Raw genomic sequence first — 72089 nt, 5'->3', positions numbered from 1 at the left:
TCTCCAGTTATATGCTTTAATTAATTTGCTTCGTGCATATGCTTTTCCTTAGTTTTTTTATCCTTATGTGCTGCTTTTATTTGCTTGTATACCATGCTTGTGTTTTTTTAGGTTCGTCTGCTTGCTTTACTTTATGAATGTGCTTTCTATTTATTTATTTTTATTTATTTCCCATTTAATGTCAAACCCCTTTGTCAGGGACGTAGACATGTAAACTCACTCCAGATGTAACCCACCCCGAAGAGAGAGGCAATGTGTGGATTTCAAGTGTCTTGCCTAAGGACACTGCCTAATGGCTGTGGTAGGGCTCGAACTCACGACCCTCCAGTCATGAAGCAAACGCGCTAACCACTGCACTATTCCGGCTCCAAAAAGCTCCTTAGCTTTTATCATTATGTGTGCTTTTAATTATGTTGTTTACTACGCTTTCACCTTAGTTCTTGTGTTTTAATTCATTTTTTAGTTCATGTATTCTTAACAATGCATTTATGCCTTGATTATATGTCTTGCTTTGTAGCTATTTGTAGTCTGATGCCTATATACAGTTTCTACATTATTTATATGTAGTCGGTTAAAAAAGCTCTCATGAGCTTATGTTGTATTGGTGTATCCTCTTGCCGACTTTAAATAAAGATAACTTACTATTTAGGGGTTCGGCAACCTGTACATGTCAGGCTAGAGGTCCGGAAGTCGATGTAAATACTAAAAACGGTATTATTGTGGATCAGCTTTCACGATGACAAAAGGACTGTAAATGAATAGAATGATTTTGCTAGGCAGATCCGCACGTAGGCAAACCAAAATGTCAATTAAAAGTTCATGATTTGCTGTGTGGACTCCTTTGCTGTTCATGTAAACCATCTGTTATCTTTTTTCTGCATTTTGCTTTTTTTTCACTAAACAAATAACATATAATGTTTAAGTCGTCATGCTAGTGTTTTGGTAACTTGAAAACAGCTTTTGCTTTGCATTGTTCTTGCTTTGCATGTGTTCTAAAACTTGTATGTGTTTTGTTTTGTTTATTGTAGTCGGTTATAAAGTTTATTCAGAGCTTAACCTATATTGTAATTGTGTCTTGTCAACTTAAAATAAATTTATCCCTTTTTTATTTCATAAAGGGGAATGAGCTAATTAGGACTGTTCTGCCTGACCAGAGTTGCTTTTGTTATTAAAAATTACACCACAACGCATACCAGTTCGCTTTGTTATTAAGTATTTTCTTTTACATAAGACATTTTTTTTTTTGGAAGATTATATTATATTATATTATATTATATTATATTATATTATATTATATTATATTATATTATATTATATTATATTATATTATATTATATTATATTATATTATATTATATTATATTATATTATATTATATTATATTAACATGTCATATCATATCATATCATTCTATCGGGTACGCTCATTTGAGCTAGTTTTATGCTCGAAGACTTATATAAAATTGATATGTATTGTATTTGTAATTGCTACTAATATCAACATGCTCATTTAACCATGCCAGATATAACTTCATCCATATTTCTTATTAGTTTATATCGAATCATTTTTACAATTTAGATTTGACTATGCTTATATCTATATTTTGCATCTTTCATCAGTCAAGTATAATATGTTCAACAGTGTTTACAACAGATAAATAATAGATTGCTTATTTTGAGTCGAAATGTTGCATTAATCAACTTATTTTTGGACATTATTGATAACATTGCACCAGTTAATGGAGTATTGAGCAACGTATAAAATCTTAGATAAACTCTGCATTTAAACTTTCGATAAATCAAATTTGTCAGTGTGCATGTATGTATGTGCGTGTGCGTGCGTATAAACGATACACATATACATATAAACGTAGAAAAAAACACCAATCAAACGGACAAAGACAAAGAAACACATTAAACTATGATTAAAGAACAGAGAGAGATACCGCCCTGGAATAGTCAATGTCAAAATAGCACCCAATTGCCTTTAAACAATAATAAATATCCAACAGGGGAAGCCTCGTTAAAAAACTTAAACCTCCACAAAGTTAACCCAGCACGTGGACACATGTACATGACCAACACACACACAAAGCAAACACATTTGGACAAACAAACAAATAAAGGATAACAGTGTGTAACTAGGGACAAACCGCCACTGGGGAGTTTAAACATGTTCCAAAATCACAGGACAGTGTAAATAAAATGTTATCTCCGCCAGGTGAGACCATGGCATACGCAGTAGTATCAGAAGGCATGTTATGTTAAACAAAAAAATCCTCTTGTATACTTATATTATAAAAAGCAATAAACGCAAATACTCAATGCAATGCATGTAGCAATGTTAGAAATACCATTAAGAGACTGACGAACGAAATAGGCCAGAAGACAAAAATCAAAACAGCTCAGCCGTGGTGGAATTAAAGAATTGATTATCACAGAGTCATCCAGATGTTCTGCCGCCAGTTAATCGCTCCCAACCCCTTACTCTTTATCCCCACCATGTTTTAAAGTTACATTATTGTGTAAACAAAATATGTATTGGTTGCAAAATACAAAATATGTAAAATATAAATTGCTCGTATAAAAATACAGAAAAGATAACCTAAATAACCATATATGCATGTATTAAGGGTCACGGCAGGTAGTAGATCAAACAAGAGAAACGCCATAAGGAACTAAAAAAGCCAGAAGAGAAACACCAAAGCAGCTCATTCCCATTGATTTGGTTTTAAGAACAGGTTTAACAATAACCTACTTTATTAAAAGATAAAAGGTAAGGGTAGATTTCCCGGAAGGTCAAAGCACCCTAGACACAAACATTGAGCCATGCATCGCAAAGACCCACAACAAAAAGAAACTATATCGGAAAAAAATATTATAGACAGTTTGCTTCAAAAATCCAAAACAAGTACGTCATAAATATATGCAAAATACAGAAATATAGATGGATAGTAAACTACAGCAGCGCAGACACGCACACACAAAAGACAAACACACAAACACAAAACTAACAAAATTATGCTGGGCACAAGAACCTGCTCACAGCAGAAGGAGAGAGGCAGCAAATGCAAGGGAAGGGACAGGATGGGACGATGGGAATAATGGGGGTAGTGAGGAGAAAGAGGAAAGAAACAGAAACTTCAAACAAGACAACATGTACAACACAAAGTACGAGACGGACAGAAAACAAGTTGAAAATAGGGACACTGCCTCGGCACGGTCAGCAACATAATGATGAATTGTGGGAGTTTAAACGCGTTCAGGGCATGCTAACAGCATACTTACCCTATTTTTAACAAGTTAGATAAGACAGTATAAAATAAAACCACTCCTCTAACATAAATGACAAAATACCTCATCATGTATAGTAGAACATAAAAATAGAGTAAATCAAAGGTATAATTACACCAATACACACAACAACTTGTCTGAAGTCGAAGCACCATGAGCCTTACTTTTAAGGACACGACTAAGCATGTTGCAAACCAATAATCTGGACACTCCCTCTATCCATTTTGATGTAAAAGCATCAAGAAGTGTTGAGCGACCTGTGAAGTTTCCACTTTTCTCTATTTTACAAATTATTAGTCATCGTACCACCAAACAGGAAAACATATATTATAGTGATTAACTGCAGAGTGGTCAATCACCAACATGAACTTTGCCAATCGGGAATCCTCGACCATCTCCGGAATACTCCGTTAGAATAACTATTGCGTAGCAATAAAGGCCGAGGTGATCAGATTTGAACTTTGCTTAAAGATTTTCGCATTGTATCCTCTTAGGCTCTTTCGTTAAGTTTTTGAACACATTTTACAAATATTTGATCTGCTCTACAAGTGGCATTTTAAATCACAGGTGCCAAACACATAACCAAATATTTTACTTAATACTATTAATAATAGACCTATGAACTACTTTGATAGCAATAACATTCTTAGTCCCCTCCAACATGGATTTAGGTCAAAACGCAGTTGTGAGACACAACTAATCAGCTTTACTCAAGAAGTATTTGATAGCCTAGAAAAAGGTCAACAAACAGACGTGATAGTCATGGTTTTTTCAAAAGCCTTCGACAAAGTAGACCACCACAAGCTTATCGATAAACTTCATAGATATGGTGTTAACTCAGAAACTGTCAATTGGATTAGATCATTTCTACACAACCGCTCTCAAAGAGTAGCGGTTGATGGTCACTTATCTGAGGAACTCCCAGTACTATCAGGTGTCCCACAGGGCTCGGTTATTGGTTTTGTCTCTTCCTTACATACATTAATGATCTTCCTGAATCCATCAAGAGTAAGGCCCGCCTATTTGCTGATGTATAGTTTACTCAACAATCAGCACACAGACCGACGCACAGACCCTACAGAATGACCTTTACAAACTAGAAGACTGGGAACGAGACTGGGCTATGGAGTTTAATCCTGACAAGTGTGAGGTCATTCGAATCACCTGGAAAAAAACAATCATTAATATTCCCTTATACCTTGCATAACACAATACTCAAAGCAACTGACTCGGCAAAATACCTTGGGGTTACCATTTCAAAAGACTTAAACTGGTCACAGCATACAGATAACATAACATCCAAAGCAAACAATTCATTAAGATTTATTAAACGTAACATCAAAACAACAAACAAAAAGGTCAAGGAGGCTTCCTACACAACTTACGTTAGACCCCAGGTGGAATATTGTTCAATTGTTTGGCACCCCTGGCAGAAACATCTTGCCAATAAGGTAGAAAGTGTACAGAGAGCTGCGGCCAGGTACGTCTGTAATAATTATGACTTCACAAGCAGTGTTACTCAGATGTTAGAAGAACTACATTGGAAAACATTATACCAAAGAAGGGTCTATAACTCAGTAATATTATTCCTCTACAAAATTCAACACCAGTTAGTTTTTGTCAATCATGATCACCTGACCCACACTAGGAACCTGAATTTCCTCATACCCCAATCTCGAACACAGTACCATCTCAACTCTTTCTTTCCTATAGCTATCCGCTACTGGAATACTCTCCCAGGTCACATCCAAGCTAGTCCCAGCCTCAATATCTTTACAGAGAGGCTGGCGACGGTCAACCTCTAGTGCATTATCTCCATTTTAATTTTAACTTTGCACTTTCCTTTTATCTTATTATCTTTTAACCAATGCACTTCACTATTTTATTTTTTAGACTAACACTGTTTCCCTGACTAGCGCCTCCCAGTCATAATCTTTGTTGATTGTTGGGGAGTAACCTGTAGATGTAGATGTATATGTATATAATATACTATTATTTCAATAGTATTAAGTAAAATAGTTGGTTATGTGTCTGGCACCTGTGTTTTCAATATAACATATTCATGACCATTTTGTGTTGATTCGCCGTAAAACCTAACTCACTCACAGTCACTCACATGCGATCTCAGGATATTTTGAGTTACTCCCCTTTGTTTTACACAACGCCATTTGTATGTAAAGATACGGCTCAGGTTGCACTGATAGTATTTTTCTTATATTGGCCTGTACCTACAGTTTTTTGGTTTTAATACGTGCACCAGTGCTGCCTCCCTGTATTCAAAAACATTATTTTAAATGCAAGTGAATCCCTTTTATTAAAAAAGTTAAAATTTTAGGTTTTGGTATACAGTGCTTTAGCGGATTTTAGGGTATAGAGGATAGATTGGTAAATTTTATATTTAGACTTGAATTATTGTATAAATTTTCATATCATTCTTTTACTGGCATGCAAACAGACATTCTGACATACACTTTAAATATTTTCTTGTTGTGTTGTTTTTCATATGTCATCAAATGTAAAATAAAGCTATCCCCTATAGACTAAATTGGTGTATATGTAAAAACGTCAGTGAATGAAAAGTATTTGATAGAAATTTAAAAAGCTGAATGTTTTTGAAAAGAGAATACATTATTATTCTGATTTATATTAAAGAAATCTTGGAAAGTTTGTTAAGATGTGGATTTTAAACTAATAATGTAAAAAATGACCAAAGCTATCCTGTACACCCTAAATCAACTCATATGTAAACAATGGCGTGGAGAGAAAAAACATATGAATTTCTATGAAAAGCTGACTGTTTTAAGAACAATAGATGTTTTCTGTCTGATATACTGAATAAAAACTACTATTTTCATTTCTTTGAATTGGAATGCAGGAAAAATTAGTTAGCTATCTGCTATACCCTAAAGCACTGTATCTATCCCTACTGTAGACCTATTTTTTTAAGATTCTTTAAAAAGCGATTTCTCGATACATTGTTGATATTTTTATATTCAGAGAGTGCTACTTCAGAGTTTTAAAGCAGCAAACGTTTGGTATTTTTCCATTTACGTAAAATTACCATCACTGCAACCAGGTGCCTGTGGCTCAAATCTGAGTTTTTCTGCAAGTAGTTGTATAATTTTGTTTCCAGTATTAATGAACACCCAATAATCTAGTAACAGAAAGTCACAACTTCTTTCCACGCAAATACCCCGGTTCCTGTTCTAATAATTACACTAGGGAAAGCCGAAATGTAACTATTCTTTATTATCTGTAGTAGTCGAACTAATCCGACGTATACAGTTTGTTTTATATGGCTGCAAAAGTCAGAAATTAAAAAGCAGCCACTCAGCGACAGTAAGCTTGTCTATTACCTGTAGTAACAAAAGGGGCACAATAATAATTTATAAATTTGTACATGTGTACATCATTTATACAGGGCCGAGGCAACATAAAAATACAGGACAACTTGACACTTCCTAACTGTTAAAAGGGGTGCATACCAAAATGTTACTGACAGAATGGCGAACTGTGTAGATCATGATCAGACTGCAAGAATGTGCAGGCTCAATATGATGTACACAGGTTGCAAAGGCAGAGTCAGTCGTGTTCAGCATGGTGAGGGTTAGGATGTATTCTGCAGTAGTTTCTTAATAATTGATAGATACAACAGCAGCAGCAATAATTATTGAATTAGGGACATTTCGGACCATGAACATTTTGGCCCAGACATTTCGGACCATATTATGGGACATTTCGGACCATATTATGGGACATTTCAGACCATATTGTGGGACATTTCGGACCGTCATTTTGAGACACTTCGGACCATATTATTGGACATTTCGGACCATAACAAAAATACTACGAGCAGATAACAAAGAAAGAAAGAAAGAATGCCAGTTAGTTAATATTTTATTTTATTTTTTATTAAAATAACAAAAAGATAACAGTTTGAAATATCTACAAACATGATAAAACATTTAAATATAAATAGCACATTGTTATAAAACTAAATGACAGTTGTACATAAATGATAAAAAAGTTACATATATACATAGCACATATCAAAAACAGTGAATAAAATATATACAAGAACAGTTAAATATACAAAGCATAGCAGTATGTTCTGTTTTAGTGACAGGATGGAAAACATGATTGTTTTAAAGTGACACTGAAAAGGCATGAAAATCCTGACTCATTATGAACAGTGAACTGAATCGTTTAACATTTACAGATATATATTTTAGCACATTGTTTTTATCAACAGTTTTGCACAACACTGAATTTATACTGGTCCATATAAGGCACTACACTCTTTCAGAAGGCTGTTAGTCAAACGTTTATTTTCCGAATATTCCTGCCAAAGGTTCATTAACTTTGATTCGATTGAGGCTGCCTTTCTGCGTTGATAGCATTTGAGTTTTCCTTCTTTCACCAATTTACATTGAAAAGAGATGTCCTTGGCTTCCAAATGAAGAAGTTCTATTAAGACATAAAAAGGGAGGTTTCCCTTCCTGGCCCAGCGGTTTAGGCGTGCATGCCATCCCTCAACATCGTTGTTCGTATGGATCGACCGTCCAAAAACTGACAATGATGTGACTGGCCACATCTCACTCTGTATCCATGTTCTTTCCACGTATTGGAAAAAAGCGTCCAGCCTGGCATCACCACTCTTTCTTTTTTCTGAGAAATTTCTGAACGCGGTTATAATGTTTTCTGCTGGCAGGAGCGGAAGTGCGAAAACCTTTAGCAGAAAGCGGTAAACACTATCTTTGCTTAAGTATGCAGTCTGAAAAGATAATGCCAAAATATATTTTATTAATTTGCATTTAGGTTAAAGATTTATAATATACATAACAGATTTTTTAAAACAGTTGCCGTGGGCATGCAAGCTGCTAAACATCATTAATATTGCCTTTCTACAAGCATAAAACAGCTTAAACTACTACTGATTAAATTGCACTTAGCTTCCTGTACTTCATTCGGCATCTCTCGATCTGGTCGGCTGACATCAAATTTGGATGTTTCAGCGGCATCCATCTCGGAATCTGAACTCCCCTCTTTGATGTCCATTTGTTTGACATCTCCAGTAGGGTTCGTGGATCTCGAGTCTGTGCTAAAGTCTAGGTTAAACGTCACGTTCGCTGCGAGTTCCATTGATGGAGACTGAAAATATACAAAATAAACATTGTATACTACGGGGCAAAATTCATGCTCATATCCAATTGTACAACAAGTCAAAAGATTTCCAGCGTCCAGCAGTTATACAGACCAGATAATTAATAAACAATGATACAGGAAATATTAGGTCCTAATCCATTTTACGTGTCTTACAAGTAGATCTCTACGATACATAGAATCACAACAGAATATAATCTATTTTTAATCTAATCAAAATTTCTTTTGATAGCTCTTAGCTCTTTGGTATTTCTTCATTCCGAAAGTCATTGTTTTGAGCAAAAATAACTCTATTTTCCTTTCATGTATAAAATAACTTTAAGCTCAACTGGTCACATTCCTTGACTATTGAAACGCTTTACGAGAGGCACTATCACATATGTAATATTATCATTAGCATTACAAATGGAGAATAAAACAAACCTCCGTTACATTCATTTCGGGATCATCTGTCAGAACAACGTCAGTATTGGCTGATGATCCTGTAGTGAAGTCCAAGTTGAAAGTCACACCATCTATCACGTCTGCTGTTGATGAAAACTGTAAATAAAATTTAAAATTAATCATACAATTACCATCTTCATAAATAAAGGTGTAAACTGTTTATTCTAGTGATTTCTGTTGAACGGCCAGACGCACACATGGACGGACGTATCCGATATCAATGTCATCATTAATCAAATCATTTGTGCAATGTGACATTTCGTTTAAAACATGTAGTTAAGTAAAATATTTCATAAAATTTGAAAGCGCTATTTCTTGATGCGTACATGGCACTAAATATCACGTTGACGTGACGTCAACATAACATTGTTGTGATGATTAAAGCTTGTTAGCCATATTTGAATCTATATTAAACATCTGTTTTGTTTCATCCGTAACAGTTTATGAGATAGCGAAAACTCTCAACAACTTAATGAATATTTCATACTAGTATGAATAATACATTCTTTCTAAACAAACCTCTGCATCTGAGATGTCTTGAAAAAGGAAACTTAGTCAAATTTTAGTAATTATTGTGTTCAGTATATTACTTAATCTATTACTCATACGTTTGTATAAATTGTTTTTTATTTGTATTTTTTATGGCAATTGTTCATCAATGTAAAAGAAATAAAAATAGTTTATTTACTAATATCAGAAGGTCTAATAAGTATCAGTTGTTCCAGCTGATATGGAAGAACGAAGAAATTGTAAACTAATATTTAATAAAGTAAAGGTACTCACCTGTGTTGCAGGTACTTTGCTGCCATCTGTAATTGCATGCTGTAACGGACGCACAATATTATTACATTTTTATTTGTGAGACTCACTTAACAAGTAATAATGTAATAAATGTACCGGGATATAAATGGTTAGGTAATAATAGAAAGGAGCTACACGTTAATGCACAGAGGGGTTCAGGTGGAGTAGGGTTACTGATAAAAGACTGGGTTTTTACAGATTTTGATGTTAAAGTCGCCGATGTTTCATTTGAAGGTATCTTATCAATGTGTACACCGTATTACCAACAGTGAAATGCTACTATTGTCTTGTTACCTCCCACCAGAAAACTCGGTATGGGGAAGCGACGCTCAAAGATTTTTCTCACATATTTTGTCATTGGTCTATTTATATAGTTTGTGTGATACAGTTATAATCGCCGCTGATTTTAACGCCAGAATAGGAAACTTGTTAGATATATTGTCAGAGACAGACTCAGTACCACAACGTACATCTATTGACACTTGCATTAATCAACATAGCCAGGATCTGATTGACTTCTTAAATGACTCTAGATTTTGTGTGCTGCATGGAAGATGCATTGCTGACGATAAATTTAATAGTATATCCCCTCGGGGTAAAGCCGTTGTGGACTACATAATTATGCGTTCTGCAAGATTCATTGCAATACTATACCTCGTTTAAAGTAATCCCTATACAATCAATTATTGACAGTTATAATCTTCATGGATTAGTATTATTTTTATTGAGTATGTTTTACTTAAGTGTGACAGCGCGGCTATGTGCAAATGGATCTAACAGTACAGACTTCTCCCAATCAGACCCAAAATACAAACTGAATAAAATACCGCCGAACTTCATGGAAAGTGAAATGTCGCGGAATGCAGGATATGAAATAATAATTTCTATAGAAACAGCTCGAGAGTCACAGACAGATATAGATTCCATCCACTCGGATTTATGTCGCACAATTATTCGTGAAATGAAAAATACGATACCTATTGTGAACACTACTAAAAGATCACAGAAACGCCAGAAAAACTTTAAACCGTATTGGAACGAGGACTTAAGTAATTTATGGAAAAACATGTGCGATAAAGAGACTCTTTTCCTTAAATGTAAAGGAACCAGATCGGTGAAAAATGCAAAATGGTCAGAATATATTGCTGCCAGAAATCAGTTCGACAAGTTATTACGACAATGTGAAAGAGCATACCGTCAATCTCTATCTGTTGAAATTGAAAGTATGTCATCGACTAATCCCAACGAGTTTTGGAATAAAATCAACAGTTTCGGTCCAAGAAATGATAACAAGATACCTATACAAGTATGCTATGAGGATGGAAATACTTCATATGATGAACATATTGTTTTTGAAAGATGGAAATCAGACTTTTCAAATCTATATAACGGGCCAAATAGTGATGAATATGATGAGGTGCATTACGACCGCGCGAAACTGCACAAACACTTAATCAAACTCGATATAGCTGACCCGCTTTACACGCCAAATGACCAGTTAAACCTTAACATTTCCATAGAGGAGGTCTGGTCTGTAGTTATGGCTGCCAAATCTAAGTCTGCAGCAGGCATCGACAACATTCCTTATGCTGTTTTAAAGTTCCCGCCAGTAAGCTGTGTATTACATCAACTCTTTCAGTTGATATTTGACAGTGGTCTGATACCTAGTGAATGGAGAAAAGCGGTAATATGTCCTATTAATTCTTAAAGACCCAAATTCGGATAAAAGTGTGCCCATAAACTATCGTGGTATTAGTATTCAAACATGTATCAGCAAACTATATAGCTCGTTTATAAACAGGCGAATTTCTACATATTTAGAAGAGAACGACTGTCTAGCAGAAGAACAAAACGGATTCAGGAAAAGCCGATCATGTGAGGACCATGTCTATACACCAAACGCTATTGTAAAGAACAACGACAATGTGCACACGGCCTTCATTGATCTAAGGAAGGCGTTTGATTTCGTGGACAGAGACTTGCTCCTCTATAAACTCCTTAATACAGGTATTGATGGAAAGGTATACTCCACAATCAAATCAATGTACGAACAAACAATGTCATGCATACCTATTAACAAAAAGCTCACGCAATGGTTTGACTGCCAAACGGGCATTGTACAAGGAAATACGTTGTCACCGACGCTTTTTGCAGTGTTCGTAAATGACCTTGTAGCAGACATTAATGCTCTTGATAATGGTGTTGCAGTCGGTGATACAAAAATCGCAATCCTTCTTTACGCAGATGACGTTGTATTAATTGCTAACAATGACAACGACCTACAGGCAATGTTAAACCTTCTTCATGCATGGTGCAAGAAGTGGAGGGTTTTAATCAATACTTCGAAATCTAATTGTATGCATGCATTTCCGCAAAGGGAGGCGCGCCAGAACTGATTTTGTTTACCATATAGGCAATAATGTATTAGAAACTGTATGTGACTATAAATATCTTGGTGTTATATTCAGTGAGAAAATAGATTACATATCGCACACTGAAGCACTGGGTAAAGCGGCAGGCAGAGCATTGGGTGGTGTAATTAACAAAGTACATTCAAAAAGTATTGGTTTTAAATCCTTCGAAAAATTGTTCTACAACTGTGTTGTACCAGTATTAGATTATTGCTCTAGTGTATGGGGATATAAGGCATATCAAAGTCTAAATAATGTACAGAACAGAGCAGCACGTTACTTTTTAGGTGTTCACAGGTTCGCACCAATAGCAGCAATAACGGGAGATATTGGATGGTTACATATTTTAATGAGAAAAGGACAATCGATCTATCCTTAGCCAATGACAAAATGGTGACCTTGTTTTCCCAACAGTGGAATAATAGTGTTAATAATTGCCCGAAGTTAAGAACATATAAAATGTTTAAGTCTAGTTTCTCAACGGAAGAATACGTACGGTTAAACCTCGAAAAGAATGAACGTTCGATGTTGGAACAGTTTCCGTGTGGGATTTTAGCTCTGAGAATTGAAACGGGACGCTACACTGGTCAGTGAAAGAACATGTAAACTTTGTGAGAATAATCAAGTTGAAATTCAAAATGAAATGCACTTTTTATTAGACTGTGTGAAGTACGATCGCAATAGACAGCAAATGTTTGGTAACATATTAGCAGACGGTGTGTTTATACAGAAAACCCCAGAGTATAAACTGTGTTATTTGTTAAGAGAACATGCAAGAAAAACAGCAAAATATATTGTGAAAGCTTTCTTGTACAGGCGGAAATCTTTATATACTTAAGTACAATTAACAGCTTAATAATTATGTTTATCTTATTGCCATACATGACATTTAAATATAAATATAATGCACATAGCTCTAATGTGATTTTGCATGAAAATTAGTTTGAATATTTCTGCAATGTCTTTCGTTAAAACCACATTTATCTATTGAATTTGGTCTACTTCTACAATACGTGATTAATTACTACACATTGTTTTATATACTATTTGTAATTTAAAAGTGACTTATAGGCCCATGGGGCCAGGTGTTTCTTATATTACTGATGTATTTGTATATACAATGTATTGAATATGTATAACACAAGTCACTATAATAAATGATTTACTTACTTACTTACATTCGATACACTTATCAGATTCAGACATTGTCACTTATCAAACCAGTCACAAATCACAAATAAAACTACATTTAACTATATTCCAAATAATCATGTATATTTTAACACTGTTTTATGAAATTAAAGGCTATATTTTATATATAACAAAAATGACGGTGCACTAGACCTCGTGTCTGCTGCACCGGTGACGGTTCACTAGCCACTGCCTTTACAATTGGGAAAGGGTCATTTTAGGGGTACTTAATAAAGAAGGAAAAAAATGGCTGCTCAACCACGTCACTAAAGAGTTAACCCAACAGCAAGGCTGTTGGAAGTGGCCTATAAACCTACTGTCACTACAGTACACTCACACGATGTTGCAAGTGCATCAAAACAAAGACAATTTGTAACAGTTTTTTAAAAATGTTGAGTTTTTAAAGGCGCTGAACTGTCCAGAAGTGTGGCCCCTTCATGCAGCCCCTTTCCGGAATTCAATACATATTATGAGTAAATTGACAGTCGTTTTGTAGAATCTTATATGCTGTTAAATTTTCTTGTAGACTTATGAAAAATATGAAGGTCCCAACTGCGTTGAACCAGCGGCAGGTCGTACCTAAAGATCTTTAGGTGGATACTCAACCACATCGCTAAAGGGTTAACCAAACAGCAAAGCCCTACCCCTTTACTTTTCAGAGCATACCAGCTGTCCAGAATGACACTCCATGCCCACGCATGAGTCCGTCAAACACTTCTGACACCATTAAAGTAAACCCTGGGGGAACCCAAGGTCCCTGCTGTGGCTCGAGCCCCAGACCTTGTGATCCATAGGCAGACACTCAATCATGTCGCTAAAGGGTTAAGTTGATTATAAACCTACTATCACTACTGTAACAGTATTCTCTTCAAAAACATTCAGATCAAATACTGTTCATTTACTGATGTTATTTACATACACGCTGATTTAGTCAGTAAAGGATTGCCTCAATTTTCATTTGATGAAATATGAAAAATACCACAACAAGCAAACATTTAAAATGTAGGCCTATGCCAGAATGTCTGTCTGCATGGCAGGAAAAAATTATATGAAAACTTATACAAAAATTCAAGTCAAAATACAAAATTTATCAACATTCTGTCTACACCCAAAAATCCGCATACCCTAAAGCACTGTATTACCCTACTGCATACAAAGAATTTTATCAAATAAAAATGACGCTAAAAGTATGCCAAAAATTTATGTTTTGTTTGTTACACAGACCTTAAAACTACAGATCTACCGCTCAAATTACCACATTACAAAATACCTATACTCCTACCAAACCATTGGGCACACTAATTCAACTGCCAGTAATGACAACTTGGGTCATCATGTGGTTGCCAGAGTAGGTGTTGTATTAACAGTTTATAATTTAGATAACTGTCCCATAACTCTACTTTTTTTCCAAGTTAAGCCCCCTTTTCAACTTAGCAGTTTTTGGTGAAGTCTTTGTGTGTAAGCTGGTATCTACTAATAGGAATGGATTGAAACTTCACACACTTGTTAACTGTCTAGATCTAACAGGCACTTTGTGAAGGTCCCATAACTCTACTTTGCATATTTATAAAATTATGCCCCTTTTTCAACTTTTGTATTCATTCAATTGACAAGGCTGTTGAATAATAGTCGAGCGATGCTATCCTCCGACAGCTCTTGTTATGTTTTAAAAGTGGTCATTGATGTTAGAAATCAACTTACTGATACTTTAGAGGTATAACCACTTTATGTGTATTCATCTTTTGACACCAAAGTAATTATGTCTCCCCCAGGAGACATATTGTTTTTGCCCTGTCCGTCCGTCTGTCCGTCCGTCCTTCCGTCCGTCCGTACGTCACACTTCATTTCCGAGCAATAACTGGAGAACCATTTGACCTAGAACCTTTAAACTTCATAGGGTTGTAGGGCTGCTGTAGTAGACGACCCCTATTGATTTTGGGGTCACTCCGTCAAAGGTCAAGGTCACAGGGGCCTGAACATTTAAAACCATTTCCGATCAATTACTAGAGAACCACTTGACCCAGAATGTTGAAACTTCATAGGATGATTGGCCATGAAGAGTAGATGATCCCTATTGATTTTGGGGTCACTCTGTCAAAGGTCAAGGTCACAGGGGCCTGAACATTGAAAACAATTTTCGATCAATAACTAGAGAACCACTTGACCCAGAATGTTGAAACTTCATAGGATGATTGGTCATGAAGAGTAGATGACCCCTATTGATTTTGGGGTCACTCTGTCAAAGGTCAAGGTCACAGGGGCCTGAACATTGAAAACCATTTCCGATCAATTACTAGAGAACCACTTGACCCAGAATGTTGAAACTTCATAGGATGATTGATAATGAAGAGTAGATGACCCCTATTGATTTTGGGGTCACTCCATCAAAGGTCAAGGTCACAGGGGCCTGAACATGGAAAATCATTTCCGATCAATAACCACTTAACCCAGAATGTTGAAACTTCATAGGATGATTGTACATGCAAAGTAGATGACCCCTATTGATTTTGGGGTCACTCCATTAAAGGTCAAGGTCACAGGGGCCTGAACATTGAAAACCATTTCCGGTCAGTAACTTGAGAACCACTTGACCCAGAATGTTGAAACTTAATAGGATGATTGCTCATGCAGAGTAGATGACCCCTAACAACTTTGGGGTCACTCTGTGAAAGGTCAAGGTCACAGGGGCCTGAACATTGAAAACCATTTCCGGTCAGTAACTTGAGAACCACTTGACCCAGAATGATGAAACTTCATAGGATGATTGGTCATGCAGAGTAAATGACTCCTACCGATTTAAGGGTGACTCTGTTAAAGGTCAAGGCCACAGGGGCCTGAACATGGAAAACCATTTCCAATCAATAACTTGAGAACCTCTTGACCCAGAATGTTGAAACTTCATAGGATGATTGTTCATGCAGAGTAAATGACCCCTAATGTTTTTGGGGTCACTCCGTTAAAGGTCAAGGTCACAGAGGTCTGAACATTGATAACCAGTTCATATCAATAACTTGAGAACCACTTGACCCAGAATGTTGAAACTTCATAGGATGATTGAACATGCAGAGTAGATGACCCCTATTGATTTTGGGGTCAGTCTATTAAAGGTCAAGGTCACAGTGGCCTGTTCATGTAAAATCATTTTTTGGAAATAACTTGAGAACCACTTGACCTACAATGTTGAAACTTAATAGGATGATTGGACATGCAGAGTAGATGACCCCTACTTATTTTGAGGTCACTTGCTTAAAGGTCAAGGTCACAGGAGCTTGAACAGTGACTTGAGAACCACTAGGCCAAGAGTGTTGAAATTTAGTGGGATGACTGGACATGCCAAGTAGATGATCCCTATTGCAGCCAACCATCAGTGTCTCTTTGACTTTCGCTCCTGACCCCTATTAACTTCTTGCCTATAGGACTTTGCATTGGGGGAGACATGCGCTTTTTTACAAAAGCATTTTCTAGTTTCTGTAAAGTTTAACTTAATAAAAAAAAATAAAATAAAAAAAATTCGACCTACCTTTAGTACCATAATTTTTTTAGCATGTTACAGGAAACAAAGAACTTTTTAGGCCTTAATTACCTCCTGTTTTTCCTAGTAGTACTATTTTTTTACTACTTTTTGTGTAGGGACCTCCTTCTTTTCCCCTACATTTTTGCAAGGCCATACTGGAAGGCCAGAAAGTGTCATAAACTGTTGCTTAAATATGATTTATGGCCTTTAAGAAGAAGAAACCCCTCCCAGAGTTAACTGTTGTCTTTTAATTTAACTTTAATAAATATGAAACCTCGAAAACAACAAAATCCTTTTATCTCAACACTGTTTGTTTACAGCATTACAATTTATACATAATCAAAGTCTCAAAATTGTTTTTATGGCATATTGTATGATAATGCATTTTTTTTTTAGAATTCTGGGAGTTCCAAGGTCACAGGTAAACTGCACTGAGAAATGGGATGATGGTTGTGAATGGACTTGTGAGTGTGTTGATGACACGATAGGTCACCGTGGCCTAGTGGTTAAGGCCTCCGCCTCGGGATTTGGAGGGCAAAGGTTCCAGCCCCATGGAGAGCGGTTCGTCTGGGGTATGTTTGTCATGGGACTTATTCCGAAAAGGCCTGTTTGTGAGCCACAAGCTAGTTAAATGAATGGTTACTGACTTCTATTCACCTGGCACCTGGCATAGTGGTAAGAGTTGGGAGGTAATTGGTACGCACAATAAAGGTGTCCCATAAGCCAAACTGGCTGGTCCTTTCCTTTCAATAGGGGTGACACTATAAAAAAACAAGACCTTTTTAAGAAAATATGCTTGCATCACTCTGTTTTTGTTACACGTTTCATTAAATTTTGTAAGGTGACATACATTTATATTGCATATTTTTGTTTTGAATCTGTTTGAAATTTTGTAGTCATCTAAATAAACAAATTGCTGAAATAAATTTGAGGTGTGTTTAATGGAAACTAGGTGAGTGAATACTCTTTGGAGTATTCCTAAATTAACAAATATCTGAACTTAATGTTGCAGCATCAGTAACTATAAGGAATTCTTAAAGTTCATCCTTTTAGCCCATGTTGAATTGGTAGGTAAGTTTGGAAAAAAAAAAAGTAATATGTTTTAGTAGATACAAAAGAAAATGAACCTCCCACTTTTCTTTGACATATTTTGTTGGCAAATTGTATTTGGCCACAGAGAAATGAACTTATGTAAAGTTACATTAACTGATTTGGACTAAGGGAAGTAACTCCCATAATGTTGCAAGGTCTTATCTGCTGCACTGTATGCAATTTTATGTTTCATTTCAGGTTACCACCTCATGTGGACTTAAACATCAAACTGTCAGCTGGTAAGGGATGCTGCTAACCCCTGCTGTAAAATCTTGACCTGTAGCCCCACACCATTTCCCCTAACAACAAAGGGACCAGGACTTCTGCCCATGACTACAGTACCAACACAGAGAACACAAAGTAATGCATTGGCAAAAATTCCTATGATATTGTAATTAAAATGATTCCAGAACTCCTTTTTAGCTCACCTGTCACAAAGTGACAAGGTGAGCTTTTGTGATCGCGCAGCGTCCGTCGTCCGTCCGTGCGTAAACTTTTGCTTGTGACCACTCTAGAGGTCACATTTTTCATGGGGTCTTTATGAAAATTGGTCAGAATGTTCACCTTGATGATATCTAGGTCAAGTTCGAAACTGGGTCACGTGCGGTCAAAAACTAGGTCAGTAGGTCTAAATATAGAAAAACCTTGTGACCTCTCTAGAGGCAATATATTTCGCAAGATCTTCATGAAAATTGGTCAGAATGTTCAACTTGATGATACCTAGGTCAAGTTCGAAACTGGGTTACGTGCCATCAAAAACTAGGTCAGTAGGTCAAATAATAGAAAAACCTTGTGACCACTCTAGAGGTCACATTTTTCATGGGGTCTTTATGAAAATTGGTCAGAATGTTCACCTTGATGATATCTAGGTCAAGTTCGAAACTGGGTCACGTGTGGTCAAAAACTAGGTCAGTAGATCTAAAAATAGAAAAACCTTGTGACCTCTCTAGAGGCCATATATTTCACAAGATCTTCATGAAAATTGGTCAGAATGTTCACCTTGATGATATCTAGGTCAAGTTTGAAACTGGGTCACGTGCCATAAAAAACTAGGTCGTTAGGTCAAATAATAGAAAAACCTTGTGACCTCTTTGAAGGCCATATTTTTCATGGGATCTGTATGAAAGTTGGTCTGAATGTTCATCTTAATGATATCTAGGTCAAGTTTGAAACTGGGTCATGTGCGGAGAAAAAGTAGGTCAGTAGGTCTAAAAATAGAAAAACCTTGTGACCTCTCTAGAGGCCATACTTATGAATGGATCTTCATAAAAATTGGTCAGAATGTTCATCTTGATGAGATTTAGGTCAAGTTTGAAACTGGGTCACGTGCCTTCAAAAAGTAGGTCAGTAGGTCAGATAATGAAAAAAACCTTTTGACCTCTCTAGAGGCCATATTTTTCATGGGATGTGTATGAAATTTGGTCTGAATGTTTATCTTGATGATATATAGGTCAGGTTTGAAACTGGGTCAACTGAGATCAAAAACTAGGTCAGTAGGTCTTAAAATAGAAAAACCTTGTGACCTCTCTAGAGGCCATACCCTTGAATGGATCTTCATGAAAATTGGTCAGAATGTTCATCTTGATGATATCTAGGTGAAGTTTGAAACTGGGTCACGTGCCTTCAAAAACTAGGTCAGTAGGTCAGATAATAAGAAAACTCTTTTGACCTCTCTAGAGGCCATATTTTTCAATAGATCTTCATGAAAATTGGTCTGAATGTTCATCTTGATGATATCTAGGTCAGTTTTGAAACTGGGTCACATGCGGTCAAAAACTAGGCAAGTAGGTATAAAAATAGAAAAACCTTGTGACCTCTCTAGAGGCCATATTTTTCATGAGATCTTCATTAGTGAGAATGTTCACCTTGATGATATCTAGGTCAAATTCAAAACGGACATACTCAAAACTGGGTCATGTGGGAACAGGTGAGCGATTCAGGACCATCATGGTCCTCTTGTTTATGAATATTAATTGTAATTACAAACTTGGAAAAACTTTTTGAACTGGCAATTATGAGATAATATTATTATAAAAGTCACGTTTACTTACAAAAAATAGTATCTTCAGTTGTTTCAGAAGTGTGTTTACATACCTAATGACAAGTTTGTGTTTCTCATTTAGTTAATTGAACATATAGTCAAGATTGACATAATATGATGTAATAAGCAATATCGGCCTTTTTCATTCCCTGCCACGAGTGTTTAGGGGATTATAGGAATGGTCTCCTGCTGTCCGTCTGTTCGTCCCTAACACTTTCATGTCTGCTCCATATCTCGTAAACCCCTAGAAGGATTTTCATGAAACTTGGGTCAAATGATCACCTCAAAATGATGTGCAGAACTCATGAGTCAGCCATGTTGACTCAAGGTCAAGGGCACAGCTTAAGGTCATAGGTTTTAGCCTTCCATTTCATGTCTGCTCTGTATCTCCTAAAGCCCTTGAAGGAATTTTATAAAACTTTGGTCAAATGATTGCCTCATCATGACAATGTGCAGAGCTTATGAGTCAGCTGTGGCAGCCCAAGGTCAAGGTCACAACTTAGGGTCAGAGGTTTGAACCTTCCATTTTGCTCTGTGTCTCCTTAACCCCTTGAAGGATTTTCATGAAACTTGGGTCAAATGATTACCTTATCAAGACGATGTGCAAAACATGAGTCAGCCATGTTGGCCAAAGGTCAAGGTCACAGCTCAGGGTTATAGGTTTTAGCCTTCCATTTCGTGTCCACTCTATATCTTCTAAATCCCTTGAAGGAATTTTATAAAACTTGGGTTAAATGATTGCCTCATTAAGACAATGTGCAGAGCTTATGAGTCAGCTGTGATGGCCCAAGGTCAAGGTCACAACTTAGGGTCAAAGGTTTGAGCCTTCCATTTTGCTCTGTATCTCCTAAACCCCTTGAAAGATTTCATGAAATTTGGGTCAGATGATTACCTTATCAAGACAGTGTGCAGAACTCATGAGTCAGTCATGTTGGCTCAACGTCAAGGTCAAGGTCACAATTTCAGATCAATGCTTTGAGCCTTCTATTTTGTGTTCACTCTGTATCTCCTAAAACCCTTAAAGGATTTTCATCATACTTGTGTCAAATAATCACCTTATCGAGAACTATGATTCAGCCATGTCAACTCAAGGTCACAACTCGACGTCAAAGGTTTGAGCTGTCTGTCTCCTAAACACCTTGAAGAATTTTTAATGAAACTTGGGTCAAATGATCACCTCATCAAGACTATGTGAAGAATGCATGAGTCAGCCATGTCAGTTAAAGATCAAGGTCATAGCTAAAGGTCAAAGGTTTACCCTTTCACTATCCATAACAGTGGCAGGGGACTTAGCTGTCTTTCAGACTGCCTTGTATATAATAAAATGTCAGGGACTTATGCAATATATATATGAAAAATTGAGATGGTGTAGTATGTGACATTAGTTGACAGACATGTGCAGTTATGATATTTAATAAATTTTATGATCAAGTTGTTTATCAGTTGTACCAGTTTTCCAGCTCTGCCTGCAGTATGTACGTTGGTACCTAGCCCAAGTGGCCCGTTATGCTGCAAGGAACCAAACTGTATTTTTAGCTCCACTATTTGGAGAATAGGGGTGCTTTTCTACTCGCCCTTGCATTGGCATGAGCTTTCTGGTTAAATTTTTTTTAAAGCTTTGATTTTCTTTGTTACTATTGCTTATATATTACACGTCAAGATCAAGGCCACCAAGGTGTTATACTTGGGTTAGTTTTACTGCCAAATCGCCAAAATGTGGAGTGCGCTGTCTTGGGGACAGCTCTTGTTACCCATGTTACCCATACAGCCGATGATACCACTGCCTTCATTACACCACCAATTTTACCAACAGGTGTTGTTACTGATGCGTGACCGTCTCTGCCTACAGGATAACAGTATATCCTTTATCTTTACAACCATCAGAAATAACAATTTCCCTGGCTGGTTTCACTGTTAGTATGCAGTAAGGGTTTCAACACCTTCAGGATCCACATTCTTCCCACCATCACTGTCAACTATATCATCAACACCAGAATGTAAGTTTTGTGAATATGTTCTATATAGGCAACATTTTCAGTGACATTTTTAGCTTTACTATACAAAGTATATTGATAGCTATATTTTGCCGTCCTTCCACCTTTATACCTTAGTTATAGTTTTGATGCATGTGATGGATTTGCTTCAAACTTAGAAATTAATCCTCATCATCACCCACATCATGTGGCACAAGGGCTATAACTCTTGACCAATATTTGATGAATTACCGCTGCCCTTTTACATAGAATTTCAGGTTAAAGTTATTGTGCACTTTCACTCTATCTCAGTTTTTATTAAATAGATTTGATTCAAAGTTAAAATGGTTGTTCCACATCATCACCCATTTGACACAACATAACTCTGGCACCAATATCTTTAATGTTGCAACTTCAAATAGATTCATGAAAACTAAAAAAGGACAAGCTGTAATTGTACATTATCAGTTTGTTACATTAACTGTACAACACAACCTTGCTATGCTCTGCAGACATATGGTTTTAGTTTGTCAATGATGTATTACACGAGGTTTCTGACGTAACCCTTGAATACGGTACAAAATGCTACTAATTTTTATTAAAACTGTATAGGGACCCTTCCACAGTCTCGTGAATTTACTACTTGGCCGACTACTTGGCAGACTTACCTTTGTGGGTTATTATACCACACCTGATGACCTACATCATACTGTTGTATGTAAGTATCAAGGTCACATTTTTTTTTCATGACCTCACTAGAAACTTTAAGGTTGTACCTAGCATATTCATGTGTTTTTACTATTCTACTTTCCAAGGCATTTACATAATCAGAACCATATTTTATTCTCGTTTCAGCATTTTCTAATTCAGGCTGTCCAAAGACAAGATCAATTGGGAGCTTTATTTCAGAGCCATAGACCATAGATGCAGGTGTGACACCAATGGCTTCATGTACAGAACTACAATGGGCCATGAAACATAAAGGTACATACTTGTCCCAGTCATTTCTGTGCTCAGACACAAATATAGACTGGCATCAGTCGTTAGAGTCATTACCTGTAAAGCACTTAGCCATAAAATCCTCTCTGATACCACTTTCTCATAAAATTTACAATATCTCTAGCCTCTGTCTGTTGAGATGAGCCACAGTAAAAGGGAGCTACAGAAAATTTGATATTTATTTAAAAAAATAAATAAATAAAATAAATAAATGGGAAATGTTTAATCTCAACAGACTGTGTAAGTCTAACACAAACACTGTTAGCATGTCGAGAATACTTCTGTTTACACGCACAATAAAACCTGAACTCTGCAGTCAAAATGGGGTATTTTTAGTCTTTTGAATACCTAGAAGTTTACATAACTCTTGAAACAACTTTGACTCAGATGGCGCTCCTTGATCAGGATGAATAGAAAGGGGTATGCCAATAGGTAAGGGTAGATTTCTCGGAAGCACAGAGCACCAAAAACACAGCCACAGAGCCACGCATTTACATAGTAGGCCCACAACAAAAAGAAGCTGTAATAGAAAAATATTTCAGACGGGTTGCTTCAAACATCCAACAAGTACATATTAATATAAGCTTAATATTGATAAAGGGGAAGGAATTGGTAACGGGCAAAATGGGGTTGGGGGTGGGGGAGGAATCCGAAGGGGAAAGTTGAAGAAGGACGAATATATAAGGGAATGCCATGTTCTTTAAAAGCAGTCGCACTACAACGTGAATCACTATAGCACAGACACTCATGTACCAAAGATAAACACACAACGACGATCAACTGAAGAACAGAAAAACGAACAAGCAACACATAAGAAAACCTTGAAAATACATTTTCAGTTAACACGTTAGCGACTGTAACTGTTTCTGAATTCAGTAATGGCACTGCTTCTGTCCATTTCATACAATAATCTGATATTACCATTCAAAACTGATTATTGTTCACAGTTTTGCCAAGTGGGCCTACAAAATCTATAGCTATTCTTTCCCATTTAGCACCTTAGGTGAACTGTTTCATAGGGGCATTAAATTTAGTTTTTGGTATTTTTTGAGCTGCACATACACAACATTTTCTACAACCACTTCTCCACTGCATCACGCACACCTTAAAAGAAAAAATTCTGTTATTCTTTTCAGGGTTTTCTTCACACCTAGATGTGAACTGGTTGGAGAGTCGTGAGATTCAGACAATATAAACTCGGTCACCCTAAGCACCCCTTATTTCTACAATGAAATAATCGATATGAATAAACAGCCTAAGGTCAACCATCGCGGTCAAGTTGGGACTACTATGTTAATCACCACTTGGGTTATTTGATATAAAGTCATTAATTATGAAGAAAAATCTGTTTTGCAGCCTTGATTGATAAAGATTGATAAAGATACATGTTTACAGTTGAACTTGCCTTTCTATCAACCTGTATTAAGAAGTTGCTTGACTGAAGGAGCCAGTCAGCTTTCTTTCTAAACTTGACTTCTGTTCTAATATCAATTAAACTGCCACCTGTCTTAAGCAGATAGATTGTGTTGTACCCTTTGTTGACTGCTTAACACAGGTTTGACTGTACTATTATCAGATTTCAGGTGTGCAGTGTTCCCGATTGTTCCACTCCAGTGTACTATGCAGGGAAATGTGTCAGGTATTATGTTGCTTCTGTCCTGTCTGTGTCTTCAGTAAGGCCAACACCATTTTCTCCGCTGGTATCCCAGGCACCAAAGGGTATTCTGGCCCAACACCAAATAGCTATTCCAGCCCAATTCCTGGATATTCCAGCCCAACACCTGGTTCAACAGCAAGACCATCCTGAAGCCCAGCACCAAGTGTGGGAAGCCCATTGTTGGACCAAAAATTGAAGCCTTCTTTGCAAATATAGGTAAATATTACTTCTTACCTAAAAAAGAATAAATCTGTTCCTATATTTTATTAGTTAATAAAAAATGGGCAGGAGTTTGGATGCATCATAATTAAATCCCAAGTGCATAGCACAAGTGATTTAATTATTGCATCAGAACGACTGTCCATATTGTATTAACTGATAAAATTATTGGAATATGCTTATTATTTCGATTCTAACAACACAGATTATTCGCATTTTACAGTACTACATTTTCAGTGTAATATGTCATTCGGATCACATGCTGTTACAATTTACGCCCATGGTTAAAAAGTTTTGCATAGCAAACCAAACTTTTAGAAACTTGTTTTTATGCCCCCAAAGGGAGGCATATAGTTTTTGAACCGTCTGTCAGTCTGTCCGCAATTTTCGTGTCCGGTCCATATCTTTGTCATCAATGGATGGATTTTCAAATAACGTGGCATGAATGTGTACCACACTAAGACGACGTGTTGCGCGCAAGACCCAGGTCCGTAGCTCAAAAGTCAAGGTCACACTTAGACGTTAAAGGATAGTGCATTGATGGGCATGTCTGGTCCATATCTTTATCATCCATGGATGGATTTTCAAATAACTTGGCATGAATGTGTACCACAGTAAGACGACGTGTTGGTCGCGCGCAAGACACGGGTCCGTAGCTCAAAGGTCAAGGTCACACTTAGATGTTAAAGGATAGTGCATTGATGGGCAAGTACGGTCCATATCTTTGTCATCGATGGATGGATTTTCAAATAACTTGGCATGAATGTGTACCACAGTAAGACGACATGTCGCGTGCAAGACCCAGGTTCGTAGCTCAAAGGTCAAGGTCACACTTAGACGTTAAAGTCATTTTTCATGATAGTGCATTGATGGGCGTGTCTGGTCCATATCTTTGTCATTCATGCATGGATTTTAAAATAACTACGCATGAAAGTGTGGCACAGTAAGACGACGTGTCGCGCGCAAGACCCAGCTCTGTAGGTCAAAGGTCCTAAACTCTAACATCGGCCATAACTATTCATTCAAAGTGCCATCGGAGGCATGTGTCATCATATGGAGACAGCTCTTGTTTTAACATAATTTTGAGAAGAAATTATAAACTAATAATCAAACAGCTCACAAACTATTTATCAACAGAATCATCAACTTTTGTTACTTGACCCAGTGTTGGGAGCTTAACTTTTGTATGATGTCACATCATTATGACATTATACTTTGTCATTCTTTTATGACATCACTGCACATAAGTCAGTTCGACATTGTATCATAATAAAGTTTTTGAAATGTTGGTTACAATCGTTTGGTGCTGGATGTATGTAATGGAACAGAAGTAGAATCTCTTATGTTACAATCATAGGGGTAAAATGTAATACTATCAGCCAACCATATTTTATCAAAGATTCGTATATAGGCTGTTTGTTATATCTTTATATAGCAATTAATTTGTGTCGTGTTAGAATGGTACATAAAGTAGCTGGGGACCACCTTGTATAATTAAAAAAATCAAGAAGTAGAAAGGACTGTCAGAATAAAAGATTCTCTATATCTATAAATTCTCTTGTACCATGTGATATTTTGAGCGAAAAAAACCCAATAAAACTATAAACTCATTCAGCTATACCTAGAAAGTTGTGCTTCAGAACTTGTCATTTTTTTGTGGGGGTGGGGGGTATCCAATTAAAAACTTATGAAAACACATAGGATCATGAAACAGCGAAGAAAGATTATTTGTTCTATTCAGGTTACTGTGAGTATAAGGGCTCCCAGTACAAACAGGATGCTACTTGGGAAAATGGCTGTCCGTGCGTCTGTACATGCATTGATGAAAACAGTGTACAGTACCAGTGCCAGGAAAAGTAAATACTTAAAGTAACAGCCTTTTATGCTTCTTCAAAATTTCGATGTAGGGGGACATAATGTGCTGAGTATTAATGGTGTATACACACAGTCAATACTAAAGCAGTAAGTTTAATTTGTACCAAAGCTGTTTGAGTAACTAACAGTTTCTCAACATTGAAAGTTTTGGAAAGAAAACAAGATAAGCAGCCCTGTCAAACTTTGGACAAAAGTTATGATAGTTCTGTCTAGTACTGTCTAGTTTTTAAACAGTTGACTAGTTACTGGCATGTACTAATTAAAAGTTGGGCAATGAAAAAAGAAGTTAAAAATTGTAATGATCCTAAAATATAAACCAATTACTTGACAGGTGCCCATGATATGTGGATCCACAGCCATACTGTAAGATGGTTCAGAATCCTGCCACCAAGTGCTGCATGAAACCCTCATGCAATGCTTGTTCACAAACACCTACACCACAGACATACACACCAGGTAAATATTCTGGTTAAGTCCAGGCATTTCTCTAAAGTGATAGGTTTTGATGCAAACATTCGTGTTTTCATGACATGATAATGTTTGTAAGAAAAGGATCCAAAAACCAATGCTTTACATTTTGTAGTAAATATTTAGCTAGACTATTTGAAGAATAACTAGAGCTGTCTTTCTCACCATGGTGTTGGCATCGGCGTCACACCTTGGTGAAGTGTTTTTGAACCAGTCCACATTTTGACAAAACCTTTTGAGATAAGGATTTGAAACTTTCAACACTTGTGCACCATTACCTTGTCCAGTTTTAGGTAAGAGAGCATAACTTAATCAAGGATTTTGGCTGAATTATGGCCCCTTTGAGCTTATAAATCTTGGTTAAGTTTTTCGTACTAGTTAAAATTTTGTGTAAACTGTCTGACATACGGCTTAGAAACTTTTATCATTCTTGTCTGGGACCAATACTATTCATATTGTATGTCAATGACCTTCCACTTCACACAGGCAAATCATCAATTGACATTTTTGTAGATGAAAGAACAATATCTGCCTTGGATAGATCAATAGTGGAAGTACACAGTACACTACAGGCTGACATAAACACTATTAAAAAATGGTGCACTGATAACTCAGTGCTTCATAATGCATCAAAAACAAAAGCTATGTACATCACTACCTCCTATAACAACAATAAAATAACAAATTACACAACCTGTAATACCGGTACTGTTCAAATGCAGGGTGAAGTACTTTCATACTTATTCACGTAGAAACTTTTAGGAGTACATGTTGACAAACATCTAAACTCGAAGTATCAGACTGAACAAACCATGAAAAAATACAATACATATTTATATCTTCTCTTATGAATAAAATCTTTCCTGAACTTACACTCCTGATTTTTCAGTGCCTATATTTTGCCACATTTTGATTATTGCTGTACTTCCATCAATTCTTCGAATAGTCGATCGCATTGATTTTAAGGTTCAACTTTGACATTGGCTTACTTCTCTTACAAGGCCACATTTTGGGTGTATAATTAGTCACTCCTGTGACAGCCCTAGTTTTTTCTGTGAATAAATAAATATAATTAGAATGATTGAAAGTAGTATAAAGAATGCACTTTGATATTTTGGTACCAAATATTTGCAGATGTATGTGTATACAAAGAAGTACATACCAGGAAGGACAATTGTGGTATTATGGCTGTAACAATGTTTGTATGGCAAATGTAACAAAAACATATACACATATAAACAAAGGTAAGTTGTATGTGCTCATTAGTCTGTTTTGTCAGAGTTTCATTTTTTTTATAAAATTAAACCAAATACTGTATAATTAATTTCTCATATCTGACATGGCTTTCAGCTGCCACAAGACAGACCTTAAATGATCTTATATATTTATGACACTGCAGATTTGCAATGCATGCTACTATCCAACAAGGCTGTGTACTGGTTCCTGACCCAAAAGATCCCTCGTGCTGCTGGGTACCAAGTTGTTTGATCCCTCTGAAACAAACCATTGGTATAGTGGTTGCTCCTGAATCTACTGGGACCATAGCAGGTAAATTGTATGATTGTTGGAATAAAGTAGTTGTCTAACTATGTTAACAGTATTCTTATAGAGAATCAGTATGTCCGTTTTGCAGTAGAAAAGTACAGGGACTATTTTATTCCTCCCTTTTATGCTTGTTTTTGTTTCTTACTACAATTTTCATTTATACAAGAGAAGTCAGGCCAGCAGTTCTTACTTAAAGAAATGGTTATAGTGTTTTTATATATTTGGTTAATAATTTTATAACTTTTCACCAGGGAAGAAAAGGGGAGCATTTAATAATTTTCTTTATACTTTAGTAGTATTACCTGAATATTGTACATGGAAAACCCATGCAGACATTTTGAAACATTTCAGAAATGAGACCAAAATCATCTGTTGGAACTGGCACTGCATCAAACAAAGCAGCTGCGTTAAACATAAATATTACTGACTTTCATGGTTCTGTCTTTAATTTTTGAAAAGTAGATGTACCATCTGATGGTCCTTTTGTATGTCCATATGTCTGCCTGTCAGTCTATCATATTTCTTGTTCACAGTATAACCCAATAACAATATGAGGTGTTGACTTTAAACTTGTTTATCATTTAGATCAAAGTTTTGTTTTATAAAAAAAGTCTGGGAATACTGTAGAAGACTAGATTTTTATATTCATATGTAAATTGTAATATGACATAGTAATGTGAATCTGCTGAAAATAATACTATAAATCAAGTACTACCCTTAGCATCAATGACTCCAGTACCAGGGCTGACTCAAGCAATTCCTGTGGACCTTAGCTCATGCCTGTCGCCTACTGGCAGTCCGTGTATGGAAGTTATTATAACGTTTTATGAGCTTTGGTTTGTCAGTTTGTCGGTCTGTCTGTCCGTTGATTTTAATGGTTTCCAGACAAGAACTACTGAAAGGTTTGACAGATTTACACAGGCGTAACACCATAAAATATAGGTCATGTTCGATATTTAGGTCACTAGGTCAAATGTCAAGGTTACAATGAGCAGGAACTGTTAAATGATTTCTGGATGATAACTTGAAAATGCTTAGGTCTAGAATCATTAATTTTGGTACACTTGTATAACATTATACAATTATTGACTCTTGAGCCATTGGATATGATGTGATATTCACTGGAAGATGGCAATATTGACCGAGGCGATGTCCAATGGCTCAGGAGTCAATAACTGTTTTATTATATGTGTTCAGGTATATAAATAAGTAACAAGTATTTGCTGCAACATATTTAATGTTTGAAAGTAGCAATAACTGTGCGAAAATGTAATAACGATTAATTAAATGAAGACACTTAAATTTCTTGGAATCATTCAGTGTGTATACAGTTTTTGGTTGCGGGTTTATCCTGCTACCAAAGTTAAGTTTATTTCTGACAATCATGTAGCATCTTTATTTGATTCCAGATCACATCCAAAGGAATTTGTTCATGTGCTACACAAAGTAGTCCCATTCATGAACAGTGCGGAAGAATTATCAATGATCAAGCAGTTCTTATTCATCCTCTATCCATTCACACTGGCCATTTAGATTATATAAGATCTGTCAATGATTAGGTATTCCAGCCTGTGGTTACATCACTGACTTCCAGCTGTTCATGTAAGGTCAGGCAGAGTTTATCTTAGATATGAGGCACATTAGTATTTGTTTCTTATTCTTGTATATTTATAGATTGGCATTTAAAATGAAAATAACTCTAGCAAAACCCGCAACCACCAGACATCTCAAGGCTTTGATTTAAGTTATCGCTGAAATATATTGTAGCAAGCAAATTATGATTGGCTAGAGTAACACCTGTAGCTGGATTTTCAATTGTTTATATTGTAACTACAGCTACATGTCAGTTCAACTTCCATTCTATTTTTAGAAAGTAATGTTTAATGGGGAAAACCCACTAACCAGTAAACATGAAATATATTTTGAAAGATGATGAGCGGTTTCGGCCAATGAAATTCAGGTTATTTTTAGAACATATAATAAGATAAAATACAGGTCAAGTTTGATTTTGAGGTCAGTAGGTCAAGGGTTAAGGTCACAGTGACCCAGAACAGTTCAATCATTTCTGGAAAATAACTTGTGTACGCTTGGGCCTAGGATCACGAAATTTAATAAGGAGGTTGATCATGACTAGTAGATGACCTGTATTGATTTTGAGGTTTGTCTTTCTTTTGTGACAAGGCTGTATTCGTCACTCCTGTGACAGCTCTACTTTATTTTTCATTACAGAAAGCTATGTGTTGTCATTTTAGGACAGGAGCTTGCTGTAACATCGAACATAATTATGATGTTTTTTTTTCTTCAGGTTGTATATACAAAGGAATGCTTGTGTATCAGGGACAGATAATTGATGACGGTTATGATTATTCATCGGAATGCCTTGATAATACAGATGAGATAAAAGGTATGTTTTAGCCAGTGTTTATCATGAGCTTTTTAGCTAATTTGAGCCAAAGGCTCATGGTGAGCTATAAGTATCGATGAACTTCCGTTGTCTGTATGTCATCCGCCTGTCAGTTCACATTAGTATGTTTACAATTCTGGAGGCAACCTAATCAAACTTAAGTCACAATGTTTTTGGTCACAAGACCTCGAATGAGTACCATTATGGGCTAGATCGGATTTGTATATCCAGAGTTATGTGCCATTGATTGACAAAATTTGCTATATTTCACTTTGTTTACACTCCAGCACCTTCATTTTTTCACCAGTCCTAACCATATTTATAAATATAGAATGTTTATGACTTCAGTATGTCAGAAAAGTCCAATTTTGAGCAGAACTGGAGTAGTAGGATCAAAGATGAGTGCCCTTGAAAATTGCTATATTTTGCCTTGGTTACACTGTAGTCCTTTCATTTCAATTCAGGTCATATTTACACACAATGTCTATAACTATAAGATCTTGGGTAACTTTGGTTATGAAATCAATCAGACTAGTAGGACCAGAGTTATGCGCCCTTGAGTTACAAAACTTGCTTTATTTCACAGTGTTTTCCCTTTTACCATGTCCATTTTAGTTCTAATTAATATTTATATAGTATGTGTATAACTTTAAGATCATGGTAAACTTTGATGTTTGGCTTGATTGGACACCAGAGTTTTGGGCCCTTGAATTTCAAATATTGCTTCATTTTAAATTGTTTAGCATTTCCATTTTTAGCTTGACTTTGACGTATAAGGAGAGCTATCCTATTCCACCCTGTGTTGGCCATAACCCTGTAACCAGTATTTCATGATTTATCTCCCTTTTCCACTTAGAATTTCAGGTTAAAGTTTTGATGCACTTCCACTCTATCTCTGTTATTACTGAATGGATCTGATTCAAACTTAAAATACTTGTTCAACATCATCACCCACATCTAATGCCCCTTTACATAGAAACTAAGGTTACTTTTGATGCATTTTCACTATATCTCAGTTATTACAGTATAATTACTTAATGCATTTGATTCAGACTTGTGGTAGTTGTTCCACATCATCATCCACATCATATGACACAAGGTGCGTAAGTCTTACACCAATATTTTATGAATTATGCCCCCTTTTTGTTTAGAATTATACTTATATGGTGTTTTGATACATTTTATCTCTTATTACTTAATATTTCTGACATATACTCAAGCTATCTTCATCCACCATCGGAGTCATAAAACACTTGAGTGACAGCTCCAGTTTCCTCTGAATCATGTGCCCAGTTTCAGTATCTGGCATCAAAACAGTTGAGCACGCTGTCTCCTATGACAGCTCTAGTTTATGTATTTTGACCAATCTCTACCTAGTAAGGATTTTTGTGTGGACTTACATTGTTTTAGTTAAAGATTAACTTCCCTTAATTGTTACTATAAATAACTTATATTGTAACTTTTTTTATAATTGACTGTAGGGAAAAACCAAGACCACTTTTCTGTGGAACAACATAGATGGTACTTTCAAATTTTAGGTGTATTTTAAGGTATCTCTGCCTGGTAAGGAGTTTTTATGTGGATTTAGGAAAACAAAAGAATTACAATAATTACTAAACAACCACAAAATTAAATTTCCATTTGCAAATACAGATGATAGAGTAAAGAAATTTGCTGTGAAGGTTAACTCTATAACAACAGGAGTGCCAGATGTCCACTGCTTCCACCTTCATCTTGTCCTTGGAGAGCTGACCCTGCGCACTCGTGTTATTTGATATCAGATCGTAACATTGGTAAAACTCCTGCTACAGTCTATCCACTAGGATACAGCTAGTAAACAATAAATCCAATCATTAAACCAACACCAGTAACTGGTGGCTACATCATTGTTGGTGGACTGGTACCATATCAGACTGGTTCTGGCTTCGAAGGATCAACATGTTCCAAGAAGATCCATATGTCACTAGCTTCCAACAGGACAATGCAGCATTGCAAAGGCACACTCTGATTTATAATTTTCTGCAGAGTTTGCTTCTATACATACTTCACTGAAATATTCTGCCTTGAAGGTTTTCAGTTTCAAGATATTTTCCTAGTTTTATAGAAATCTTTGTTTTAGGAAGCCATTCAGCTTTAATGGTTCTTACCATACTAGTGTTAAACCTAGGTCCAAAGTTACAAAAACTTAAGTTAATGATGGTGCAGGCTTTCTGTTGGTCAATTACAAATTTATCATGTGGATTTTGCAATTTTCAGCTGCTTGTATATAAAATGGTCAAGTCTACAAATAAGGGGCTACATCATCAGGACAGATGGGTGTAAATATAATTGTGAATGTATAGATGTATTGGTGGACAGTACAAGTGTACAGAAAGGTATGGCAAAGAGATTTTGAAATTTCAGTTTGTTTACATGGTGTATGTGTAAACAAAATTCTATTAATGATAATGTACTGAAAAGCAATTAATCTCGTGGCAGTCAGATTTCAAGGTTTTATCCAAAAATACTATTTTATGGAGATATAAATTTGTGGAGAAGAAGTTTTTAAGATCAAATGAATAAAAATGTTTTTGGTTTGTATATTGCTAAAACTACAAAATCCACTAAAAATGAGTCCTTTATGAATGTTAAGGGCTCCATAATATCTGTTAACAGTTACTTCAGAAACTTAAAAATGAAACTACTTCTGTATGTAATTCCAGAGTTATTGTTACCGTTTGAAGTCCGTCGTGTGTCATGTTTGTAAAAAAATCTTCTTCAGAACCACTGGGCAGATTTACACCAAACTTCACAGGAATGATTCTTGTGTGGCCCCATTTCAGAATTGCCCAAAGAATTTAATTCTATGAAGAACTCTGGTTGCCATGGCAACATTAAGGAAAGACTTTAAAATCATCTTGTCAGAAACTCTTAGCTTGATTTCAAAAATATTTTGTAGACATGATCTCTAGGTGACCCTCTACCAAAATTGCCTAAGTCATTCTGTTTTGGTAAAAAACATGCCTGCCATGGGGCAGGGCTTATTTTCCCTATATGGCTATATTGTAAAATTCAAAAATCTTCTTCAAAACAACTGGGCAGAATTTCACTAAACTTCACAGAAATGATCCTTGGGTGCCCCTTTATCAAAATTGCCCAAAGAATTGAAATCCATGCAGAACCAAATGGAAAAACTTAAAAATCTTCTTGTTTAAAACCACGGTAGCTAGGGCTTTGATATTAGGTATGTGGCATCATCTAATAGTACTATACCAAATTATTTCAAATTATCCCCCTAGGGTCAAATATAGCCCCGCCCTAGGGGTCATATGGTTAACATAAATTTATATAGGAAAAACTCTGAAAGTAGGTAGGTTTTTGACATTTGGTATGTGGCATCATCTAATAGTCCTATACCAAATTATTTCAAATTATCCCCCTAGGATCAAATATGGCCCCGCCCTGGGAGTCATATGGTTAACATAGACTTATATAGGAAAAACTCTGAAAATCTTCATGTCCAAAACCACAGGGCTTAGGGCTTTGATATTTTGTACGTAATGCCATTTAGTTGTGTTCTACTAAGATTGTTCAAATTATCCCCCAGGGTTAAATATCACCCCGCCCCACAGTGCCTAGGGCTTTGATATTTGGTATGTAGCATCATCTATTGGTCCTTTGCCAAGCTTGTTCAATTTATCTGCCTAGGGTCAAATATTGCCTCGCTCAGGCCAGGGACACATGGTTTATATAGACTTGAATAGGAGAAAACTTTAAAAATCTTCTTGTCTGAAACTACAAGCCCTAGGACTTTGATGTTTTGTATATAGCATTGCCTTATGGTCCTCTACCAAAATTATTAAAATTATTACCCTTGGATGAAAAGAGGCCCTTCTCTGGGGGTCCATAGTTTTGCATATACTTATGTAGGAAAAACTTTAAAAAAATATTCTTGTCTGAAACTGGAATGCCCAGGCTTTTGATATTTGCTATGTTGCATTACCTAGTGCTCTACCAAGATTATTCAAATAATGCCCTTTAGTGGAAAAGAGGCCCCACCCAGGGTGTCCCAAGTTTTACATAGACTTATATAGGAAAAAAAGTTTTAAAATCTTGTCTGAAAGTTCCTAGGCCTAGGCTTTGATACTTGATATGTATCATTGCCTGGTTGATTTCTAACAAGAGTGTTAGAATTTTGCCCCTGGGACGAAAAAAGGGGCCCAACCCTGACCTACTTTCTTGTATTTAGCTCACCTGTCACATAGTGACAGGGTGAGACAGGGATAGTTTTTGTGATCACCCTTCTGTCATTCGTCCATCCACAGTTTCCTTGTGAACACAATAAGAGACCACATTATGTATTTGATTTTTATCAAACTTACACACAACTTGTATGGATATAATATCTCTGTTCTTTTCGAAAACTGGCCAGATACCGTCATGGGTTACAGAGTTTTGGTCCCTTAAAGAGCCAAAATTTTCTGTTCTGGCTTTTGCAGCTCTATAAAGACTTCATTTTGCAATAAACTTTAATAACACTTGCACACAACTTGTATTGGCATAATATCTTAGTTCCTTTTTAAAAACTGGCCATGTCCCATATTGGGTTGCAGAGTTATCGCCCCTTAAAGGGCCAAACTTTGCTATTTTTGGCTTGTGGACATGGTGGAGACAACATTTTGCAATCGACTATAATCAAACTTGCACATAACTTGTATTGGAAATAATATTTCAGTTCCTTTTTTAAAACTGGCCAGATCCCTTAATAATGGGTTCCAGAGTTATGGCCCTTTAACTTGGCCCCTTAAAGGGCCTAAATTTTCTATTTTGGCTTTTGCAGCTATATGGAGACTTCATTTACAGGTTAATTTGATACAAATTTACAAGTAACTTCAACAATAATAAATCTTGGATTCCATGATGAATCTTTCAGATCCAGTCATAGGTTCTGGAGTTACTGCCAGGGATTGACCCCTGAAAGAGCCAAAATTTGGTAATTTTTACCTTGAGAACATGATAGAAGTGACATTTCATATTTGGTTTTAACCACACTTACACACAACTTATGTCACAATAAGATCTCAGTTCTTTTTGAAAACTGGCTAGATTTCATCATAGGTTCTAGAGTTACTGCCCCTGAAAGCGGCAGTTTTTTTTCTATTTTGGTCCTTTCAGCCATATAGAGGTTTCATTTATGCTTTGATTTGAAACTAACTTGCACAGAATGATTATCATGATGATCTCTAGGCTTGGATCGAAACTGGGTCATGTCAGGTCAAAAACTAGGTCATCAGGTCAAATCAAAGAAAAAGCTTGTTAACAACCTAGAGGCAAAATATAAGACCCTATCTTCTTGAAACTTGGTCAGAATGTTTATCTTGATGATTCCTAGGCCAAGATTGAAACTGGGTCATATTGGGTCAAAAACTAGGTAACCCAGTCAAATCAAAGGAAATTCTTGTTAACACTCTTGTTCATTTGATGTGCATGAAACATGGTTAGATTGTTTGTCTGCATCATATGAATTTTATCTGGGTCACAAGGGGTCAGAAACTAGGTCACCAGGTCAAATCGAATGATAAGCTTGTTTACACCCTAGGGGGCACATTTTTGATTATATCTTCATAAAATTTGGCGAGAGTGTTTGTTATCATGAAGTCTTGGAAGATTTTAAATCTGAATCACATGGGCCAAAACTAGGGCACTAGTTCAAATCATTGGAAAAGCTTGTATACACTCTAGAAACCACGTCTCCATGAAATCACTAGGCAAACTATGTTTAACTGTTATGGTGTGTTACACAGGTGAGCAACCTAGGGCCATCTTGGCCCTATTGTTAATCTTTTAGCTGCATTTTTAGCTCACCTGTCACAAAGTGACAAGGTGAGCTTTTGTGATCACGCAGTGTCCGTCGTCCGTCCGTCCGTCCGTGCGTAAACATTTGCTTGTGACCACTCTAGAGGACACATTTTTCATGGGATCCTTATGAAAATTGGTCAGAATGTTCACCTTGATGATATCTAGGTCAGTTTCGAAACTGGGTCATATGCGTTCAAAAACTAGGTCAGTAGGTCTAAAAATAGAAAAACCTTGTGACCTCTCTAGAGGCCATATTTTTCAATGGATCTTTATGAAAATTGGTGAAAATGTTCACCTTCATAATATCTAGGTCAAGTTCGAAACTGGGTCAACTGCAATCAAAAACTAGGTCAGTAGGTCAAATAATAGAAAATCCTTGTGACCTCTCTTGAGGCCATATTTTTCAATGGATCTTCATGAAAATTGGGTAGAAGGTTCATCTTGATAATATTTAGGTGAAGCTTGAAACTGGATTAACTGCGGTCCAAAACTAGGTCAGTAGGTCAGATAATAGAAAATCCTTGTGACCTCTCTTGAGGTCATATTTTTCATGGATTTGCATGAAAATTGTTGATGATATCTAGGTCAAGTTCGAAACTGGGTCACGTCCTCTCCAAAACTAGGTCAGTAGGTCAAATAATAGAAAAACCTTGTGACCTCTGAAGAGGCCGTATTTTTCATGGGATCTGCATGAAACTTAATCAGAATGTTCATCTTGATGATATCTAGGTCAAGTTTGAAACTGGGCCAACTGCGGTCAGAAACTAGGTCAGTAGGTCAAATAAAAGAAAATCATTGTGACCTCTCTAGAGGTCATATGTTTAATGGGATCTGCGTGAAAATTGGTCAGAATGTTCATCTTGATGATATCTAGGTCAAGTTCGAAAATGGGTCACGTCCGGTCCAAAACTAGGTCAGTAGGTCAAATAATAGAAAAACCTTGTGAGCTCTCTAGAGGTCATATTTTTCAAGGGATCTGCATAAGAATTGGGCAGAAGGTTCATCTTGATAATATATAGGTCAAGTTTGAAACTGGGTCACATGCGGTCAAAACCTAGGTCAGTAGGTCAAATAATAGAAAATCCTTGTGACCTCTCTTGAGGTCATATTTTTCATGGGATCTGCATGAAAATTGGTCTGAATGTTCATCTTGATGATATCTAGGTCAAGTTCGAAACTGGGTCACGTCCGCTCCAAAACTAGGTCAGTAGGTCAAATAATAGAAAAACCTTGTGACCTCTGTAGAGGCCGTAATTTTCATGGGATCTGCATGAAAATTGATCAGAATGTTCATCTTGATGATATCTAGGTCAGGTTTGAAACTGGGTCAACTGCGGTCAAAAACTAGGTCAGTAGGTCAAATAAAAGAAAATCCTTGTGACCTCTCTAGAGGTCATATTTTTCATGGGATCTGAATGAAAATTGGTCAGAATGTTCTTGATGATATCTAGGTCAAGTTCGAAACTGGGTCATGTTCGGTCCAAAACTAGGTCAGTAGGTCAAATAATAGAAAAACCTTGTGAGCTCTCTAGAGGTCATATTTTTCATGGGATCTGCATAAAAATTGGGCAGAAGGTTCATCTTGATAATATCTAGGTCAAGTTTGAAACTGGGTCACATGCGGTCAAAAACTAGGTCAGTAGATCAGAAAAACCTTTTGACCACTCTAGAGGCCATATTTTTCATGGGATCTGTATGAAAGTTGGTCTGAATGTTCAACTTGATGATATCTAGGTAGAGTTTGAAACCGGGTCAACTGCGGTCAAAAACTAGGTCACTAGGTCTAAACGTAGAAAAACCTTTTGACCTCTCTAGAGGCCATATTTTTCAATGGATCTTCATGAAAATTGGTGAGAATGTTAACCTTGATGATATCTAGGTCAAGTTCGAAAGTTGGTTATGTGCGGTCAAAAACTAGGTCAGTAGGTCTAAAAATAGAAAAACCTTGTGACCTCTCTAAAGGCCATATTTTTCATGAGATCTTCATGAAAATTGGTGAGAATGTTCACCTTGATGATATCTAGGTCAAGTAAAAAACTGGATCACATGCCTTTAAAAACTAGGTCATTATGTAAAATAATAGCAAAACCTTGTGACCTCTCTAGTTTGATCTTCTTGTCCTTAAGTGCAATGATAACAGGTGAGCGATATAGGGCCATTTTGGCCCTCTTGTTTCAAGTCAACCCCTGTTAGTTTGGACCCCAAAACTTCTTTTTTTAAGTTATATCTACTGTACAAGCAGAATATTGGAACCAGACATCAAAACAAAACATTTGTGAAAAATTCATATGAATGATTTTTTTGTCACAATATTTGAAAAATTCATGATTCATTCACATATGTCATGATTAAAAACTCAGGCCTCTGGCCATCATGATAAGATTACCACAAATCTAAACTCAAAACTATTTCATTTGCCTACAAAGGATACAAAACTAAAATTTATTTCACATATATATATATCAAATACATGTAAATGTAAATAAATGTAAATGAAATGGGAGTAGCCAGGATTCGAACTAGGGGCCTTCACCTCCGTAGGAAAGTGCCTTAACCCTCTCAACCACTGTGTCCACCATAGCAATTGTTTTTTCTACAGTGTAAGATTCAGCCAGATTAAGAAATAAATTAACTATTAGACAGACATATTGATTTGCTGAATGCCAACCTACTTCCGTTTTCAATGGCAAAATTAATGTTGAAAAATTAATCCAGGAATCCATGACACTTTTCTCAGAAATCTATGTCTTAAGATCATCTTGCATCCCAGGGCAGGAGTTTTTTAACATCAGTAATAGTCTTAGTTTTTTTTTCAGGTGTGCTGTATGTGACCTTGACATGCCTTGCTGCAACCTTGACACTTCTTGCTGCAACCTTGACACCCCTTGCTGCGACCTTGACACTCCTGCAAAGTTGTTTTCCTGCATGTATCCACACACATGAAGTGCTAGCGGCTAATGAAGAACTATGGTCTCATACTGATGCTTATCCATATTTTGTTTAGAATACTTACCTCTTTATACGAGTTCAATGTATTTGGATGTGTTCATTCAAAAGAATGTGATTCAAATGATTAAATAATGGGTCAGTAAGAATCTTATGTCAAAGAGTTTATTAGTGGATCTCCTTCACTTTCTTCTTTTTTCCCTGTATTTATATCGTATTGTTGAATTACAATACATTTTGGATACATGAGTGAGTGAGTTGGGTTTTACGGCAAATCAACACAATATATAGAGATATATATCTATAGCCAAACTTGGCGATATATGACCATTTTGTGTTGATTCACCGTAAAACCCAACTCACTCCTATATGTTCGCTTTCAAAGCCTATAGCAATTAGAGAAACTGTTAGCGAACAGCATGGATCCTGACCAGACTGGTCGGATCCATGCAGGTCGCAAACCCACTATGTTGGTTTTTTCATGGCATGGCTCATATGTTGTATGTAATGAATTAAATGGTTGTATAATATTAAATTATTTAAGTATATTTTTTAAACACATTTTTGACATAGTTAACTTGTACGGAATACTTTACATAAAAATTATAAATGTTTTTCAGCTGTAATTGTTTTTTCAGTAAAATAGAACTATATATACATCCTTTCATATTAAAATGTGAAGCAAAATATATAATTCCATTCACCTGCTTTAAACATACTTATTTTGAGGTCTTTATGTTGCAAAAGGCATTATGTGAATATATAAAGGGCATTTTGTTTGTTTCAGTGTAAGATATAAATATTTTTGACAAGTGAATACCAGAGGCAGTATTTTCATGAATGGCACGGCTGCATGTGAAAATGTAAAACATAGTGTTCATGTGTGAAAGATATTTAGATTTTACATGTAAAGCAATTTTTCTGTATATGTTTTGACAAAATTTACCCATTTTATAGTTTCTTACCAGTGAAAACTACAAATATGTTTACTGTGAAAATACCAGATATATTTCAATAACTCACTAAAATCTTGTAATTTATTTTGATCTTACACTTAAACACACAAAATTTATGTTTTTGTTTGGCTACAAGACACCTATTTAGAAAAAAAGATAATTGAGCCACACCATGAGAAAACCAACATCCGCACAGTCTGTTCAGGATCATGCTGTTCACTATTGGCTTCTCTAATTGCAATAGGCTTTGAAAGCGAACAGCATAGATCCGGTCCAGACTGCGCATCTGCGCAGTCTGGTCTGGATCCATGCTGGTCGCAAAGCCACTACGTTGGTTTTCTCATTACGCTGCTAATATTTTGTTAGCAGTCTTTCAATAATGGAACATCATTGTGTGGGTTGTTTGCCAACAGCTAAAATACTGCTGTATTCAGATATTGACCTCTTAAGGTTCATGATCTTTTTGTGAAAATGAAAGTTTTCAGATATTTTAACAAATTCTCATTGTGATACAAAATTTGTTCTACAGGTTTCTTGCAGCTTACACTTTCAGTCAAACTTTGTGGTCTACAGGTTTCTTGCAGCTTACACTATCAGTCAAACTTTGTGTTCTACAGGTTTCTTGCAGCTTACACTATCAGTCAAACTTTGTGTTCTACAGGTTTCTTGCAGCTTACACTATCAGTCAAACTTTGTGTTCTACAGGTTTCTTGCAGCTTACACTTTCAGTCAAATTTTGTGTTCTACAGGTTTCTTGCAGCTTACAATCGCAGTCAAACTTTGTGTGGTACAGGTTTCTTGCAGCTTACACTTTCAGTCAAACTTTGTGGTCTACAGGTTTCTTGCAGCTTACAATTACAGTCAATCATTGTGTTTTACAGGTTTCTTGCAGCTTACACATTCAGTCAAACTTTGTGTTCTACAGGTTTCTTGCAGCTTACAATTACAGTCAAACTTTGTGTTCTACAGGTTTCTTGCAGCTTACACTTTCAGTCAAACTTTGTGTTCTGCAGGTTTCTTGCAGCTTACAATTACAGTCAAACTTTGTGTTCTACAGGTTTCTTGCAGCTTACACTTTCAGTCAAACTTTGTGTGGTACAGGTTTCTTGCAGCTTACACTTTCAATCAAACTTTGTGTGGTACAGATTTCTTGCAGCTTACAATTGCAGTCAAACTTTGTGTTCTACATGTTTCTTGCAGCTTACACTGTCAGTCAAATTTTGTGTTCTACAGGTTTCTTGCAGCTTATACTTTCAGTCAAACTTTGTGTGATACAGGTTTCTTGCAGCTTACACTTTCAGTCAAACTTTGTGTGGTACAGATTTCTTGCAGCTTACAATTGCAGTCAAACTTTGTGTTCTACATGTTTCTTGCAGCTTACACTATCAGTCAAATTTTGTGTTCTACAGGTTTCTTGCAGCTTACACTTTCAGTCAAACTTTGTGGTCTACAGGTTTCTTGCAGCTTACAATTACAGTCAAACTTTGTGTTCTACAGGTTTCTTGCAGCTTACAGTTACAGTCAAACTTTGTGTTCTACAGTCAAACTTTGTGTACTACAGGTTTCTTGCAGCTTACACTTTCAGTCAAACTTTGTGTTCTACAGGTTTCTTCCAGACTGAAGTGTTTACATATTTATATGCCACTATGTTCTGGCGTGTTTGTTTCAGTGCCATCATGTAGGTGATATGTACTATATTTAAAAACTGCATATATAAACTTTGAATGAAAATTTTACATCTGATTTCTAAATCCAACCTTAGATGTTATTAAAAGTAACATTTTCACAGAAGTATCTACTTAATACTTTAATCAAAATTTACTGAATATCTGAAGATTCTGTTTTATGCAATGGGAGGTTTTTATAATAGCATATGGCCAGTCAATTGAGGTATCGAGCTAAAATGTAGTGCTGTAAAATGTGAAGAATTTGTGTGGTTAGAATCGAAATAATAAATATGTTCCAATAGTTTTATCAGTTAATTCAATATGGGCAGTCGTTTCGAATGTGAGTATTAAATCATGTGATACGCTCTCATAATTTAATTATTACACATCCAAACTCCTGCCCATATTTTATTTAATGATAAAATACAGGGACAAATTTATTATCCCCACACCAAAGGCGAAGGGGATATTAGAAATGCTCTCCCGCCGTGCGTGCGTGCGTCTGTCCGTGCGCCGGCAACGATCTTTGTCCGTGGCATAACTCCAAAAGTACTGGAGGGATTTTCTTCAAACTTCATACACTGATGGAGCACATTGGGAGGAAGTGCATTGTGCAAGAACAATAACTCTACCTTGCCTATTTTTTGAGTTATTCCCCTTTATCATATTTTCTTAAAAAATTTTGTCCGGACCATAACTCCAAAAGTACTGGAGGGATTTTCTTCAAACTTCATACACTGATAGAACGCATTGGGAGGAAGTGCAGTGTGCAAGAACAATAACTCTACCTTGCTTATTTTTTGAATTATTCCCCTTTATCATATTTTCTTAAAACATTTTGTCCGGAGCATAACCCCAAAAGTACTGGAGGGATTTTCTTCAAACTTCATACACTGATAGAACACATTGGGAGGAAGTGCAGTGTGCAAGAACAATATATCTACCTTGCCTATTTTTTGAGTTATTCCCCTTTATCATATTTTCTTTAAAAAAAATTGTCCGGAGCATATCTTCTTCATGCATGGAGGGATTTTGATATATCTTGGCACAAATATTTACCACAACGAGGCGGAGTGTCATGCGCAAGAACCAAGTCCCTAGGTCGAAGGTCAAGGTCACACTTAGAGGTCAAAAGATACAAGAATAAAAACCTTGTCCGGAGCATTTCTTCTTCATGCATAGAGGGATTTTGATATAACTTGGCACAAATGTTCACCACCACGAGACGGAGTGTCTTGCCCAAGATCCAGGTCACTAGGCCTAAGGTCAAGGTCACACCTAGAGGCCAAAGGTCAGATACAAGAATGACTTTGTCCGAAGCATTTCTTCTTCATGCATGGAGGGATTTTGATGTAACTTGGCACAATTATACACCATCATGAGACGAAGTATCATGCGCAGTTCCCTTCTTTAGAATTACTTCCCTTTATTGTTACTTTAAATAGCTTTTATTGTAACTTTTTCATTACTAGTTGTAGGGAAAAATCAAGACCACTTTTCTGTAATACAAAAAGCGTGCTTAATCCAATTTTGAGGTGTATTTTGACCAATCTCTACCTGATAAAGATTTTTGTGTGGACTTGCAATTTTTTTTTGGCACCCTTGTTCCCTGTTAGCTTTCCATTCCTTCTTTTTACCCCTGATGCAGACCACAATTAAACGGTTCTTCAAAGCTTTCCCCAAAATTAATACTTTCAGACACTAACTTGCCAGGAACTTTAGCCTTCAATTATAATATGCCCGGCGGGGGGATTAGCCATGTGTAACATGGCTCTTGTTATTTCTTAAATCTTAACTAATTTCATAGTAACAAATGAGCTTTTTTTTTTGGATGCAGCATATTTTTTTTTTGTATACACATTAAAATAACTAGATGTGAATGAAATCTAGTAATACAGACATTACAAGTTGTTAGCAAAATATATTTTTCATACAAGTGTGTAAATTTATTGTCAGTAACACAGTGTCATAGTTCTTACGTGAGAACAAATGTCTGTGTGAGCATAATGTCATAGTTCTTATGTGACTTCAAATGAAATCTCTACCTGATAAAGATTTTTGTGTGGAGTTGCAATTTTTTTTTTTTTTGAAGATTAACTTCCCTTAGTTGTTACTATAAATAACTTATATTGTAACATTTTTATAATTGACCCTAGGGAAAAAACAAGACCACTTTTCTGTGGTACAACATAGAAGTTACTCTCCAATTATAGGTGTATTTTATTATATATAAGGTATCTCTACCTGGTAAGGAGTTTTTTTGTGGACTTTAAAAAACAAAAGACTTACAATGATTACTAAACAACCACAAAATTAACATTCCATTTGCAAATACAGCTGCTAGAGTAAAGAAATTTGCTTTGACGGGCATATATTGTGACATTCTGGCACTCTTGTTCCCTGTTAGCTTTCCATTCCTTCTTTTTACAGTAGCCATATAGAAAAACATCATAGCTATACTGTTCATGAAAATTAATAAAATTTAGCAGTAAACCACCTCACTACTGACTTATTCTTTCTTTCACATCTTAAAACCCCTGATGCTGACCACAACTAAACGGTTCTTCAAAGCTTTCCCCAAAATTAATACTTTCTGACACTAACTTGCCAGGAACTTTAGCCTTCAATTATAATATGCCCGGCGGGGGGATTAGCCATGTGTAACATGGCTCTTGTTATTTCTTAAATCTTAACTAATTTCATAGTAACAAATGAGCTTTTTTTGGATGCGGCATATATTTTTTTTTGTATACACATTAAAATAACTAGATGTGAATGAAATCTAGTAATACAGACATTACAAGTTGTTAGCAAAATATATTTTTCATACAAGCGTGTAAATTTATTGTCAGTAACACAGTGTCATAGTTCTTACGTGAGAACAAATGTCTGTGTGAGCATAATGTCATAGTTCTTATGTGACTTCAAATGAAATGTCTATGTGAACATAATGTCATAGTTCTTATGTGACATCAAGTGAAATGTCTGTGTGAGCATAATGTCATAGTTCTTATGTGACTTCAAATGAAATGTCTGTGTGAGCATAATGTCATAGTTCTTATGTGACTTCAAGTGAAATGTCTGTGTGAGCATAATGTCATAGTTCTTATGTGACATCAAGTGAAATGTCTGTGTGAGCATAATGTCATAGTTCTTATGTGACATCAAGTGAAATATCTGTATGTGCATAATGTCATTGTTTTTCAATAACAAATGATAAGCCTTAGAAGTCAATGATATGTATTAAGATGGAGCTTAATGTTCACTTAATAGACTCAAAAGTTAATAGGCTGGTAATAAGTAGCAGTAATTTCTAAGTTTGGAAATGTTTGTTCCAGGTAAAATTTATTAAAATAAGCCAATATTTCAGTCAAGATATATAATTCTACTGTTTGTTATGTCCCCACCCCCATGAGTGGTGGGGGCATATAGATTTGGTCTTGTCCGTCCGAAGTTCATGACACGCCTTGCTCAAAAAGTGTTAGATATAAATTGATGAAACCTTGCATGAGCCTTTATATGTGTTCTTGCACACTTGGTATTCTTCTTGAGAATCTTGGTGCTTTTACATTTATTTACAGTTACGGCCCTTGAAATAGTAAAAAAATAGTGGATTTTGTGATCACCCTTAGTCCGTCCGTCGTCCGTCCACAAATTGTCTGCACAAAAGTGGTTTCATTTATGATTTTATTGTACCCCCCGACAACAAAGTTGTAAGGGGGGGTATACTTGTTTCAGGTTGTCTGTCTGTCTGTCTGTCCGTCTGTCTGTCTGTCGGTCTGTCCGTCTCTCCGTAGACGCAATCTTGTGCGCACCATCTCTCCTTATCGCCTTGACAGAATTTAATGAAACTTCACACAAGTGATCAGTACCAACAGTAGTTGTGCATGGGGCATGTTAGGTTCTTTTAGAAAAAAAATTTGCAGAGTTATGGGACTTTGTTTTTTTGTTACTATACTATATACATAAACACAATCTTGTGCGCACCATCTCTCCTCATCCCCTTGACACAATTTAATGAAACTTCACACAAGTGATCAGTACCAACATTAGTTCTGCATGGGGCATGTTAGGTTCTTTTAGAAAAAAAATTTGCAGAGTTATGGGACTTTGTTTTTTTGTTACTATACTATATACATAGACACAATCTTGTGCGCACCATCTCTCCTCATCCCCTTGACACAATTTAATGAAACTTCACACAAGTGATCAGTACCAACAGTAGTTGTGCATGGGGCATGTTAGGTTCTTTCAGAAAAAAATTTTGCAGAGTTATGGGACTTTGTTTTTTTGTTACTATACTATATACATAGACACAATCTTGTGCACACCATCTCTCCTCATCCCCTTGACACAATTTAATGAAACTTCACACAAGTGATCAGTACCAACAGTAGTTGTGCATGGGACATGTTAGGTTCTTTCAGAAAAAAATTTTTCAGAGTTATGGGACTTTGTTTTTTTGTTACTATACTATATACATAGACACAATCTTGTGCACACCATCTGTCCTCATCCCCTTGACACAATTTAATGAAACTTCACACAAGTGATCAGTAACAACAGTAGTTGTGCATGGGGCATGTTAGGTTCTTTCAGAAAAAAAATTTGCAGAGTTATGGGACTTTGTTTTTTTTGTTACTATACTATATACATAGACACAATCTTGTGTGCACCATATCTCCTCATCCCCTTGACACAATTTAATGAAACTTCACACAAGTGATCAGTACCAACCCTAGTTGTGCATGGTGCATGTTAGGTTCTTTCAGAAAAAGATTTGCAGAGTTATGGGACTTTGTTTTTTTCTGTTACTATACTATATACATAGACACAATCTTGTGCACACCATCTGTCCTCATCCCCTTGACACAATTTAATGAAACTTCACACAAGTGATCAGTACCAACAGTAGTTGTGCATGGGGCATGTTAGGTTCTTTCAGAAAAAAATTTTGCAGAGTTATGGGACTTTGTTTTTTTGTTACTATACTATATACATAGACACAATCTTGTGCACACAATATGTCCTCATCCCCTTGACACAATTTAATGAAACTTCACACAAGTGATCAGTAACAACAGTAGTTGTGCATGGGGCATGTTAGGTTCTTTCAGAAAAAAAATTTGCAGAGTTATGGGACTTTGTTTTTTTTGTTACTATACTATATACATAGACACAATCTTGTGTGCACCATATCTCCTCATCCCCTTGACACAATTTAATGAAACTTCACACAAGTGATCAGTACCAACCCTAGTTGTGCATGGTGCATGTTACATTCTTTTAGATAAATATTCTGCATAGTTATGGGACTTTGTTTTTTGTTACTATACTGTATACATACATTCTATATACATACAGTCCACATAATTATGCAGTCTTGTGTGCGTCAAATTGCAATGTACTGTGTCAGTGCATGCGGGGGGTACATTCATCACCTTTAGTGATAGCTCTAGTTTTAACCAAACTTGCACACAACTTGTATCACCATAAGATCTTGGTTCCTTTCTTGAACTGGCCAGATCCCAAAATGGATTCCAGAGTTATGGCCCCTGCAAGGGCCAAAATTAGCTATTTTGACCTTGTCTGCACAATAGCAGCTTCATTTATGATTTGAATTAAATCAACCTTGCACAAAACTTGTGTCACGCGTATAGTACCTTAAGATCTCGGTTCCTTTCTTGAACCGGCTAGATCCCATAATGAGTTTCAGAGTTATGGCCCCTGAAAGGGCCAAAATTAGCTATTTTGACCTTGTCTGCGCAATAGCAGCTTCATTTATGACTTGATTTTAACCGAACTTGCATACAACTTGTATCACCACAAGATCTCCATTCCTTTTTATACACCCTAAGAGACGTATTATGTTATTGCCTCGGTGTCCTTCTGTCTGTCTGTCTGTTGGTTAGCAATTTCCCTTCCTCTCTGTAACTCTTGAACCCCTTGAAGGATTTCAAAGAAACCTGACACAAATGTTCATCTCATTGAAACGATGTGCAGAGCGCATGTTTCAGATGGCTCACTTCAAGTTCAAGATTACACTTAGGGGTCAAATGTCATATTACTTTGTTTTTTGTGTGTATATTGCTCTGCATTTGCGTTGCATTGCAGTGCTCTTGTTTTTATTTGGCAGATCCTTCTTTTGTTCACTTACAATAATCTTTTTTAATTACTTCCCTTTTATGTTACTAAAAATAGCGTATTTAGTAACTTTTTTATTATTGGCCGTAGGGAAAAACCGAGATCACTTTCCTGTGGTACAACATGGATGGTACCTCCAGTTTATAGGTGTATTTTGACATATCTGTACCTTTAGGAATATTTCAACTATATTTTCTCATGATTCTTTTGATTAGTTTAGTTTATACTATTATTAGTAATAGTAAATATTAGTAATTTGTTTTAACTCGATTCTGATGAAAGCCTCAGGCTTATTGAAACCACTCTCGAGTCCTCTTCCTGGAAAAACCAGTACTGGTGTCCTATGAGAAGTCATGATCGTGACCCCAGTAGGGCTCAAACCCATGACCCATGGATTGAGTGGCCGACACCTTATCCTTTTGATTGATCTTGATTATGTTTTTTCGACCTTCTTGTTCTTGCAGTGATGATAGGTGAGCGATATTGGGCCATTATGGCCCTCTTGTTTGTTTGTGATGCTCATAGCTCAAAAAGTATATGGCCTAGAATAAAGAATCCTTTTTCATAAAATGTTTGTTGAGGCTATACCCCATTAAGACTGCAAACATTGAATTATTGCCCCTTATTGATGACAAATGTACCAGTGGGGGGTCACACCCTGTGTCCTACAGACACATTCTAGTTTCATATGTTTTATAGAGGATATTACATGAGTATCTATTCATATTAAATTTATTAAACAAGTTGAATAAAATAATAAAATGTAAGGCTCTGCTGAGCATTTTATCAATTTTATTTAACGGGTTTAATAAATTCAATGTGGAAGGTCACAAATGTAATATTCTTTTTATCACATGTTAGTTTTTCCTCAAAAATCCTTCTTTCTTTAGCTATTAAAACAAATCAATTTGACCAATGTCTCCTATACTTGAAATGATGTTGACATGAAAGCTTTATTTCACTAGTGTATTATCATTATTATTTAATGGCATATTACACTCCCGTGACATCAAACATGTGATTAACATTTATATTACATTGTACATAGAATAGAAATAATTTACAGTTGATAAACGATATTCTGTTTGTTCTTTGTTGTGAATGATGTCAACTATTGATCTACCATACCTGTCTTCTTTTTAAATATTAATACATTTATTTTTTAATGAAGTTTCATGTAAATCAAATATATATTTATAGACATTTGTTTAAACATGACAGATTTTATTAGCTCACTTGTCACATAGTGAAAGGGAGAGCTTTTTTGATCGCCCTTTGTCTGTCCTCCAACCGTCAACAATTTCCTTGTGAACATGATAGAGACCACATTTTGTATTTGCTTTTTATCAAATTTGCACACAACTTGTATGAGCATAATATCTTGGTTCCTTTCGAAACCTGGCTAAATCCATCATGGGTTCCAGAGTTATTGCCCTTTAATGAGCCAAAATTTGCAATTTTTGGCTTGTGAACATGATAAAAGACCACATTTTGTAATCAGCTTTAATCAAACTTGCACACAACTTGTATTGGTATAACATCTCAGTTCCTTTTTAAAACTGGCCAGATCCCATAATGGGTTGCAGAGTAATGGCCCCTTAATGGGCCAAAATTTGCAATTTTTAACATGATAGAGACCACATTTTCCAATCAACTAGAATCAAACTTGCACACAACTTGTATTAGCATACTATCTCTGTTCCTTTCGAAAACTGGCCAGATCCCATCATGGGTTGCAGAGTTATGGCCCCTTATAGGACCAGAATTTGCTATTTTTGGCTTGTGAACATGATAGAGACAAAATTGTGCTATCACCTATAAGCAAACTTGCACACAATTTCAAAATTTGGTAATTTTTATCTTGTGAACATGATAGAAGTGACATTTTATATTTGATTTTAACCAAAATTACACACAATTTAAGTCACAATAAGATCTCAGTTCCTTTTGAAATCTGGCTAGATTTTATCAGGAGTTGTAGAGTTACTGCCCCTGAAAACAGCAAAATTTTCAATTTTGGTTTTTTCAGCCATATAGAGATTTCAGTTATGCTTTGATTTGATACAAACTTGCACAGAATGATTATCTTGGTTATCTCTAGGCCTAGATCGAAACTGGGTCATGTCTGGCAAAAAACTAGGTCATCAGCTTAAATCAAAGGAAAAGCTTGTTAACAACCTAGAGGCCACGTTTATGGCCTTATCTTCATGAAACTTGGTCAGAATGTTTATCTTGATGATTTCTAGGCAAAGTTCGAAACTGCGTCATATTGGGTCAAAATCTAGGTCACCCAGTAAAATCAAAAGAAAAATTTGTTAACACTCTTGTCCATTTGATGTGCATGAAACTTGGTCAGAATGTTTGTCTGCATGAAATATCTTATGAATTTTTATCCGGGTCATGTATGGTCAAAAATTAGGTCACCAGGGTTGAAAAAATAGGTAACTAGGTCAAATCAAGGAAAATGCCTGTTTACACTCAAGAGGCCACATTGTTTGGTCCAATCATTATGAAAATTGGTCAGAATATTTGTCTCCATGAAATCACTAGGTAAAATGTGTATACACTGTTATGGTATGTTAAACAGGTGAGCGGCCTAGGGCCATCTCGGCCCTCTTGTCTTTAATATTTTTATGCCCCCCTTTGAAGAAGGTGGGGTGTATTGTTTTGCAGATGTCGGTCGGTCGGTCGGAATTTAGACCAATCCGTTTCCGGATGATAACTCAAGAACGCTTGGGCCTAAGATCATGAAAGTTGATAGGGAGGTTGGTCATCACTAGCAGATGACCCCTATTGATTTTGAGGTCTGTATGTCAAAGGTCAAGGTCAAAGTGACCCTGAATAGTAAAACGGTTTCCGGATGATAACTCAAGAACACTTGGGCCTAGGATCATGAAAGTTGATAGGGAGGTTGATCATGACCAGCAGATGACCCCTATTGATTTTGAGGTCTGTATGTCAAAGGTCAAGGTCACAGTGACCCTGAATAGTAAAACGGTTTTCGGATGATAACTCAAGAACGCTTGGGCCTAGGATCATGAAAGTTAATGGGGAGGTTGGTCATGACCAGCAGATGACCCCTATTGATTTTGAGGTCAGTATGTCAAAGGTCAAGGTCACATTGACCCTGAATAGTAAAACGGTTTCCGGATGATAACTCAAGAACGCTTAGGCCTAGGATCATGAAAGTTGATAGGGAGGTTGGTCATGACCAGCAGATGACCTCTATTGATTTTGAGGTCAATATGTTAAAGGTCAAGGTCACAGTGACCCTGAATAGTAAAACGGTTTCCGGATGATAACTCAAGTACGGTTGGGTCTAGGATCATGAAAGTTGATAGGGAGGTTGGTCATGACAGCAGATGACCCCTATCGATTTTGAGGTCAGTATGTTACAGGTCAAGGTCACAGTGACCCTGAACAGTTAAACAGTTTCCGGATGATAACTCAAGAACTCATAGACCTAGGGTCACAAACGTTGATAGGGAGGTTGGTCATGACCAGCAGATGACCCCTATTGATTTTGAGGTCAGTATGTTAAAGGTCAAGGTCACAGTGACCAGGAACAGTAAAACGGTTTCCGGGCAGTAACTCAAGAACGCTTTGGCCTAGTTTCAGGAAAATTGATACATGTAGTTAGGTTGGTCATGATCAGCAGATGACCCCTATTGATTCTGAGGTCATTAGGTCAAAGGTCAAGGTCACATTGGCCAGGAACAGTTAAAGCAGTTTCTGATCTTCTTGTCTAAAACCACAGAGCCTAGGGCTTTGCAATTTAGTATGAATTATCATCTAGCGGTCCTCTATCAAGATGATTCAAATTATTGACCTGGGATCTAATATGGCTCCGCCCCGGGGGTCACATGGTTTATATAGACTTATATAGGGAAAAGCTTTTAAAATCTTCTTGTCAATAACCTACAACATTTAAATTTTGACCATATGTATGGTTTTAAGTGGCAAGATGAACCTTGACATGAGTTGACCTTGACCTACTTTCACATTTCTGTAGCTACAGCCTTCAAATTTGGACCACATGCATAGTTTTTTGCACCGAAAAAAATTTGACCTTGACATTGACCTAGTGACCTACTTTCACATTTTTAGCCCACCATCATCAGATGGTGGGCTATTAAAATCACTCTGCGTCCGTGGTCCGTCCGTCCGTCATTCCGTCCGTCCGTCCGTTAACAATTTCTCGTTATCGCATCTCCTCAGAAACTACTGGGGGGATTTTGACCAAACTTTGTCAGAATGATGTATTGGTACCCTAGTTGTGTCCCCCTGAAAATCAGACTGGTTCAACAATTTATGAGTGAGTTATGGCCCTTTGTTTATTTCTATAATTTACATAGATTTATATAGGGAAAAACTTTGAAAACCTTCTTGTCCAAAACCACAGAGCCTAGGGCTTTGATATTTGGTATGAAGTATTATCTAGTGGTCCTCTACCAAGATGATTCAAATTATTTCTCTGGGGTTAAATATGGCCCCGCCCTGGGGGTCACATGGTTTATATAGACTTGTATAGAGAAAAACTTTGAAAAACCTCTTGTCCAAAACTACAGGGCCTAGGGCTTTGATATTTTGTATGTGACATCATCTAATGGTCTTCAACTAAGATTATTCAAATTATACCCCTAGGGTCAAATATGGCCCCACCCTGGGGGTCATATGGTTTACATAGACTTATATAGGGAAAAACTTTGAAAATCTTCTTGTCAAACCACAAAGCCTAGGGCTTTGATACTTGTAATGTAGCATCATCTAGTGGTTCTCTACCAAGTTTATTCGAATTATCCCCCTAGGGTCAAATATGGCCCCGCCCCGGGGGTCACATGGTTCATATAGACTTATATAGGGAAAAGCTTTTAAAATCTTCTTGTCAGTAACTACAACATTCAAATTTGGACATGTATATTTTTGAGTGGCAAGATGAACCTTGACATGAGTTGACCTTGATTTTGACCTAGTGACCTACTTTCACATTTCTGTAGCTACAGCCTTCAAATTTGGACCACATGCATAGTTTTGTGCACTTGAAAAAACTTTGACCTTGATTTTGACCTAGTGACCTACTTTCACATTTTTGAAGGTACAGGTATCAAATTTGGACCATATGCATAGTTCCGTGTTTCAAAATGAAATTTGACATTGATTTTGACCTAGTGACCTACTTTCACATTTTTGAAGGTACAGTCTTCAAATTTGGACCACATGCATAGTTTTGTGTTCCGAAATGAAATTTGACCTTGATTTTGACCCAGTGACCTACTTTCTCATTTCTCAAGCTACAGCCTTCAAATTTGGACCACATACATGGTTTTTTGTACCGAAACAAACTTTGACCTTTACATTGACGTAGTGACCTACTTTCACATTTTTGAAGGTACAAGCTTCAAATTTGGACCACATGCATAGTTCTGTATTCTGAAATAAAATTTGACCTTGATTTTGACCTAGTGACCTACTTTCACATTTCTCAAGCTACAGCCTTCAAATTTGGACCACATGCATAGTTTTGTGTACCGAAATGAACTTTGACCTTAAGATTGACCTAGTGACCTACTTTCACATTTCTGTAGCTACAGGCTTCAAATTTAGACCACATGCATAGGATTGTGTACCAAAACAAACTTTGACCTTGACATTGACCTAGTGACCTACTTTCACATTTTTGAAGGTACAGGCTTCAGATTTGGACCACATGCATAGATTTGTGTTCTGAAGTGAAATTTGACCCTTGATTTTGACCTAGTGACCTACTTACACATTTCTCAAGCTAAGCCTTCAAATTTAGACCACTTGCATAGTTTTGTGTACCAAATTAAACTTTGATCTAAAGATTGATCTAGTGACCTACTTTCACATTTCTCAAGCTACAGCTTTTGAATTTGGACCACATGCACAGTGTTGTGTACGGAAATGAAATTTGACCTTGAGCTAGTCAGTAAGTCTTGAAATTTGGAACACTCCAAAATGGCACATTGGTGGGCGCCAAGATCACTCTGTGATCTCTTGTTGAAGGTACAGGCTTCAAATTTGGACCACATGCATAGTTTTGTGTTCCGAAATGAAATTTGACCTTGATTTTGACCTAGTGACCTACTTTCACATTTCTCAAGCTACAGCCTTCAAATTTGGACCACATGCATAGTTTTGTGTACCGAAAAAAAGTTTGACCTTGAAATTGACCTAATGATCTACTTTCACACTTTCGAAGGTACAGGCTTCAAATTTGGACCACATGCATAGTTTTGTGTACCAAAATGAACTTTGATCTTGAGATTGACCAACTGACCTACTTTCACATTTCTGATTGTACAGACTTCAGATTTGGACTGCATGCGTATTTTTGTGTTTGAATTGAAATTTGACATTGATTTTTACCTACTACCTACTTCCACATTTCTCAAGCTACAGCCTCCAAATTTTGAAGCACTTGCGTATTTCTGTCTACCGAAATGAACTTTGACTTTGATATTGATCTAGTGACCTACTTTGGACCACATACACATTATATTGTACCGAAATGAAATTTGACCTTGATTTTGACCTTGAGCTAGACATTCAAAAATGGCTCAGTGGATGGCACCAATATCACTTTGTAATCTCTTGTTAGGTTAAAGGTCAAAGTCAGATTAAAACAGAATGGTAGAACTTTAATTTACAGTGAGCATATAATTTCTGTTCCTAGTGCAATTACTAAATGCATCAAGGGGGGCATTTCGTGTTCGACGAGCTCTTGTTGTGTTCATTTTAATGTATGTCTAAATTGGGAATGCACATTTCACAGTCTGCACTAGTTTGTTGTTTTTCAATAAATGATGTCTAAAACACAGTTGCCTTGTTTTATTGTTTTTTATGGCCACATTTGGCATATTTACCTTCTGAAAGAATTGCAAAAACAGGACAGTTCTCTTCAGTGAACTTTGGCATCTTTTCCTTGTCAGATATTGGCAAGAGGACGTTGTTGACTTGTTAATGGGAGACTAGATGACTTCAGTCTCATTTATTTATTATGCCTCCCTTCGAAGAACGGTATATTGTTTTGCAGATGTTGGTCGGTCTGTCGGTATGTAGACCAAACCGTTTCCGGAAGATAACCCAAGAATGCTTGGGCTTAGGAGTATGAAACTAGATAGGGAGATCAGTCATGACCAGCAGATGACCCCTATTGATTTTGAGGTCAAAGGTCAAGGTCACAGTGACCCAGAACAGTGAAACGGTTTCTGGATGATAACTCTAGAACGCTTGGGCCTAGGATCATGAAAGTTGATAGGGAGGTTGGTCATATCCAGCGGATGACCCTTATTAATTTTAAGGTCAGTAGATCAAAGGTCATGGTCTCAGTAACCCAAAGCAGTTAACCGTTTCCGGATGATAACTTAAGAACACTTGGGACTAGAATCACGAAACTTGATAGGGAGGCTGATCATGACTAGCAAATGACCCCTACTGATTTTAAGGTCAATAGGTAAAAGGTCAAGGTCACAATTATCCAGAACAGTAGAACTTTTTTGTACGGTCACCATATAATTTCTGTTCCTGGTGCAATTACTGAATGCATAAGGGTGCGGGGTGCATTTCATGTTGACCGAGCTCTTGTTTTTGTTGGGTTTAGCGTAGCACTGACACAATTATAGGTCATATGGCGACTTTCCAACGTTGATAGTGGAGGACGACACCAGGTGCCGCCCTGTGCATCATTTCATCACTAACGGGCACATGGGTAGAACCACTGACATCCTGTTAGCCAGGTGAATAGCTTCCTCACATGAAGAATTCAACGCTCCAGGTGAGGCTGGAACGCACATCGTTGAGGGGCATGTGATTTGAAGTCGGCAACCTTAAACACCCGGCCACGGAGCCCCCTAGACTTTAGTCTCAGCTGCCTGGACGTTTCTTCTCTAAAAGGAACAAATAAAACTTCTTATACAAGGAAACAGAACACACTGTCAACATTCACAACAAAAATGTTTTGTGCTCCGTAAGGGCATGGAGGTGATATAGAGATCTCTATATTACCTCCATGGTAAGGGTGGCATACTTTTGGCTTTGAACGATAACAATTAAAATGATTCCGACCAAACTACACACATGATATATATCATGTGAAGGGGTATAGAGTCCCACATTCCATAATATACTGTTACCTCCAAAGCCCACCCGCATATCTTTATAGGCAGATTGTTGATCTACAGATCGCGGGGTAGTGGATTCAATCCACGGGTGGGGCGTATGTTTTCCATGACAATTTGATAGATTTGTGTCTGAAATCATTTGTCTTTCACCATTTATTCATATGGAAAAGTTGGCAGTTACTTGCGGAGGTCAGTTTTGTACTGGTACAGAATCCAAGAACGCTGAAAATAATTTTAAAAAATAATTTCAGGAGAGTGTGTGGGGAGTGCATTTGAACTTTAGTAGCAACATCTCTTGCAACAGATGAAAGCACTAAAACACCAATTTTAGATTTAAAAAAAAAAACAACAACAAGCAAACATCCGATTTAAGAAGTTAGAATACTGTTGAATTACACTGACTTGAAAGAAAGATGTCAGACAATTATTTTAATACACTTTTCTACATTCACCCTTCTATCATCCTATGAAGTATGAAAATCCTTGATCAAATGGTTGTCAAGTAGTTGATCGGAAACATTTTTCGATCTTCAAGCACTTGTGACCTTGACCTTTGATGGAGTGACCTCAAATCTATAGAGGTCATCTGCTCTGCGTGTCCAATCATCCTACGAAGTTTCAACATTCTAGGTAAAGTGGTTCTCGAGTCATTGATCGTATACGGTTTTCCATATTCAGACCCTGACCTTTGAAAAAAATGACAAGAAAAACAATAGGGGTTATATACTCTGTAAACCCTATCGCCCTGTGAATTTTGATTGTTTTAGGTCGAATGGTTATACAGTCATTGATTGAACGGATTCAACAGACTGGACATGTTTCAACGTTAATACACGAAGTTTGGCTTTGAAACCAGAAGCCATATTAACTTAATATTTTGATTGTTTATCAGGTTGGACAGAAACATTTAACAGAATGTAAGAAATGATTATGTGGTTTTAAGAAGTCGTTTCGTTTGCACACCATACTGTGTTCGTTTCGTTCGCACAACATACTGTGTTCGTTTCTTTTGCACACCATACTGTGTTCGTTTCGTTTGCACCACAATTAAGGGCATTTCATGTGAATACATAGGTAACATCAGAGAAATTAAAAAAAAATGTCTGATTGAATAGTTATTGATTTTTTTTTTTATTTACTGTAGAGCGTATTAAAAACCCTTTGATATATTTTAAAAAAAACTTAGTTTGTAGCATGGTTCCTTTTCTCAATTTTATTTAAATTATACGGAGGAGTTAGGGCTCCAATTTGGGGCCAATAGAGATAAAAATAGAAATACTTTTAAGCAACTTTTCTCATTAACCACTTGTCAGCCCTTTTAGAGATCAGTATAGCTAAAAATAGAAATAAAGAGCTCTCGGGATCTTCAACAAAGTTGTAATTATACAACCCTGTTGTTTGATTTCTAGGTCAAAACTTCCTCGCCAACTGCACTGCTATTTTCATAATGTAGTATGCTCTTTCTGATCTTGTATTTTTTTTATTTTTCCATTCTTTTCTGTTTTTGAACTAGTAATTAGGGGCAGTTGATCTAAATATTGTGAACAAGTTATAAGATTTGCCTCCCTTATATTATAGGTCTTAAAAAGCACTAACAAGGGCTCAAGAATTATCTCCCTTATAAAGCATGCTATTTTGGCTGTAGCTTTTGCTGTTTTCGACATTTTAGCGTCGAACAATTCTACTTCAGTCATTAGCTTTTACGAAAAAATTGCGCGAAAATACCTCAAACACATCTTGCAACAGTATAATTTCTGTAGCATCGTCAATGTATACAAAAGCAAAATGAAGATGAAGTCAAACAATATTACAACTAACATGTAAATGTATACTAAAAATATTCGCTTAATGTTAGCAAACAGACGGTAGAGAAAAAGGACTTTGATTAAAAAGTTTAGAACGAAATAATAAGCCATAACCTGCTTTAATGTCAGAAACAGTATGTCGTTTTATTACAAAAAAAAAAAAAAAGAAAAGAAAAGAAAAGAAAAGAAAAAAGCGATCATGTATCGCGTGTGAAATATACATTGTATTTCATTTTTGAAACAAAATTAATCAAGTTTATGAAATAACAATACAAAACGCCGTTATTTTACTGGAAATAGGGGAAGCGCCACGGTAAATAATGGGAAATCTAAAACGTTAACCCCAAATGTTCTGTTAAGACACAGGCAGCAATTAGAACTTTGATCGTTTGTTCGAATCTATTTAAATTCAATCTGGCACTTTCTTTAATTTACACGATTTTCTGGTGAAACTCTGCGTCAGTTTTACGCGTTTTGAGTTTATATCGTGTACACGTTCTATCTCTGTCGTCCGGCCGACTTCCAGCTACCACAAGTCCTATCCCCGCCTTCCAATAGGAAGAGCGTTGGTCTACGGATCGCGGGGTCGCGAGTTCGATCCACGAGCGGGTCGTATGTTCTCCGTGACGATTTGATGAAAGACACTATGTCTGAAATATTCGTCCTCCACCTCTGATAATTCATGTGGGAAAAGTTGGTAGTTACTTGTGGAGAACAGGTTTGTCATGATTGGTACAGAATCCAGGAGCACTGATTACATGACTGAAATTCTGTTGAAAAACGGCGTTAAACTCAAAACAAAATAAAACAAAACAAAGAACAAAGTCACACGTTCTAGCCCTGCTGTTTAGCTGTCACGCGGTCAGTCTCCACCGTACAGCTGTAACATGTTCTATTCCGCCGTTCAGCTGTCATGCGTTCGATACCCGCCGTTCAGCTGTCATGCATTCTATCCCCGCCATCCAGCTGACACATGTTCTATCCCCGTTGTTCAGTTATCATGCCTTCTATCCCCGCCTTCTAGCTCTCACGCGTTCTATCACCGCCTTCTAGCTGTCACGCGTTCTAGCCCCACTTCCTAGCTGTCGCGCGTTCTATCCCCGCCTTCTTGCTGTCACACGTTCTATCTCCCCCACCAGGTGATATGAGTTCTATCCTGAAGTCACGCACACTATCTCCGCCGTCCAGCTGACACGCCTTCTATTCCCGATGTGCAACTGACATGCCTGCAGCTGACATGTTATATCCCGCCGTCCAACTGACAAGCCTGCTGTCCCCGATGTGCAACTGACACGCCTTCTACTTCGACGTGCAACTGACACGCTTGCTATCCCTGCCGTCCAGCTGACATGTTATATTCACGCCGTCTAAATGATACGTTGCAGCCACTGTCTACAGTGAGTCATTGCAGGTAATTGTAGCCATACAGAACATTTCCAGCGAGCCAGAACAGAAAGAAAACTGCAGTGAGTAATTGCAGGCCCACTGAACCCTTATTATATACACAGCGGTGGTGGTTTGAACTGACGCAATGGAGATAATTAAATCTGAAATAAAATGCAGCAAACTTGTTTATTTCCCCTTTCCCAGCTGCTTGTTCAATATGCATTGAAGTGTATCTCTTTTGCACGGGTATCACGGGAAATCTGTTTCTTGTTACGTGTGCTCTCAAAATGAATGAAAAGTAAAGGTAAGAATTTTATTCTTATTATGTTGATCTGAGATATTTCATATATATAATAATATACGACGCTTTTATATCTTCACTGACCGTCTCTAATGCCCGTCCCCCTACTTTAGTAGCAGCATTCTTGCTTAATTCCCGCCAAACACACACATCTGTGTATATGCCACGAGATCTTGAATTTGAAAGAAAGATTATTTTCAAGCCAAATCTGTAAGTTATGTGTTTAACCGCGATAAGTTTTTCTTCTTTTTTTTTGTCTTGATAGACGGATTGACTTTGTTTGAAGCGCACCATTTTTCCTGTAGAAATTCATAATTTTTACCGCGGGGGGGACATCCGGTCTCTTTCTATTTTTGGGCACGGAAATACCCGATGTTACTAAACGTTATTTTCCGTTGACGCACGAGCGATTGGAAGATACCATTTATGAAAGAAAGGGTAAAGGGCAGATTTGAAATATGAAAAAAAAAATGAAATGAAACGTAAACATCGACAAGAAGTCAACATAAAAAGAAAGAAATGCAACAGTGTTTAGGATTCGATCAATACAGTGATATGCAATTATTGAAAAATGACCTGCAAACTGCAAACAATTGTAAATAAACCCTCATTGCAACTGCTGTCCATTATCCAATGAAATCGTCCGCTTGGTTTGACCTACTACGGAAATTCAAATTTTGACCTTCAGAAATGTAGCGCACATTGACTAACAAAGTTATCAAGATGGCTTTTCTTAGCAGTTGCTGGATTTCTGTTCACAGTTTTTGTTCTTCCCTGTTCGAGAGGTTGAGGTCTTTTGCCCTGCGGCTTGGCCAGTCGCAGGGCGAGGGTGGGGCTTGTAAGTACATTTTCGATTTTCACTTTTCAGTATCTCATTTTCAGTCAATCTTGGCGGCTTTCTTTATCTTCTTATGAATTCAATTATAGAGTTAAGGCATCGCCACAGTCACAACTCAGTATCAGTTCATATTTTCAGGCCGAGTATTTTTCTCTTGAAAACTGCACTAAAGCCTTAACAGCTGGTCAAATCATCAACATAAGAAGCATATAATGATTTATAGTACATATGCCGCTTGTAAAATGTTTGAGTCTTGTTTAGACTGAAAGTTTACCCCAAAATATTGAAATCTTACCTGCAATCAAACTCCAATATAAAAAATATTACAAAGACAAAATTTAGTTAATTTCATAGTACAAATATGTACTGGTTGGGAACCATTTTCCGGACACATTTTCATATTTCGGCTCCATTATTCCCTATAAAAAAAATTGACATAAATGAAGCCCACACTGCACAAACTTCAGCTCCTTCCACATCCGATGTTGTAATCAGCATCGCGCTGTGACGTAAAATATGGGTTCCATGGGGCCTCAAATGGGGTCACTAAAATAAGTTTTTTTCCCGTCAGGTAAACCAGTATCCGGACAAATATTTTGACGGCGTTTTTGTTGTTAATTTGATATCAAAACAAGTAATTAAACTATTTCTACACATATCTTTATCATTTATCTCTTCAAAATTGCACATGAAACATAACCCGACGTTCAACAGCAGCTACGGAAGCAGACCTAGTTTGACTATAAAAACTCGAATTTCGTCTTATACGAATTCTTGATAATTCCAATAGATATAGAATAAAATTAGTGCAAAAATCCACAGCCCTGCATCTTACGAAACTTTTAGCGTGAAATTAAAAGTAGAACATGTTATCAGCAGACAATCATCATGTAGTTTGATTATTTCTTCTCCACTTGATACCTCGGCATGTGTGAACTACTGCGCATGCGCAATGCTATCTTCATGCCCCGTTAAGACAGAAAGTTGTTTTGTAAACGCAGGTGAGCTATCATCAAAAACCCAAACATTATACAGCCTTATAAAATAGTGGTTTGTTGTAGACATGAAGAACAAACATCTAAATGATCTAGATGAAACAATTACATGAATAACAACGAAATAAAACGGATATCACATGTGTCCGGAAACTGGTCCTGTCCGGAAAATGGTTCCCAACCAGTATACTGCAAACTCTTATATGGATTTTGTCGAAATTGTTCCTGGTTATTGCATTAGACACAAAAAGACAACCCCATGTAAATTTATTTTAAAATGTTGTTTGTACATGCATTACTGACCACAGGTAGCCAGGTAAACCTATACATAATCCTATAATATCACCTGTATACATGTAAATTATGTGTGAACAGATAACACAAATTGGATAAATTGATGGTGTTGGGATTTTTGTGTATAATTCAGTAATCAGGTAAAATTTCAAAATAATTTCTGAAGACTTTATTCTTCACGGTCTGCTTTACAATTGGCTGTAATTATCTTTGAAATGTATTGAATATATGTTGAGTTTGACTGCACGTAAAATTGCAAAATTTTGTCATAGAAAAATATCGAATAAAGGCATAATACAGGTAGTGAAATGCACATCCTTTTACTTGCATATGTTCACATAGATATTTAGAACATAATTATGACAAATTTATTGACTTTATTGTTACCACTTAGTCATATTTTATTTTTATGAAAATTTGCATGTAAAATTTTGAGTCAAATGGCAGCCACTATAGGCGATGCCTTAAAGATATGTTTACTGACTGTTTGGAAATATTTATTGGGAGCATGTCTGGGAGATAGAGTAATTAACACATGTACAGTCGATTGGTCAGTTCCGGATCACTAAGGGCTATATTTGTTATAGAGCGTCGGAAATATATCTTTTAAAACAAATTTTTGCACAGGGAGAAAGGAAAATCCTTTTGTTTTTTAAATTACCATATTTGGTTTGAAAATTCAAAGTAAATAATTATTCTGCAGCAGCAACAGTGATGTCACCACCTCGGTCAGTTTCGGATCATTTTGGTCAGTCTTTGATCATTTCAAAGTAAAACTTAAATGCACTGTGACACCTGTGAAATGATGATTGTTTTCTATCAGCCAACCTAATCATTACATTTTGACAGACTTGAAAGATAAAAATATTTTTTTTTGTTTAAAAATGGTTTCTCGATCGTGTTGCGTCCCTGTTACGTTAGTTCCGGATCACATGGATTGAAAAAATATGAATTTTCTTCGCATTCCGGTGATCTGTAAGACTTATATTTTGGTATGTTATTTCTCTTATTGAAACAAAATTTCATGCTAAGAACTAAATGATTATCTTCGTCATGTAAGTGTAAACAGTGCTGTGATCCGGAACCCCTGTGATCCGGAACTGACCAACCAACTGTATGGCGTGTGAAATGTACATTGTGTTTTATTTTGAAACAAAATTAATCAAATTTATGAAATAACAATACAAAACGTTGTTATTTTACTGGACTAAGCCACTGACTCTGGAAAACAGGGAAAAGGGAAAAAGGCTAAAAAAAATTCCCTGCATGGAAAATTCAGGGAATTTGAAAATTTTGAAAAAATCAGGGAATTGTCAGGGAATTTTTCAAAATTTGAAAGAAAAAATTTAAAAGACTGTACATATAATTATGTCTTGATTACTGGTGGTTTCTCTTCTTCATAATAGTTACATTTATTTTATATAATACAGAATACAATACTTAGCAAATGCACTCACTGTTTGATGATTCTAAAACTGTTATTCATCAACTGTAAGAGATATGTTTTTGTTTCTAAAATGGAGAGAAGCTAAAATGGAATTGAGCAACCATTGTCCCAGAGCTCAAATACTAATACATTGTACTTTGATTTTTGGTGTCCGGCCCAGTTTCTCAAGTTCTGATAGTTGTAATAGTGTATTGATATATCATAACATGCTCTTTGCAGGTGCTGATCTTAGTTTTTATGTATTGTATATGCTGTAGCTTAGTTTTTTTACAGTATTAGTGATCATTTGGCAAAATGCATGCTACTTTTTTGTTTCATAACTAAACATTGTACTGTAGAAAAGTAATATGGTAGTAAATAACACTTAGAAAGAGATTGCAAAGCAAGCAGAATTGAGTGACAGTACATTACTGACATAAACAAAATGTTTACCAACATTTGAATCATGCATTAGGAGTACCTCTGAATTGGAGTACTTGCTTGTTAGACTTTTGCTAGTTATTAACAAACATTAACATTAGTCTTGAATAGCATAATTATGAAATGTATTTTTAAAACCATAAAATTAGCAACTTCATGATAAAACTATTTGGCTTTGAAACCAGTAATGGAATCAAGTATAGCCTGTACAATGTACATTCTGTGTAGTCTGATCAGGATCCATGTTGTTTGTTTGTGCACATTAACTGTAACAGCCATAGGTCTATAATGTTAAAATGAACAGGATGGTTCCTGATCAGAGTACAGGCTTTTTTAATCCATACTGACCACAAAGTCATTATGCTGGTGTCCCATGTCATGACTTTAGTTTTAAACTGTTTACCAGAAAGATGAAATTGTTGTTATGAATGCAAGGAGGTGTTGACAGTTGTATGCTAATTTAGTGGACTAATTCATTTTCGAAGAAACTTTTATGTCAAATCTTGAAGACCATTTGTCTAGATTTTTTTCTTTTTAAGTTAAAAGTTAAAACTGCAGGAAAAGTTATTTCCCACTGCCTCATATTAGAAATTAAAGTGCTGGATTGTTTATGTGTAACATCCTGTTTTGATTTACATAATTGTACTAACATTAATAGTGTTTTAAATTCAAAGTGAAAACTGCAGTTACTGGTAGTTTTGTGAGCATAGCTTGTTAGAAACCTGAATGCCTAGAATGTTTGTGATGTAGAACATTGATAATGTTTAGAAAGTTATATATTTGTAATGCTTAAAGTCTTATTTGTAACCTTCTGCTTTAAAGGAATTTCCTATAGTTTTTAATGCGCATCTTTCTGCGCAGCCGACACTTTCTATGGAAAACTGAACTGAAGTCAACATTTGTTGAAACATGTTACAGACAATCTTAAATATGAAGAATCTTGAATGAAATAACATTTTTGATAAGTTATATCAGTAATCAAATGTTGATACTGGTTTATGTTGTATTGACAAGTATCATGCCTGACAGGTATTTTGCTATTTTTGTGGTTGTGTTTTCACATCGCATTTTAGTATAAAGACAGTGTTGTTCATATAATGTAAGATAATTGACTTAGTACTGATAAGACAATATCACCTTTCAGATTATTTAGTATGCAATTATAGAAAGAATTAAGAATTTTTAAAACTTTTTTTAAACTTTTAGCAGACATACATGTAATCAATTTGAGCAGGTTCGCGCCATTTCCGTCCGAACAGGTATTTGTATTCTAGCGGTCTTAACATAAAATTTAGCCTGGTGACCTATACTTTTTTAGCCATTTTTATGCTCACAATACAATTATCTATACGCAAGAAAAAAAGGAAAAAATTCTATGAAAGAGTTTTTTCAAAATTTAAAAAAATATTCTTCACTATGGGTATTTTTCATTGGAAAAAGTTCACAAAAGTAAATATGAAACAATATTTTTTTTTCATTTGTACCCATCATTGTAAGGATAGAGTATTACAAATATGACTATGATATCAAGTAAGTATATGATAAAATCTGTAATAAGAAAAAAACCGTATTGTGCTGCCTGGATGTATATTTTGGTTGGTATTTATAAAAAAGCAGAAAATTATGAAAATGTTCAAAAATCGCTGGCAGTTTCAGCAACAGTGGGTGTGTTCAAAGCAATTTTTCACAAAAACAAACCTGGTGACCTATTATTTTTATTTGTTCATTGTTTTCAGCACACATTTTCCTATCATATATATGAATTTAAAAAAATTCTATGAAAGGAAAAAAATTATCGGAATTCTCTTTAATATGCAGTATGGTTATGAAGATTGTAGTGTCTTTGTGGCATTGTAAAGGAGAATGTTAAAAATCAGGTTCAGTTCATTTACATTAAAACATGATAACTGATTAAAGCTGTAATCACATTGTTAATTTGAATAATCAATGTTATAGGCAATAAAAGACACTGGAAGTAGTATCACAACAAGTTACAAAATAAATAATGGTATGTACATGTATGTGAAATGTAAGTCATTGCTGCTGAAGTATTGAAGTTTTCTTTTTTGAGCTGTTTTGAGTTGTTACTTACCATGCTTACTACTCTTACTGAAGTTGCTCAATGAGATCTTAAATTACCTAATTAATTGATTATTAGTCCCCTACTGGTTGAAAACCAGTTTCGGGGACTATAGGAATGCGCTTTTCCGTCATTCTGTCCGCCCGTCCGTCCGCAATTCTGTGTCCGCTCCATAACTCTGTCATCCATGAAGGGATTTTAATATTACTTGGCTCAAATGTTCCCCATGATGAGACGATGTGTCATGCGCAAAACCCAGACCCCTAGCTCAAAGGTCAAAGTCACAATTGGAGGTCAAAGGTCAACAGGGCTTTTTTCCTGTCTGGTCCATAACTATCCCATCCATGAAGGGATTTTAATATTACTTGGCACAAATGTTCCCCATGATGAAACGACGTGTCATGCGCAAAACCCGGACCCTAGCTCAAAGGTCAAGGTCACAGTTGGAGGTCAAAGGTCAACAGGGCTTTTTTCCTGTCCGGTCCATAACTCTCCCATCCATGAAGGGATTTTAATATTACTTGGCACAAATGTTCCCCATGATGAGACGACATGTCATGCGCAAAACCTAGACACCTAGCTCAAAGGTCAAGGTCACAATTAGAGGTCAAAGGTCAACAGGGCTTTTTTCCTGTCCGGTCCATAACTCTGCCGTTCATGAAGGGATTTTAATATTACTTGGCACAAATGTATCTCATAATAAGACAATGTGTCATGCACAACTTTCAGACCCTTAGCTCAAAGGTCAAGGTCACACTTAGCAGTCAAATGTTAACATAGCATGAACAGGGTCTGTTTCATGTCTGGTCCGTAACTCTGACATTCATTAAGGGATTTTAATATTACTTGGCACAAATGTTCCCCATGATGAGACGACATGCAGGCCTCCTAGTGAAACCTTTAAAACCTTTAAAAACCTTTAATTTCAGAACAAACCTTTAAAACCTTTAAATCTTCTGAAAAAACCTTTAAAACGGCCAAATAGCCTGTAATTTTCACTCAAAACCTATATTTTTGTTCAGACTGCTTGCCGTGCCAGTTTAAAGCAAGTAATGGTTCTACTGCTGTATTTCCCTCCCTTTTAAGTGTTGTTATTAGGATACTGCTTGTGTATCTTTCATCTTGAGTTTTTCAGAATGCTGTTGTGTTCACCAGACCACATACATGTAGATGTTTGCAGTAGTGTTCACCAGACCATAGGTGTTCCATGTATTCAGCATAAGGTACCATGAAGCTGAATGCTTGAAATGGTCTGGTGACATGATGTTTACACTACGGTAACACTGGACAAGGTCTGGTGAAGATACAGCATTCTGAGCAAAGTTAATGTAGACACTACAAATTCAGGCTTTCAAGTGGCCCTAAAATTCCTAAAAATTCCTAATTTTTTTAGGTCTCCCTAGAATTCCTAAAACAATGCTCAAAAAGGGACAAACTTATTTTTTCAATTGTCCCAAATTTTTTGTAATATCTGTCTGAACTTAAATTTGTTTTTGCACAAAGTCATGCATATAATCATCCAAATAATTTATTGAAGTTTATTTTCTTTAAGATTCATTTTCAGAGGTTGCTTCTATCAGTTTCCATGAGTTCCTAGGCTACATCTTCATGAAACATAGATTTACTTCATTGAGTGATCAGGCCTAGATCCATGGCTGGGCCCAGGAGGCCTGTGCCCCCATTTGGCTCATCAAAGTTGCTCTCAACTATTTTGGCAAAGAATAAATATTTTCTCAAAATTAGGCCCAAAAACGCACCAGAGGCCACCATTCCATTTCTCTATTACAAAATTTTCCAGGGGAAGGACCCCCTGACCCCCCTTCCAATGAGGGGATTGCCTCTTCAGTACCTCAGATTTATAGAAGTTCCCCAGAGGCCACCATTGATATCTACATTTCAAAACATTTCCAGAGGAAGAGCCCTGACCCTCCTAAAACTACAGGAATACCCTCTACCACACATCAAAATTTAGACCAAAACATGCACTACAATCAAGCATTTAATACCTGTATTTTAAATTTTTTCAGAGGGGGGTGGGGCAGCATCCTTACCTCCCTAAAATTAGGGGGCTACACCCTCCTATGCCTCAAAATTTAGAACAAAAAATACACAAGCACCCACTATTTCATACCTGTATTTTAAAATTTTCCAGGGGAAAATTACCCCCTCCCCCCAATTGAGAGAAGTACCCCTCAATATGTAAACAAATAAAGGCATCAGTGTCCACCATTTCATACCTGTATATCAAAAACTTATGTTGGAGACACATTTGTTCTAGAATGGTGCCCCTGCAAAAAGCAACAATATATAAAAGGACGGGCTTGACATGTTGACCTGTGGGCATTTAGTCCTAATTTAGCCCTTATTTTTTGCAAAAATAGCCCTAATTTTTTGTCAAATAGTGCTTGAAAGCCTGTACAATGTATAAAACAGGAACCATATACAAAAAAGGTGATATAAATGTGCAGTGAAAGTAGGTATACCCATTAAGTTAGGTATGTATATCAATCATAATGTATAATTCAAACAATATGAGATAACATCAAACATGCCTATTTCTGATATCTGGTTTTAGAGTGTGGGTTTCCATATATAAATTAACTGTTTTTTAGTAAATACCTGTATATATTATGTGTTTTCAATGAGAATTCCGACAAAAATAGCCTTTATTTACTCTTTTATTTTTTAATATTTTACACTAAAAGGCCTTTATTTCCATAGATTGGAGCCTTTATAAAAACCTTTATTTTTGTTCAGGCCTGCTAGGAGGCCTGCGACATGTCATGTGCAAATCCCGGACCCTTATCTCAAAGGTCAAGGTCACAATTGGAGGTCAAAGGTCAATAATTTTTTTTTCCTGTCCGATCCAGAACTCTGTCATCCGTCAAGGGATTACAATATCACTTGGCATAATTGTTCCCCATGATGAGATGACATGTCATGCGCAACACCCAGTACCCTAGCTTAAAGGTCAAGGTCACACTTTGAGATCAAAGGTCAGTAGGATTTTTTTCCTGTCCAGTCTAAAACTTTGTCATGCAAAACAGGATTTAGATGTCAGTTGGCACAAATATTCCCCTGGATGAGACAACATGTTATGCACTAAACCCAAGCCCAGGGTCTAATGTCAAGGTCACACTTAGAGACCAAAGGTCAGACACAAGAATGACTTTGTCTGGAGCATTTCTTCTTCATGCATGGAGGGATTTTGATGTAACTTGGCACAAATGTTCACCAACATAAGACGGATTGTCATGCGCAAAAACCAGGTCCCTAGGTCTAAGGTCAAGGTCATATTTAGAGGTCAAAGGTCAAATTCAAGAATGACTTTGTCCGGAGCATTTCTTCTTCATGCATTGAGGGATTTTGATGTAACTTGGACCAAATGTTCACCACCATGAGGCACCCTTGTTTTTAGAATTACGTCCCTTTGTTTTTACTATAAATAGATTTTATTGTAACTTTTTTGTTATTGGCCGTAGAGAAAAATCGAGACCACTTTTCTGTGGTACAACATGCATGTTACATCCATTTTTTAGGTGTATTTTGACCTATCTCTACCTGGTAAAGAGTTTCTTGTGGACTTATATTATATAGATTTTTTTTTTTTTTTTTTTTTTTTTTTTTAAGATTAATTTCCCTTTGTTGGTACTATAAATAACGTATATGATAACTTTTTTATAAAAACATTTCAATATGAAAACAACTGTGGGTTTTTATATATGCACATTTTAATCCAGGTGTGTTGTTATAACATATTGTATATAATAGTACAATATTGTTTATACATCATTGACAGATATCAGTTCATGATGTTATACTGCAGTAGAGGAAATTAGGTGCCTTCCAGTAGGGGACTTTGTATTGCATGGCAATACTTCATTCACTTGTTCAAACAGGATTCTGAAAATAAAATAAATAATGAATATATTTTCAAAATATAATAAATAAATATAGTTTCATATGTATATAGAACAGATGTAAAATAAACAAGTTTATTGGTGGAGAAGGTATGACTAGAAGGGGAGGATGGAGGCCATAATATTACTACATTTATATTCACAATTGTTGCTACGCAGAACAAAGTATCTGGGAAACTGACTATCCTGTCAGGGAAAATTCAGGGAATTATCAGGGAAATTTACTTCAGATTTTTGGTGGCCACCCTGATATAGATCTGTATTTATTACGTATTTTACTGAAGATTTTGAAAAGTATTAGTATTGAATGTGTAAGATCATACCTCAGCAATCACACAGGCCTTAGCTTTCACAGAAGCGGTGGTTCCACCGCCACGTTGGTGGAGGATTCGTCGCAGAAACGGTGGAAAAATATGGCCGACTGACTATAATTTACGCTCTCATCAGTACTTTTTCTAACGAGTGTTTCACGTTTGACTGAAAACAACCAGTGAGATGGGGACCCACTACCCAGGTGTATTCTTCCAGCCACAAACACCTGTTCAGTGCAATTCTTTGTCATTAATGTAAACACTTATGTATAGTTTGACGAGGGACAGCCGTTCTTGTATACAGTGCTTTAGGGTATAGCGGATAGCTAACTAATTTTTCCTGCATTCCAGTTTAAAGAAATGAAAATAATAGTGCTTTAGAGTATAGCAGATTTTAGTGTATAGAGGATAGATTGATAAATTTTATATTTAGGCTTGAATTATTGTATAAATTTTCATATCATTCTTTTACCGGCATGCAAACACATATTCTGACATACATTTTAAATATTTGCTTGTTGTGTTATTTTTCATATGTCATCAAATGTAAAATAAAGCTATCCCCTATAGACTAAATTGGTGTATATGTAAAAAAACGTCTGTGAATGAAAAGTATTTGATAGAAATTTAAAAAGCTGAATGTTTTTGAAAAGAGAATACATTATTATTCTGATTTATATTAAAGAAATCTTGGAAAACTTGTTAAGATGTGGATTTTAAACTAATAATGTAAAAAATGACCAAAGCTATCCTGTACACCCTAAATCAGCTCATATGTAAACAATGGCGTGGGGAGAAAAAACATATGAATTTCTATGAAAAGCTGAATGTTTTAAGAAGAATAGATGTTTTCTGTCTGATATACTGAATAAAAACTATTATTTTCATTTCTTTGAATTGGAATGCAGGAAAAATTAGTTAGCTATCCGCTATACCCTAAAGCACTGTAGTGTTGTTTTTTTTTCAGTATATCAGACAGAAAACATCTATGCTTCTTAAAAGCAGTGGCTAGGTAGCTGGTTCTGGCTACCTAGACCTTTAGTCTACGTAGCCGGTTCCGGCTCTATGAAACATGTAAGTAAAGGTAGCCAGCTTTAATAAACTGTATCTATAAGGCATAAAGGATTATAAGGATCATTATATTAGTTAAAGGTGGTCAATCACATTTAATCAACATTTAATGACATTTTTTACTTTTTGTATATTCTGGTAGAGAATTATTTAAGGAACAAAAAGACCGATTACGTAGAGTTAGATTCCTATTTGAAATGTATATTTTATTATTTTATAAAATTTTGTAATTACTCCCCTTTAATATGAAAGTATATAAAAAGCTGGGTATTTCTTTTTATTTCGATACAATGTCTAGTTTTACATTTGCATTTGATAGACATATCAACTATTGAACAATCTGAACCAAAACGCAAGTTTTAAAGCTGTGTGTAGCTTCTGAATTCATTTATTTCCAATCTGTCTTGGTTTCGCAACCAAGATAGACAAAGGGAGGT

At 36.2% G+C, this 72089-nt stretch overlaps 1 long non-coding RNA gene across 4 annotated transcripts; it reads left to right on the top strand.

Moving 5' to 3' along the window:
* Positions 1 to 18111: 18111 nt before the first annotated feature.
* On the top strand, positions 18112 to 44989 carry LOC123543446 (uncharacterized). Of its 4 annotated transcripts, none has more exons than XR_008366287.1 (9): positions 18112 to 18268; positions 22778 to 22906; positions 24498 to 24794; positions 27004 to 27128; positions 28275 to 28384; positions 28540 to 28688; positions 30991 to 31089; positions 33346 to 33464; positions 39744 to 44989. It is a non-coding gene; the product is annotated as an uncharacterized LOC123543446 (long non-coding RNA). The 4 variants fall into 4 exon arrangements; XR_008366289.1 differs by lacking the exon at positions 18112 to 18268 and adding an exon at positions 21789 to 21946 and having other exon boundaries at positions 24505 to 24794; XR_008366288.1 differs by lacking the exon at positions 18112 to 18268 and adding an exon at positions 21789 to 21946 and having other exon boundaries at positions 31023 to 31089.
* The last annotated feature ends 27100 nt before the right edge of the window (positions 44990 to 72089 follow it).

The sequence above is a fragment of the Mercenaria mercenaria genome, chromosome 11, assembly GCF_021730395.1.
Source record: "Mercenaria mercenaria strain notata chromosome 11, MADL_Memer_1, whole genome shotgun sequence".
Classification (NCBI taxonomy): domain Eukaryota; kingdom Metazoa; phylum Mollusca; class Bivalvia; order Venerida; family Veneridae; genus Mercenaria; species Mercenaria mercenaria.
The sequence above is the reverse complement of the archived record's forward strand: the minus strand, read 5'-3'. Positions and strand labels throughout refer to the sequence as shown.